At 41.5% G+C, this 72089-nt stretch overlaps 1 protein-coding gene across 1 annotated transcript; it reads right to left on the bottom strand.

Annotated features, from left to right (window-relative positions):
• Window positions 1–12318: 12318 nt before the first annotated feature.
• LOC102937094 (cytosolic phospholipase A2 epsilon) lies at window positions 12319–52599 on the bottom strand. The gene is made up of 19 exons (XM_043548096.1): window positions 52531–52599; window positions 46258–46394; window positions 45241–45372; window positions 41293–41333; window positions 37521–37563; window positions 36830–36893; window positions 34285–34451; window positions 34063–34140; window positions 33306–33343; window positions 29118–29253; window positions 27429–27565; window positions 26469–26691; window positions 25031–25145; window positions 21999–22136; window positions 19214–19321; window positions 18005–18196; window positions 17298–17467; window positions 14314–14500; window positions 12319–12631 (listed from the first exon to the last, which is right to left on the bottom strand). Exons 1-19 carry the CDS (start codon window positions 52556–52558, stop codon window positions 12396–12398), a joined length of 2370 nt encoding a protein of 789 aa, XP_043404031.1. The 5' UTR covers window positions 52559–52599; the 3' UTR covers window positions 12319–12395.
• Between the last annotated feature and the right edge of the window lie 19490 nt (window positions 52600–72089).

The following is a 72089-nucleotide window of genomic DNA, read 5'->3' as shown; positions in this document are numbered from 1 at the left end:
AACATACACAGAGAGAGAGAGAAATGAAATCCAGAGTAAGCTGAGTCTGCTATTGTGTCATCTTAAATATTTCAATACTAATCCCCAAAAAGTTTCTGGATGAAATACTTCCTTGTGACATATTCAGCTTCTTTCTCTGTGCAGGTTTAGGGCCATGTAGATCTGTGCTGTGCAGATTCTTCCCTTTTTTATTCTGGTAGAGCTAGGGGAGGCTCCACTTTAGAGGTGTGAGGTTATTTATTATAACTTATTCCACTCACTAATTGTCAATAAAAAGAGCTGGGGAGAAAATTGTATTAACCAATCAATATGACAGGTGTGAAGTAACATCTTATGATCCAATGACATGGAGATATATGATGGCTCATAAATTTATTTTGTTTTATCAATACCAGTTAATATATATAAAATAAAGATATCAGTTCCACTGATCTGTGCAAATTCAAAGGAAGTCATTTCACATCCACCATAACTTTATTAACAAATTAAATTCCAGCAGAATCTATTACTAACTCACTGAACAGCATTCCTTTTGTTTTGGGTTTTATGTAATCATTCACAGCTAATCTGGTGGATTCCATGCAGAAGAAGCATAGTCTGTATAGGAATGAACAATATGTCTATTCCTTATTAAATCTTAAGTGATATTTTAAATACACTCTATATGGAGCTACAACTGAAAGCCACATGGAAACTTCAACTATTTGAAAAATCTGCTGCCTCTCTTTTAGTTGAGCTTCTCCTAAGAAGCATACTGCATATCTTTCAGAGTCTGCAATGGCTGGCAGTTCATACCTAGGTGCAGCAATTCCAGGGACCTCCAAAGCTGAAAGCATTTTAATCTAAAGCTCTGATGCTAGTGGCTGTAAAAACTCATATTCTCTGTGGATTGGCACAGAAGGGGGAACCATAACACACACTAACCAGTGGGCTACACGCAAGTAGAGAATCTCCACAGAAACCATCACATTCTGATATGATGCAACTATTTGCATATTGTACAGTCAACAGGAGATAATGTAGCAGGACCAAAAATGCTAACATCAATACTGTTGACATTCTGCACCAGAGCCTCAGCTGATTCAAATCACCATAACTCCATTGATTTCAATAAAGCCATGCCAACTTACACCCTCTGAGAATCTGGCCCAGAATATTAACTAAAATGGGTCTCAAAGACTCAGACCCCTGTAGAACACAGGAAGTGAAACTGACATCTCTAGAATTCTCTCCCTCAGTATCTTTGGTTGGGCAACTTTTTCTTCAAAGAAGGAGCCAGAAAGAATATTTATCCTGGAAACATAGGGAAATCATTGGAAAACTGAATCGCACTTAACAATCCTGTCAGGAATGTGAGACATAAGGCTGACTTGGGCAAAACTCTTATCTTGGGTAGGGATCAGAGAAACATGGCAGGTGTCCACAAGCATGTGGGGGTGGAGGGTAGGGTGTTCCGTAAATGAATTTACTTTTAAAGGAATTACGATAGAAAATAATAAAAGTTCCATGCTCCAATCCACACACACACAGAGAGGAACTTCACAATGAATAAAGGATAGAGGAAGGGATTCAAAGCAGAAACAAAAGGACATTTCACCTATGAAGCAGGGAATGCTGCTATCACTAATTAATTGTTCAACTTTGTGGTGATGAGCAAATTCAATCCCACCTTCCACCCCCACTAAAAACACACAAAAACCTAACCTGGTTTGTTCTCCTGGTACTTTTTGCATAAGATCAGTTTTTTGCACTGTACTGTGCACTGATTCATCTGATTTCTATTTACCTTTCACAATGGATTTCTTTGCATGCTTCCTTTTTAAAGGAAGCAAGAGGGGACAGTGGCAACATTTAAAAGGAAACATCTTTTCAGTTTCAGTTGTTGGTATAAATCATTATTGCAGGGTCACATGTAGACCCCCAAATTTAGAGGCATTCATTAACCCCTTAGGTGTTTTAACCTTTCCCATAGTTCCCCCTGTATATCACCACAGATGCATGAAAAACAGGATCATTTTTGATTACGTAATTTCTTAAACTGTTCCCATCACCATGTCATCTGACTATCTATTTGACATAGAGCTACTGTATTAATTGATCAAGCTGGAGGTATAGAGCAAACACAAAACCCATCCAAGTGCCTTCGTTGCTATGAAAGATGGCATGGTAGGACAAAGGTTTCTCACAGCTGTAGCTAGAGAATAGCAGGTCTGCCTACCATAGATTGCTTCTGTAGTTAAAGCAAAACTCTGAAAGCAGCACAAACTGCAGAAGCTGCCTGCACATCTGAATTTCAAATACTCTTATTTTGTTCTTTCTTACCTGGTACGAACTGGTAGATGACCCCATTGTGATCTTTGATGCATTCAAGTCAGAGGCTAAAGGTGGCCGAGCGTAGGTCGCAGAGCTGACAGTGACTCCCAAAGCAGGTTTATACTCTTTAAACAGGTAGAAGTGAATGAGCAGGTGTTTTATAAACTGACTCAGAGCCCCACCCTTCCACGACTTCCAAAAATTAAGTAAGTCCCATCTCCTTTCTCTCATTAGGTGTGGGAACTGGAAAGATTTCCTTTGTAGGTTTAGTGATTGGCGGGGAAGGGACAATACAGCAAAAAGGGCCCTATCCTTCCAATTATGGGTGCATAGCATATAAATAATGAATAAGATTTTATATTTATACAACCCCTTTCATTATAAATGGTGCCAGAGTGCTTTTCAAAGTAAAAAGTGTGTGTGAGGGGGGGAAAGTGCAATGTCATGGTAGTGGGCTACCGTAGACCACCAAAACAGGAGGGGATGGAGGATGAGGCATTTCTAGAAGAGAAGACAAAAATAACCAAAACACAATACCTAGTAGTAATGGGGGACTCTAACTACACAGGTGTCTGTAGGAAAAATAATATGGCAAAACACAAAATGCCCAATAAGTTTTGATAATGTACTGGGAACAACTTCTGGTTTCAGAAGGTGCAGGAGGTAACCAGAAGGACTGCCATTTTACACTTGATTCTGACTAATAGAAAGGAATGCACTGAGAATCTGAAGGTTGAAGGCAATTTGGGTGAAAGTAATCCTGAAATGATAAAATTCTTGATCCTAAAGAAAAGAAGGTGGGAAAGCACCAGAACAAAGACAATGGACTTCAAAAAAGCAGAAACTCAGAGAACTGGTAGGTAAGGTCCAATGAGAAGAAAATCTATGGGATAAAGGAGTTCAGAATCGCTGGCAGCTTCTCAAGGAGACAATATTAAAGGTACAACAGCAAACTATCCCACATAAAGTAGAAACATAGACAAAATGCTAAGGAAGAGTACAAAAGAATATAACAAGCATGTAGGGACAAAATCAGAAAGGCTAAGGCACAAAAGGAGTTACACTTGGCAAGGGACATGAAAGGAAATAAGGAGAAGTTCTATTCAAAGAAAAATGTAGGTCCTCTTCTTAGAGGGAAAGGAGAGCTAATAACGGATGACATTAAGAAGGCTGCTGTATTTAATGCCTATTTTGCTTCAGTCTTCCCTTAAAAAGTAAATTGTGACCAGATACTTAACACAATTATTAACAGCAACAAGGGGGAAGAATACAAGCCAAAATAGAGAAAGAAAAGGTTAAAGAATATTTATATAAGTCAGATGTAGGCAAGTCAGCAGGACCTGATGAAATTCACTCTAGGGTACAAAAGGAACTAGTTGAAGCAATCTCAGAACTGCTAGTGATTATCTTTGAGAACTTATGGGTGAGGTCCCAGAGGACTGGAGAAGGGCAAACATGGTACCTACCTCTAAAACAGGGAACAAAAAGGAACCAGGGAACTATAGGCCAGTCGATCTCACTTCCAGATCTGGAAAGATATTGGAACAAATTATTAAAAAATTAATTTGTAAGCATCTAGAGCTTAATAGGGTTATAAATAATAGTCCCCATGGATTTGTCAAGAACAAATCATGGCAAACCTATCTAATTTCCTTCTTTGATAAGATTACTGGGCTAATGGATAAGGAGGAAGTTGCATGATGTATCTTGATTTTAGTAAGGCTTTTGACACAGTCCCATGTGATTTTCTCATAACCAAAATAGGGAAATATGGTCAAGGTGAAATAACTATAAGGTGAGTATAAAACAGGTTGGAAGACTATCTCAAAGAGTAGCTATCAATGGTTCTCTTTAAAACTGGGAGGGCTTATCTGGCAGGGTTTTACAGGGGTCTGTCCTGGGTCCAGTATGTAGTGTGAGGACAGAAACACAAAAACCCATGCTGTAAGCAGGAACTAGAGCACTTCCTAACTAAGACGTTCCTATTTTTATTAAGCTCCTCACTGCAACACATCTGTCTCTTCTCTGGTAATTGCGAAGGACTAGGAACTCTATAACCACTCCACACCTCCCTTTCTTTATATTAAAAGATTAAAGCTTAATTGTACACCAATGGATATACACACAACAATTCAAAATAAACTTCAAATTCTTTAACATTATTTACACTACTATGTCCCTTTATCAATTGCATTTAAATAGTCTTGAACAGCATTCTAAAGACCAAGTCTTTGAGGGGAATCTGATCTGTCTTCCACACCATGTTATCACTTCTCTTGAGTTTGTGCATGGATTTCCCCACAGAGGGGGCTCGCTTCCTGATAGAGTACCTGCAGGTCCCAGATCCTCTCTTCATTGTGTTTGGAAAATATTGAAGATGAACCCAATTCTTCCAAAGAAATCCTCTTGGAATCTCCACTAGGTAGGATCTGGGAGTTTCCACCAACTTCTGAACAGTTCCAAATGTCTGGGAGCTCTTGAGTCAAACTTTGTTCCCTGGTCTCAGTTCAGGTAGTGCTTTTGTTCTGTGTGGAACACTAAAGTTTTGTTGTGGCAGGATTTTTATTTCAGCATCCTGTTTTCAAAATTCCTTCAGATCAGGCCATTTAGGTTTAAGCTGTATTGGCATCACATATCAAAGTGTCCTTAGTCATCTTCCTGTCAGAATTCTGCTGGACATGGTCTGGACACAAGCAGAATTGACGGATATGCCAGGGGTACTTTATCGGGGTCCACTGATTTTTGTAGAAGTCTTTTTAAAGTTTTCACTGCTCTCTCCGCCTCCCTGTTGCTCTGTAGGTAATGTGGTCTACTAGTCAAAATCAAAGTCCTATGAAAATGCTAGGAATATTTCAGAGGTAAATTGAGGTTCATTATCAGATATAACTACAGGAACTCCATGTCTTGCACATATTTTATTTAGTTTCTGTATGACTTGTGCTGATTAAGTCTGTGTAAGTAAAGCCAATTCAATACATCTGGAGCAGTAACTAACTACAATAATGTATGTGTGTCCTTTCCAGAAAAACAAATCTGTCGTTTTACACTGCCAAGAATGTGCAGTCCTTTCAGAAGCAGGCCATCACTCATTTGAATGTCATTTTGGTCCTACCAATAGGTTTCTTGGAAGTTGACTCCTTCTACCCCACCCTCTTTGGCAGAGTTGAGTCAGTTTCTGGCAAGTGTCATCCTTTAGTTGCTCATTTCTAATTTGCTGAAGTCAGCTGTCAATTCATGCTGGAATTGCTGCAACAACAAAGTAAACATAGACGGACATCTTTCTCTAAAGCCTTTTTTTCTTCCATTCGTGGCTGAACTATTGGGGGGTCTAGATAGAGTGTCTGCTGCTTTGAGTGCTCTCCATAGTACACTCAATGTTGAAGGACATTTCATCAGATGCAGTTGAAATCTTTGAATCCTAGGTGAAAGATCATCCAGCTTTTGAATCCAATAATGCCACTAAGGGCTTGTTCCTATATTAAAATTCCAGTCAGACAGACATGCAGTGAACCATTCACAGGTGCAAGTGACTGCTACAACTTTCTTTTCCACTCAAGAATATAGCTGCCTGGTTTCTGTGAGGCTTCTCCATATGAACGCAACAGATCTGCTTTTGTGTGAGTACTGCTCCTGAACCATGTAAAAATACGTCCACTGCTATCATTGTTGAATAGTTTACCAAATATTGTCCCAAAATAGATGGAGATGTCAGTAGTTCTTTTATGTTATTAAATGTGTTTTGTTGTGGGCTAGCCCAGATCCACATATTGTGACCATTAAAGAAATATCTTAAGATTTCTTGGAAAGAATCTTGCAAAATGATTTGTCATGCCTAGAAACATTTTTGGGTTCAGTATGCCTGAATCCAGCTGAAGTACCTGTTTGCTAATTATGTGTCTGACAAATTTTATCTGCTCCTTTCCAAATTCACATTTCTCATTCAGAGTGAGGCCAGCTTGTTGGACGCATGTCAAAACTGCATGTAATCATTTTTCTCTCTCCTATATACCAACACATCATCTACACAGCAAAGGATGCCAGGCAAACCTGACATGATCTGAGTGATTCTCTTTTGGAAATGTTCTGGTGCTGAAGACATGCCAAATGGAAGATGATTAAAACAGTACCTTCCAAACGGGGTGTTGAATGTAGTTAATGGTATTGATTCTTTTGCCAGGGGAATTTGCCAGAAGCATGCTATAGCATCTAACTTTGAGAAGATTTTGGCTTCTGATAACTGAGTTAATGTCTGGTCAACTGTAGGAAGCATGTCTTTCTCTGTACATGCTTTTATTAAGTTGTGCAAGATCCACATTTGGATTTTGCCATTGTGCTTTCATATTACAACCATCCCTGCACACCAGTCTCCTATCTGGGAAATAATCCCCATATCTTCCATTCTCTTTAGTTTTTCTTTGACTTTCCCGAGCAAAGATATAGGGATGTGGCATGGGCTGTAAGAGCAAAGGGAGTCAACGATGGAACCAGTTTTATTTTGTACTCTCCTGGCTACTTTCTGAGGCCTGTGAAAAGGTCTGGCTACAACTTCAGTACAACTTGTATTGTTGTTGGATGTGGGTTTTGGATTTGTCAGGGTTCTTTCCCCACTCTGAACTCTAGGGTACAGATGTGGGGACCTGCATGAAAACCTCCTAAGCTTACTTTTACCAGCTTAGGTTAAAACTTCCCCAAGGTACAAACTATTTTACCCTTTGCCCTTGGACTTCCACAGCCACCACCAAACTTCATCTGGGTTCCTGAGAAAACGTAGTTTGGAAATGTCTTTACCCCCAAAATCCTCCCAACCCTTGCATCCCACTTCAAGGGGAAGTTTTGGTAAAAATCCTCACCAATTTGCAGACCCAAATTGTGACCACAGACCCAAACCCTTGAATCTTAGAACAATGAAAAAGCATTCAGTTTTCTTACAAGAAGACTTTTAATAGAAGTAAAAAAGAATCACCTCTGTAAAATCAAGATGGTAAATACCTTACAGGGTAATTAGATTCAAAACATAGAGAATTCCTCTAGGCTAAACCTTAAGTTACAAAAAAGACACACAGACAGGAATATTCATTCTATTCAGCACAGCTATTTTCTCAGCCATTTAAAGAAATCATAATCTAACACATACTTAGCTAGATTACTTACTAAGTTCTAAGACTCCATTCCTGTTCTGTTCCCGGCCAAAGCATCACACAGACAGACACAGATCCTTTGTTTTTCTCCCTCCTCCCAGCTTTTGAAAGTATCTTGTCTCCTCATTGGTCATTTTGGTCAGGTGCCAGCGAGGTTACCTTTAGCTTCTTAACCCTTGACAGGTGAAAGGATTTTTCCTCTGGCCAGGAGGGATTTTAAAGGTGATTACCCTTCCCTTTATATTTATGACAGGGTTGTTTTTTCTTTTGTTTTTTGCCATTAATGCTTTTCAGTTTCTCTGCTAGGTATAGTCCTTGTATTGCTGGCAATCCTAGTACAGGAGTTGTTTGTCCTTGTATTACATATTATTATTATTATTTTCCGCTTTCCCCACTCACTCACCACTCTGCTAGTCTGGGTGGAGGGGTCTCTTTTCTTTCCTTTATTCCTTTAGAGAAAGGGATTCACTCATTCCTGACACCATGTAGCATAAGGATATAAACACAAAAAGCCACTCTAAGCAGCAACTCGAAAACTTCCTAATCAGAAAATTACCAAATTTATTAAGCACTTTTGGAAAATTGGACTGGTTGGGGTTGTGTTATCTTTTGTTCTGGGAGGAGGAATGGTCCACTCATAACTCAAAATTAAATAAATCCAAAAATGTCAGACTTATTCTACATACTAAACTTCATCAAGGCTAGCAGACAGGACTGTTAACTTTTTGCACACCAATTTAGTATAATCTTATGGGGGGGGGGGTGTCTCTAAATGTACTAGAACTTCCACAAGAGGTCTGGTGAATGTTACAAGCTCTTCTACATCTTTGATTTTTGTCTCCTTTTGCCTTTAAGTTTGTCTCAGTGAATTTTCTGAAAAAAATCATGATTCTTCCCACTTTCATTCCCACCTGCCAACCTTGTAGGCCACCAGCCACCAGAGCTCTTCCTTGAGTTTTGCTCCTGACAGCTTCACCCTCCCATGCACTCCATCTAGAATCACTGCTCTCTGCCTCAGCAGCAGCGCCCTCACTGCCAAGGGGAAGGAAATGGTAGTCCCCCTGCCCTCTGCACATGAACTACAATTGTTTGCCACCATAGTGGCTATTGGAACCAGGGTCCAAACTGAAGCAGTCCTGAAGCTAGCCCTCAGCACCTCCTGAATAGTTCCTGTGTCCATGTGCTTGCCCTCACGCTGGTACAAGGATGAATTCTGAAAGCTGTGGCGGATACAACATTCCCCAACAGCAACTTTGTCTTGACGGAGTCCCCTCAGAGGCAGCAGGGACTGAATGGTACCGAGATTCTTTCTTCCAGAAGTGAAATCTTCACCCTTTCACAAGAGAACACAGCACTATAGGAAATGTCACACTGGATTCTATTTTCAACAGTGGCCAGTACCTGAAGTTTATGGGGGCATTGTAAAATTGAACTGGGTGAGGAAAGAGGTTCTGTTTTGTGGAAGAGTTGATATTTCAAAATTTGGATTCATTCTGAATGAAAACCAAAAACTTAATCATTCTCCACAAAAGAGAATACAGCCCCAGGGCTGTCCTCCTGTGGGGCTGCCCCAGAGTCACACTGGAAGCACTAAGGTTGCCCTGTCTGTGGCAGTCTCCTGGTGGACTATCCTAGGGCCATAGACCCTGCAAGCACTGGGATTCATGACCCCGAGGCAGTCTGAATGGAGAGCTGAGCTGCCACAAAGTCCTGGACCCTGGTGGTCCAAGCTCCCAAGGAGCTTGACAGGTAAGCATCTAGGAAAATGGTCAGGTTTCCAATAGACCCATCGGAAATTCAGCCAAATTGAACCTTCTCCACAAAATGATTCAATTTTGCTGAATCAACAAATTCAGACAAAAAACATTGTAGAAAAATTTTCCCTGTGTAAAACCCCCATATAATACAATTTTGCAATAGTACGCTTGTGGGAAAAGATCCTTCCTAATTCCAGGCAGTGAGATATTGGCTTGTGCCCTGAAGCATGAGGATTGCTATCCGCATATGTTTATCCTATCTAGTATAACAATGGATGACATTCTTAGTATTCACATAAATGTCCAATCCCTTTCTAACTCATAATAAGCATTTTGTCTCAACATCATCTGTGGGAATGGGCACCACAGGTTATTTGTGAGTTTTGCAAGGTTCCCCTTGCTCTGGTGTTATGAAAAGGATAAATAGGAGCACCCAACTGATCTCTATATTGTACCATTTATTAATTGATATTCCTCTATGATGCGTTCTCTTATTCATCTGCTCTCTAAATTAGAAACGGTGCTAATCTTTCAAATCTCTATTCATAGATGTAACTAAGTATTGAAAGGTTTCAGAGTAACAGCCGTGTTAGTCTATATTCGCAAAAAGAAAAGGAGGACTTGTGGCACCTTAGAGACTAACCAATTTATTTGAGCATAAGCTTTCGTGAGCTACAGCTCACTTCATCGGATGCATGATGCACGAAAGCTTATGCTCAAATAAATTGGTTAGTCTCTAAGGTGCCACAAGTACTCCTTTTCTTTTTAAGTATTGAAAGGTAGCTGGCAAAATTATATAATAATAAATGAAGAGCATTCTGCCTATGCCATTGAAATAACTTCAACCTGAATCTTTCTGCAGTCTGTATTCCCCCATATGCAAAGAGTAAAACATGTACCTTCAGTCTGAATGTGTTTTATTTCCAGTTAAGAAACAAACAACAAAAGTACATATATAGATTTCCATGAGAGAGTGAGCAACTGTTGCTGACTCTGTTACGTACCGAGTCTGACCTGAAACACACAATTATGGCTGTCTCACAACCATCCCTGTCGCAGGCAGGGAGACTCCCCTACTTTTAAAGGTGCAGAACACACAAAAAACAGGATTACATCATACCCTTTCAAATCCATACCTACTGCATAACCACTACAATATGTAAATATTATGGCCCACTTCTCCTCATCCAATATTCAAGTAGTTCCAATTGACTGCCCCCCTAACACTGTTTCTCTGAGCGAACAGACTTGTTTTTTGCCATATCCAGAAAAATCTTCTGGGTGAGCTAGAAGTAACCTGTCCATCCTGCCTGAGCATGAGCAAAACACACTCCCATTCTCACTGTCAGTTCTGACACACTGGCTCTGGGTTGGAAATATATAGCAAGAGTATGAGCCCGTTAGCTGCAGCAAGAAAATGCCTCTGGTTTCCTTAGAGGCTCCGGCAAGGCCTTATGGGCACCTCAGCCCTGTTGTCTAGTGCTAGCACTGGCTGCAGGAATAATTCATGATCTAGCCGCTGCAGGATTGTGGAAAGGTCGTCACAAGCAACTGTCAACCCACAAAATGTTTCTAGGATAGGTGAGGGAGAGGAACCACCCAGAGCAGCCCCCTAGAAGACCATTTATATCAAGGGTTGTGGCTACTTACCACCTCCTGAATATCAGGAAGAAGTTGAGGGGCCATCCAGCTCCAAAAGAGGTTAAACTGGTGAGGAGGGGTATTTTAGGCCACTTGGGGAAGGGAAAGAAAGGTGTTTCTACCTGATGGCTGGGCAAATTGAATACTTGGGACCCACATATTTCTAGTCAACATTTGGTCACACAAACAACGTATCTTGAAAATCACTATCAAAGTTGGACATTCCTAACAATCTGCATGCTACCTTATGCATGGCACCCTTTGAAAAGATACACCTTGAAGTACTCCTTTAATAATGTCAGATTTCAGAGTAGCAGCCGTGTCAGTCTGTATTCGCAAAAAGAAAAGGAGGACTTGCGGCACCTTAGAGACTAACAAATTTATTTGAGCATAAGCTTTCGTGAGCTACAGCTCACTTCATCTAAGGTGCCACAAGTACTCCTTTTCTTTTTGTGAATACAGACTAACACGGCTGCTACTCTGAAACCTGTCATTATGCAAGGCACTGAATTTAGCAGTATGGAGTGGAAATCTATCAACTTCATGAAAAAACTTGTACAGATACAGACAGACATCTTCCTTTCCAAATGCAAATAGATGGAGGCATCCGATGAAGTGAGCTGTAGCTCATGAAAGCTTATGCTCAAATAAATTTGTTAGTCTCTAAAGTGCCACAAGTACTCCTTTTCTTTAATAATGTGTTATTTAATAATTTGTGTGGCAGTGAAAATGAGTTGAAACAAAAATTACTGAACCCAGTGGTGTTGTTTATGGACAGTGACAATTTTACAGATTTTATTTAAAGAACGCCAAAGAGTATTCAAACTGAAGTGCTAAGTGCAGCAGAGAGAGCCAACTGAAAAAAACAGAGACAAGAGACAAATAATCAGATCAGTGATGAGACTCTTCTCCTGTGTGTCCACGACAATGAAACAGTGCCAGAAAAATGGATTCGCTATGTGCTATAAAGACTCCAATTCACAAAGCAGCATTTCTGACAGAAAACAAAGCAGAATTACTGACTTTTTAAAAGGATGATTTAGATACTGTTGTATTTTTGTGTGAGCATGTTAAAATACTTTTTAATGGCTTATGTATTTTATTAACACGGTGAAGTGCACTTCTTGAACTTTAAATGAATGTATCTCTGTGGATAAACTGATAAGGTAAGAAAACCTAAAATTTAACCTTGATGGTGTGAAATTTGGTTGCAATTGAACCAGCTGTAAAGTCTTGGTCATGACATGATTTAGCAAACTCTGTTTATTTGAACTGTCACTTAAATGGAATGAACTGGAGTCCACTGAGGCATCACAATGAGGCTACTACTAGATATATAACATTAGCAAGCCATCAGAAGGCTTTGGTCTCTCTACATAGTAGAAGACACAAGAAATATAATCTCAGGAGATTAAGTCTATTGGATAGTGACTATTTTATTTGCGGTTTCCTCCAGTCCACTACTGTGCGCAAGGCCCGAATAATCAAGTTTTCATTATTCAGGATATTGTAGTCAATCATTTTCACCGGAATGTCAAAATTCTCTTCACTGAATGAGAGCTCCCTTGTAGTATTTGGGAGCTTGCTGTTTCCTCCGTTCCACTGCTGTGCGCAAGGCCTGAACAATCAAGTTCTCATTATTCAGGATATTGTAGTCAGTCATTTTCACCAGATTGTCAAAATTCTCTTCACTGAATGAGAGCTCCTTTGTAGTATATGGGGAAAAGGGACTAGACACATCAACTTTCCCCTCCTCCATCTCTGTGGGGCTGCGTTCCACACCTAAGAAAAAAATGTTGCAAGTTTTACCAGTGAAACATTATTGCAGTTTGGAGCTTATATCAATTAACAAGGCAATAATTGGCCAGGGAGGGAGATTTCTCTCTAGCGAGATAGTTTGCAAAGTTAATTGCCATAGGGATGTGCAAGTATCTCTAGCAAAATCAAGTTTTTCAATCTCTACATCACCACTCTCCAGAACTGACGAAAATCGTATTGCTGATAGGGTCAGGATAGGGAAGAACCCGTTGTAACAACACTTACTACAGGTCAGCCCTATGAGTGTCATTTACAGGAGACCTACATGATCTGCATATCTGCTTCCCCAATCTAGAAAGGAAGATGTCTCAATGGTAGTGAGCAAAAACAAAATGGAATACTGAGAGCAGGAGAGAATGTAAGAGACAGGCGGCCACTCAGAAATGAATTATAATCCGTGAATCAATGACCCAGCCAACACTGGCTGGCCATACTGAAGGAAAAATGATGACCCGTTCAGTGAGAAGATTGTTGATACTGTTGACTAATGTATGCTGGCTAGCATATATACATCTATTAATAATAGGTATTAGTAAGTGTTCAGCACAAATAGCATTAAGCACAAATATTATAGCAGTTATATGGCCTAACTTGGCCTATGATTTTTATATAACGCTGCTCACTTATGCTAAGTATCTCATAACACGTTGCATCCCCTGACGTAAGTTTTGGCTTGAGCAATTAAGAAAGCTGTCAAGATCAGGACAGATGAGTGCTTTACCATAGCAACAGAAAGGGAGTTAGTCTCACAGGCCTGTACTGGAATGTCCCAAAGGAAAGAGAAGACATATGATTCGCCTACCCTAATACAAACCTAGGAGGTGCCTTCATGCCTGAAATGCAGGTGTTCAGAACAAAGAGAGAAGGGGTACATCATAGTACCAGAAAAACAAGGTAGAAAGCTGATTGGTTAAATCTAGTTCCAGATGATGTACACAGTATCTTTTACTTGTAAACCGTCAGGGTGTAAAAATACGGCTCATGGGGTGTAACTTTGGGAGCACACCTTCTGCATAAGGTGAATGTAACACTATTGCACAAGATGGCTTCTCTGAGAGTGGTATCACATAGAACCTATTTCCTGTACTATATTATTATTATTATTGAGTTATAGCAATAAACCTGACTGACATTGGTTATTTCGTCTCTTGAGTATATTTCATAACAAACCAGAGAGTGGTCAAGCAACTGACTATACAATTTATCAACAATGCTGAAAGAAAAGTTCTCAACCCCTCAAGACCCAAGTGTGTGACACAGGCCTTTAAATGTGTGTAAAAAAACCCCCGTTGACGTCAATGAAGCTTGTAGTGGTGGCTGGGCTTTGCTTCAACAATATAGTGTTTCTCATAGCCTCCATTTTAAGGATCTGCATTTTTGATTCAGTTAATTTACATTTATACACAGCAAGACAACACCGTGTGTGAGAGATCAAAATAATTGTGTGGCTAAAATGAGCACTGTGCCTTATAATGATGGATGGTTGAGTGGCATTAACTCAGAGTGAAAATGGTATTTCTTGTCTGTGGAAAGGTTGATCGTATTGAAATGAGAAAGGAGGATACAGCCAGCAGAGAATCATCAGATATGAAATGAGCAGGACAGGCTGATCAAGGAGATAACGTAACTGTCTGCTGATAACTTACCAGGAGCTTTGTATTTTTTGAAGGTGTCATTTACTAATGGGAAAAAAAGCACTAAAGGAGCTCTTGGATTCTCAGCATCTTCAAACAGATAGCACTCCTTTGGATTTTTCCTGTCTTCCTCACTCATCTCGATTCTGGGGAATGGGATTCCCTGCTCCGAGCAGTACTTCTCAATTAGGTCCAGAGGCTGAATCATCACAGAACAAAGATTTTAGAACTCAAAGAAGGGACAAAGACCAGGATTTCCTGAAACACAGTAACTAATGTTAAACTGCCTTTCAATATCTAAGGGGTTACACAGGAATTCCTATGGGAACACATGAGGTTGGAGAAAGACTACATCACAGAATACTGATGTTGCAGTTTATTTTGCTCCCTGTAGCACTTTAAACAAAATGAGAAAGCAGTTACAGTAGTATAGATTCCACAGGCAGCTGAAAACTAAAGTATTAATTTAAATCTACTGCTGAGTAAGAGGATTCCATAAATAGATTTTGAAATGGAACATCAGAGAGAAAAGCACAAAGAGTGTATGTATCTTTCTAAGATACTAATATGGGCCCCATCACCAAAGTATCTGAGCACCTCACAAGCTTTAATGTATTTAGCTTCACATCACCTCTCTGAGGTAGGGAAGTGCAATTATTCCCATCTCCACAGATCAGAGGATGAAGCACAGAAAAGCTAAGTGACCTGCCCAATGTATCACAAAGTCTGTGGGGAAGCAGGGAATTGAACCTGGACTTCCCAAAGCGCGGGCTAGTGCTCCAACTACCAGTCCATCCTTCATCAGGATAATTTGTAACATGAAAAATTAGTTACTGAAAGACCTTGTAGAAATTTGAATCCAAAGGTATTGAATTGTCCCATCTACCACGGAGTCAGCTGCCAGAAAACCTCAAATCATCTAATCAAAAAGGAATAGCCATATAATTACATGTAATTTTGTGATGAACACTCTCGCTATTAGAACTAGTAAGAAAACAGAAATTTTTCCTGTAAGCAATTTTGAATGACAAAAAAAGTCTTCATCTGAAATGTTTTAGTAAAAAAAAATTCTGTTTTCTATATAGAAATGTTTGAACTGATTAAAAGTGGTTTTTTTTGTTTCAAATCAACATTTCAAAATGAAACAATATTTTTCATTTCATTTAGACAACTTCACTCCTATGTGACAAGGGAACTCTCCACAATAAGAGCAAAGCTTGTCTGTGCAGGAGATACAACCTTCTCCGGGGTGATCCGAGACAGTGAAATGAACTCCCCCACAAACAGAGGACCCTCCACAAACAGTATGGAAACCTCACCACTTTCTGCTCCAAGTGCAAGAAGAATTTCTTTGATCTTGCCTTCTCTAATATGAATACAAATCAACAGGTACATTTCTTTAACAACCACCACCTACCAAACAAGACACACCATGCACTTCTCCCTCTGGGGATAAAATGAGAGAACAAACAGCATGTGACAGATGTGTAGTCACATTGCTTAATGCAATACTGGAAGGTACTCAGGTACTATGGTGATGAGCACAGTATGAAAACCTATATAGAATAGAACTTAATGTTATTTTGTTTCAAGTTTTTGAGTTTCAGAAACCCAAAATGAAACATTTTAAGTCCAAAATTAAAACTGTCATTTCAAGTCACCATTTTGAAATAAAATGTTATTTTGTTATGGTTTTTTATCAATCAAAAAGTTGAAATGACACAACTGTGTAAGTTGAAATAAAATGAAAAAATGAGTTTCATTTCAAAATGTTGATTTGTCATTGGAGATTTCATGTAGCAAAATCTAATTTTTGTTGGAATTGACATTTCACCCCACAAAAAATTCAGTTTCAACAAAACTGCACTTTTTGGTAGGTATATTTTCTTCACAAGAAATTTTTATCAGCCTTAATAACTACTTTTTCTTATTGTGTGCGCCTGCCAACTTCTTTTCCTAGTTTTCCTAGAAAATTACTGAGGAACACTGAGAATATCTGCATAACTTATCTTCCGTGAATTTGTTGGAATAGTACAGCTTCATAGATTTCAAGGACAATTGTCATAAACTATTATCTGACCTCCTGCATAACACAGGCTGCAGGACTTCCCTGAACTAAGTCCTGCTTCAAAAGTACAATACACAGAATAGAAATATTTATCAAACACCTCTATTGTTCAGCATTATTATTAACAATTCTACAATTTTGAACTAGTAATGGACCAATGCGTTGTTAGGATTCCTTGTCTTTCCAATATACTTCTAAAAACTCCTCCTTATTGTCCTTAATTCTGATGGCCATAGAGTTCTCCCTATCAGATCAGCCATTAGGACTTAGGAATTAAAACAGAAAATTAGAAGCACAAATAGATTCAATTAAATAGAGAATTTAGGCCACAATTTCTGAAGCAAGGAGGTGTGCCATTGTCGAACTAGTAGTGCAAACTAAATGAAGTTTCATTCTTCTGGAATCAATTTCCTCTTCTACTATTGGAAAGTTAGTAATTTTGGCCACAGGTGCCGGCTTCTAATTTTCCCCAGGGGTGCTCAACCCATGCTCAGACCCAGGTGATGATGGGGCCCACTGCACCCCTTCCCTCAAGGCCCCACCCCACCTCTTCCCTCCCCCGCTCCACCCCCACCCTGCCTCTTCCCCACCTCTTTCCACCCCCTCCTCTGAGCGCGCCCCATACCTGCTCCTTCTCCTCGCTCCCAGCGCCTCCTACACATCACAGAACAGCTGTTCCGCCATGTGCAGGAGGTGCTGGGAGGGAGGGGAGGAGCTGATTGGCGGGGGCCATCGGCAGGTGGGAGTGGGAGGGAAGGGGGAGCTTGGCTGCCACTGGGTCCTAAGTACCAGCTAATTTTTCTTCGTGGGTACTTCTGCCCTGGAGCACCCACAGAGTAGGTGCCTATGATTTTGGCTACTAAATGCTAAAAGCTTTGAGGCAAATGGCCATAATGGAAAAACCAAAGGATAATTTGACTCTTCTCACCAACGTCTGTGATCCTCCACTGTAATTTAAATGCAGGATGACGTCCACTTTCCTCTGAGGTACCAAGAGTGGTGGGTAACTGGTATTGATAAAAAATCCAGTATCTGCCAGGGATAGAGGGTGCTGTGCTGTTTCAATTAGTTTGTTAGGGCAAGTGTCTATCACAGTGTCTGAAATACAAACATGTCCGGTTATAACTACCATAAGAATAGATGAGCTGCTTTCCTGATGATGATAATAAATGGGTCAAAGAGAAGAAAGGAGATCAAAGAAATGGGTCAAAGAGAAGAAATTCTGCCCCTACCCCATTGCTTTCTTTGGGTGTTGACACATTGTTGTACCACAGCAGTTCAGCCTTCACTTAGAGGAACAAGTCTCTTGTTGTTCATTCCCTTCTTAGACTCCTCACATTGTTTTCAGCCTTTTTGTCTACCTATTTTGCCCCTCCCCCTAACTTTGCAGTCACTGTGCCTGGTGACATGCAACCCAACAAAAAATTAACTAAGACCCACCAAAGCAATTTCATTATGAACATTCAGCCCTGCACAAGCCAACAGACTGAACTTTAGTTCAAACTTCAGAGCTTAAGGAAGGGGAGGTGGAATTTAAACATGAAATCTACGTATTCTCCACAGCATGCAGCTCTCCTTGCTGCATTCCAAACCATCTCAAAATATACCACTGCAAATCATGCTTTATTACTGTGCCTTTCCATGTAGAAAAATGCTCATTCTCCAGGTACTCATTGTGAAACTGGAAGCCCCTTAGGAAATTGGGGAATTCTGCAATTGTTGGGCGCCCTGTTAAGACATCTCGGAAAGCAGTAGAAAGGACGCCTGCAGGAGTCGACAGGCGAGTCGCTGTCTCATGAGGCCTTATGTGTAGAACAGGATCTTCCTCTGCAGAAAGGAGAAAAAAAATCTAAAATTCTTAGTTTGCCTAGATTAATTTGAGGGAGAGGGTTCTCTGCAGCAATAAAATAAATAATAATAATGCGATCATTCATAAATTGAATTTCTGGCAAATCCATAAAAAGGAGAGCTGTAATAAGCTAAGGCCTCGAGTCCAAATAAAACCCAGAGTGGGAGCAAAATGATAAAGAAACCCCACAAAAACCCGGTAAATTAAATGAACTACTACCCACAAATATAACATTAAGTCTACAATTAAAACCGAATATTTTAAACCTAACTAGAATGGTGCCCCATTTGTAATTTGGTGCAGAGGTGCCGAATTTCTGATTTCTCAGGGGGTGCTCAACCCCAGCTCTGTACCAGACCCCGTCCCTTCTCCACCCCTTCCCCCAAGGCCCCACCCCTCCCCGCCTTTTCCCACCCCATTCCACCCCCTCCACGGAGCATTTCCCACTCTTGCTCCGCCTCTTCCTGCCCCCGCTCCCGTCTCCTCGCCCCCAGCACCTTCTGCCCGCTGCTGAACAGCTGATCCACTTTCAGGAGGCACTGGGGAGTAGGGGGAGGAGCAGATCAGCAGGACCTGCCAGCGGGTGGGAGGCACTGGGGGGGCAGGGGGAAGAACTGATCAGCAGGGCCCATCGGTGTGTGCTGAGCACCCACTATTTTTTTTTTTTGTGGGTGCTCCAGCCCCGCAGTCCCTATGGAGTTGGCACTTGTGATTTGGTGTATGGTGCAGGGAATAGCATGCAGAGTCAAGGGCCCTCTGTGAAGACATCACTGCTCCCTGAACTTTTGAGGAGGTAACTTGGCAATTACCCTTCAATATTTTTTCTACGTGCTTTGTATCTCCCTTGCTCGAGGCAAAGCAGATCCTTAATCAAGCAAAGAGACTGCTTTAGAACAATAGAAGATCCTGTTAATACCTTTCCTGCCCTTCCCCCCTCTGACCATGTATGGAAAAACAAAAACAGGTGAATGAGATAAAAAAGATAAACCACCCACCAATGTCATTTACTCGGTCTCGAGTCCATCTGTACCAGAAGTCCTCTGAATCAAAGGCCAAATTCCAGAAATACATCACATCGAAGGAAAATATACCACTCCACATGCCTGTAAAGTGGAAGAGATCCAATTGAAACTAATTTGATGAAGTCTTGGAAGCATTTTAACTGAAAACTGCCTTTTGTCCTACCCCTCGAACATTTCCTTCCAAATTTTATAGACATCTTTGTGGGCATAGTTCCAATACTTCAAACACTTACACATATGCTTAATTCCAGGTTTCAGAGTAACAGCCGTGTTAGTCTGTATTTGCAAAAAGAAAAGGAGTACTTGTGGCACCTTAGAGACTAACCAATTTATTTGAGCATAAGCTTTCGTGAGCTACAGCTCACTTCATCGGATGTTTAACCTTATTTGCATGAGTATTCCCATTGAAATCAAGTGTTTGCAAGACTGGGGCCTATCTGAGCTACTGTTATAACTACTTCAGCTGTAGGAACTTTAGATGCTAACTAGTTCCAAGTAAAGTCAGACACAGAAAATGTTAAATTGTTAAACTAACTCCATATGGTAGCAGTTTTCAAGTTATCTTACCATCTCAGCTTTGCAACTTCTTCATATTTCATCAGAAAAATATACGATTTTGTTCCTTTTTTAATACCTCAGTTTCTCTCTCCCTTTGCTATTTAATTGAATAACAATATTAGCTCTCTGAAGATTGCATTAAAAAGCTGCTTTGTATTCTACTGTTTCAGAACATTACTGTTCTGTTTAATTATGCTGATGTTTATTAGGCTATGTTTCAATGCTATGTAGCTATATTCATCAGGATTCAAATAAGAGCCAAGTGGAAAAGAATAGAATAAGTCAAAAGATTCTGTTTAATTTTTGGTCAAAATCTTGTTTTGATGAACATTTTCTCACAAGTTTCAGAGTAACAGCCGTGTTAGTCTGTATTCGTAAAAAGAAAAGGAGTACTTGTGGCACCTTAGAGACTAACCAGTTTATTTGAGCATGAGCTTTCGTGAGCTACAGCTCACTTCATCGGATGCATAGCATATCACGATATGCTATGCATCCGATGAAGTGAGCTGTAGCTCACGAAAGCTCATGCTCAAATAAACTGGTTAGTCTCTAAGGTGCCACAAGTACTCCTTTTATTTTCTCACAAGCTATAGTTAAAAATTAGCAATTGGACTATGCTGCAAAGTACACCCTGGCAGCCCCACCCAAACCTGACTACAAGGGTCGGGTGTGGGTCAGGTCCGATACGAAAACAAGTCAAAACTCTCAGGCTCAAGTCATGTTCGGATTAGGCTTTAAAATTAGGCCCGAGTAGACCTGAGTCTGCAGAGGACAATGCTGTAATGAGAAGAGACCCTGCTTCACATTACTATGCCATGCCTCCTGAACCCAACCCTGCTGTCACTGTGTCTCCTTTCATCCTTCCCTCCCGGGATTGTGCAGCAGCTTCAGGAAGCGAAACTCTTCCCTTCCGCCCTGTAGGCAGTCCCACACTTGGCTCACCTGGGCAGGCTCCCCATTGTCTGTGTGGCGGCACCCGCAGGAGGTGGTGCAGGGAGCAGGGGGCTCACCCAGTGCTGCTGCGGCCCTGGGCAGGGAAGCCAAAGCGTGGAGCCGTCACAGATGGGGCACAATGCCAGGGAGCCTGGCAGCCACTAAGAGACAAACAGGAACTGGACCAGGCTCAGGGCAGCTGGAACTAATGCCGAAGGGGGAGAAGCCATGTCTGCTCCAGACAGAGAAACTTTCAAGGTCCCCCAGTGGGCACAGTATCCCCCACATGCACTGAGAGATCCTGGGCCCCAGTGGAGATGCTCAGCACCATAAAAGCTGAAGTGGGGTGGCAAAAAGTGCCAGTGATTGCGAGGCAGCAGGGACTGCAAAGCCCAGCCCTGCCAGCCACTACTCCCCGGTGCCACCTGACCACCACCCCACCTACCAGCTGGAGGATCTGGAGATCCTCTTGAGTGACCAGGGCCAGCCCTACAAGACCATGTGTGCTTGGTGTGAACAAAGGAGCCAACAGGGCAAGCGAGAGCAGCAGCCACCTCCTCCCTCCCCCCCACTCTGCCCATCTGACTGTTGCTCAGCTACTGACACACCCAGCCTGTGCTGCAGTGCAGCACCCCTGCAGCTCCAGCTACTACCACCATCCTCCCCCGGGCACAGCCACAAGGGGTGCACAAGCTGTTGGCTCTGCAGGCAATGGCCCCACTTGCCCCCTCCCATTCTCTCCCACACCTTCTCCACCCCCATTACACACGAGACCCTTGCAACCCGACCCAAATCCAACAGGACCTAACTACAAAAGTTGGGTTCAGGTCAGGTATGAAAACAACGCAATCATCTCAAGCTTGGGTCAGGTTCAAACTTGTTGTAGTCTGTTCAGTTTCAAGTCAGGCTTTAAAACTGAAAAGGGCTGAATTCCAGATAATTGAGATATAAAAGGTAGCAAATGCCAATGTTGGACAAATGAACTCAAGTAAAGGTACATAGAATCTAGCAGCTGCCCTATGTTTGTGAGTTGCCTGGTTTCATAGCACAGTTAAACCAAACATACAACAGGTTTAGTTACACTAGGACAATTTAAATTCACATGGAAAATCATTATCTGCTAGAGACATAGGTGATACCATACATAGATTTCTGGAAGGTGATTCCACACCAGTTTCACCAGTGATAGATCATTTGCTCACCAATGCCTAGTTATATACCCTGCTGTATTCTTATTAGGTTAACATTTGCTCTAGATAATCATCACCTTCCATGAAGCAAATCCGGCTTTCTGGGAATTTCTTCATCAGTCTTCCCATGAAAAATTCACTTCCAAAATCTTGTGAGCGAATAAATGCTCCATATTTCCAGAATCCCACCTCGTAGGGAGTGAACTCCAACCATTCTACAGAGAGAGCAACAAAAAAGGCTTTTACTGCAGTGCCCAGACTGTGGCAAAAGATATACATATCAGATGACTGGAAAAAGATCAAGTGGAATACACCTTCCAGCATCAATTTCTTGGTGTATAATTATAGTTTAAAAACCATACAATTTTGTTACTAGCTATATTTCTAACCAATACTGGTTGCAACGCCAATGAGCTAGAAAGCAAATTTTCCTCATATCAGCAGGGGATGGTCCCTCCATGTACGGACTGAGGTCCATTAATACAGCAATTTCGGGGTGGGAGGAGCCTTGGAGCGAACAAAGCCATAAGTACTCAGCTATAGTTGTTCATCTATAAAGTTTTATATAGCTCATCTTCCCATTGGAAAATCATGCTTTAAGAGTCTTAAGTGCCTATGCTCCAACAATGAATAGTACAGAACAAACAAAGGAACAGTCCTATTCTGATTTGGATGACATAATTAAATCTATACCCTGTGAAGACAAGCTTAGACTTCTGGGAGACTAGAATGCCAGAGTTGGAAAAGATAGTGAGGTTTGGAATGGTGTAATAAAGAATAATGGAGTCAGAAAAATAAACAGCAATGGTCTCTTCCTACTCAGCAAGTATGCTGAGCATGAGTTTGTTATTATCAACACAATCTTTAGGCAAGCCAACAGACATAAAACCTCTTGGATTCATCCGAGATCAAAGCACTGTCATCTGATTAATTATGCCATGATATGGCAAAGAGGCATTCGGGCCATCAAGATCACCAGAACAGTGCAAGGGGCAAACTGTTGAACTGACCACAGGCTGATCAGAGCCATTTTTAATGTACATGTTGTTCAGCGGAACAATGCTGAACAAGATTAAATCAAAATTGAACAAAGCAAAGCTGAGGCATCCATTTCATCAACAAAAACTAAGGGAAAACTTAGAGGAAAAATGTGATAGCATTACATCATCACCCAATAATCTACTCAAAAAGTGGAATATGTTCAAATCAGCCATTCTTCAAGCCTCAGAAGAAACTAAGTAAAAATCAAAGATAGCACTAGGATTGGTTATATTAAACCAATGATGAAATCAAAAAGATCCTCAAGGAAAAGAAAAGATGTGTTTATATCTTGGCACAAAGACAAAGAATCAACATCAAAGAAAGATATGTTCAAATATCTGCAAGCCAAGGATCAAAGACACCTTTATGTTCTACAGGACAACTGGTGTGAAAAGAGAGCAGAAGAAATAGAGCAATATGCCAATACTAAGACCATAAAGTTGTTTTATGAGCCCCTGAAGACCATTTATGGCCCATTGAAATCCAGACTAGCTCCTTTAAAGAGTTCAGATGGATCTACCTGAATCAAGGACAAAAGGCGTGTCTGAAAAATATGTGCAGAACTTCACTGAGCTACTCAACCATCCCTCTATGGGCAACCAACAGGTGCTGGAGGAACCAACCCAGTACCCCATATATGAAGAAACTGACCAGCCATCTATCACTGAGGAAGTGAAAAAAGCTGTTGAATAAATGAAGTCAGGTAAATCACCATGGTAAGACAGCATCCCAGCTGAAATCTTTGAACTTGCAGGCCCCAAAACTGTCAGCTATCTACACAAAATCATTAAGAATATCTGGGAAGCCAAGGAAATTCCTCAGGACTTCAAAGATACAATCCTAGTTAATCTATACAACAATAAAGGCTACAAATCTGACTGTGGTAACTACCAGGATATCTCCCTGCTATCTATAGATAGTAAAATCCTTGCTTGCATTTTTCTCAGTCAGCTTGTGGAAACAGTATCACAGAAGTTTCTACCAGAGACCCAGTGTGAATTTGGAGCACCTCAGGCCTGATATTTGTTGAGAGGCAGATTTAGGAAAAATGCACTGAGCAAAACATTGAACTGTATGCTGTCTTTGTTGATCTAAAAAATTTTTTTTGACAAGATGAGTAGAAATGGCCTCTGGAACATTCTAGAGGGATAGGTCATGTTATCAGAATGGGCAATGACAGTCTCTGCCCCCCCCCCAAAAAAAGTGCTCTGTGGTGAGCTGACACTTGGAAAATGCAGGAAGAGTGGTCAACAAAAATACTTCAAAGACATCCTTAGGCAGAAACTGACCTTATGCATCATAAATTGTTACAACTTTGAAGACATAGCCAAGGAGAGACCTGAATGGAGAGCAACTATCAGTAAAGGTTGTAAATACTTTAAGGAAGACAGATGAAACAAAAGAATTTTTAAAGGACCAAGCATCATATCAAGTCTTAGTGGAAACCTGTGCATTCCTGCGTCACACCTGTTCATGCTCCTCACAGATCAGAACTATACAGCTATGTGACAACACACATGATGCTGTGATGTCATCGTCAGATACAACAGACATACATTATAGCTGAGGTAAAAGTTATTTCCTCCACTAATAAGAAGCCCAGTACTTCTATTTGCTTTCTCTCCTCTTGACTATTCATACTAAGCAAGCATAGTTAAATCAATGATAAATGAGATGTATATTTGATTGACATTATATCTAAAGGTTTACAGGTTTATCTGATGAATCCCGGGACTTCCTGATTCTACTAAATGTGTCTAGAAATCTCTCTGTCAAAAGATTTCTGGTACTTTTTGTAGTGAGGATGAACTCTGAACTTGACATATCCTGTGCTACAAATGAACTTTCATTTCCGGTCCAAGTAAGAACTCAAAAGACTAAAGGCATCAAACAAAAACATTTAACATTATTTTTTAAAACTGTATCCACAGTTTTTTGAAGGTTAAAAAAAAAGGTTAGTTTGGGGCTAGGAACAAAGGGTTATAATGTTAGTGGAACTGGTTTATCACACAAAATGAATGAAGATTTCTTAAAATATAAATCACATACTTTAAAATATCACCATTACCTCTAAAATCTTGAGAGCTGTAGCTGTTTTTGAGGTTGATAGCCATGTAAATGGGCAGCGGATTCTGGCCCTCACTCATTGCCTGTTGCTGATCCGAGAGTTTATGGTTATCTTTCTGTTTTTGAAGAAAAATAATTAATAGGAAAAAATGGATCTGCATTTGAACTTTTATAAAGTAACGTCTGAACTTCAGCCAGGTTTTCTTTTATGTTCTCAACTCATTGGGCTGTGTACAAATGTTTGTCTAGGCTATTCCAAACTTGCCCAAAGTCCCAGGAACAGCAGCTATTCTTTGATGCTTACATATTATTAAGAAATGTGGTCAGTTTGATTGTGGATTCAAACAAGCACAGAGAGGGAAATTCATGGGAAGAGACAGGTGACTAGAGTGCAGCAGGGACTGGAGCTGTCTAAGTTATGATCATCTTAGGCAGGTTATGCTGTAATATTCCAGATATATATGTGCTCAGGTATGGCATTATAGTGGATCTGATGCATTAAATGTCTTTGCTTGTGAAAAGAAATGACTAGGAAATAACCTATTTTAGTCGGTTTTCAAATACTGTTATTTCTAAACAAAAAATTTTCAACCTTGTTAATGGCACTCATCCTAAGGTGACATTGCCTTAAATTTTTAAAATATTTTGGAGTTATTCTAGTCCCAAATGATTTAATAAATCCATGCTTTACTTCCTTAACTGTTCTAAAATTCTTTAGCGATGCATATAAAACAATAAGACCCGGCCAATATTTGGTGAATATGTTTGACAAATTACACCATTTTCCATCCAAAAAAATGCATTTGCCAAATACTTTTTTAAAAACAGATTCAACTAGCTGCATAGCTGATCAAATACCATTTGGCAAATACATTCCTCAGTGAGTACAAGTGAAATCCATACAACAATACATTCAAGGAATATTCTTTTCTGCAATTCAACTAGCTCTAAAAACAACACTGAAAGAATATAAATAAGACAGTATTACAAACACATACGAAACAAGTGGTCTGTGATGTAACTAGGATTTATGTCACCTTCTTGAAGCCAATTTTACAGTGTCAATTTAGTTTTCAACCAACAATGAATGTCTGAAGATATGCAATGTCCAAATAGGCATCTGAATTACAAAATGAATCCCACGGATTCAGATTTTTAAAAACGAAAAGTGTCAACTTAAGGCTGGCATGTTGGAATTTCTTGGCTCGAGCAGTTTAAGGTTCCATGGTACCCATAGGTCTGCCACATTTTTAAAGTGAGAACAGTGTTTGTATTTGAATATATAGTTGTATCTATCTACAACAAAAGATCCTAACAAATTCTTTGCATCAGTAACCCTACAGTATTGTTGGATGGGCCTCCCTTTCCAAGTTTATTTTCTGCTCATTCTTAGAGATAGAAGTTCATCAGGGCTCTGAAAAGAATGGTGTAGTCAATACCTCATCATGTAGCATGTATTCAACCATGAGCCCCCACAAGTCTATAAATGACGTGTTGTATCCTTGTTGGCATCGCTCTTTTAGCTCATTGTAATAGTACTTCAGACGGTCCAAGGTAAAACCCTTAATCTTGCATTTGGTCACATGCTTCCGAGCTTTATTGATTGCTTCCTCCAGATACTTCTGTGACCAGTTAGCATCTTCGTACAAGTTTGCCATAGTCCTGAGGAAGGGAGATAGGATGTTAAACAATAAGGGTAGGCCTACACTGGAGATGGAGATACAATTTCCAGCTTGGGCAGACATACTACCACAAACTTTTAGTGAGACAGCCTGCTAAAAACAGTAGTGTAGCTGAGGCTGCATGGACAGTGGGATGGGATAGCTGCCCTGAGTACACACCTAGGGTTTCAGATGGGATTGTTCTCATGGTGGCTAGCCCATCCTGCTGTCTGTGCAGCCATGGCTACGCTGGTAATTTTACTATGCTAAACCTAGTGCAGGTATGTCTACCCAAACTGGAAATTACACCTCCAACTCCACTGTAGGAAGGAATGGTCAGTGTGTATGGCCAGGATGTAAAATCCCACCCCTTCATCTTCCTATCTCCAATCCTAGCTGAAAGACAAGATTCAGTATGATGGATCAAGAGTATAATTGACATAATACAGAAAGGTAATAGATGTTTAAATAAATATACATTCTTAACAATTATTTGAACTCTACTTCTGAGATCTAAGACATATACAGTATCCACTAGGTGGCACAGGCAATTGGTCAGTGTGACTGCCCACCACTTAGCTTATCGTATTTTTGTTCTCGGTGTATACATAGGGAAATATGTGGATTTATTTTTTGTCTGTAAAGTGTCACGCAAACCAACAGTGTTATATAAATAATAAATAAATAATAGTGGCATGCAGAAAGATCAAATACAATTGTTGCTCATGTCCAGCTTACCACGTAGTGCCCGATAAACCAGTGATGTAAGAAATACTGTCCAAGATATTCAATTTCTGAAGACCCAACAGGCTGCCATACATTGCTGTTAATGATCTTGTCCCACCCCCTGTTGTTGTGATTGCCACCACTGGCACCTGCTCAACACACAGAGGAGAAGACAGGTGAAAAACAACTGAACATCAGAAATCAGAAATGATTTGTATGAAGGATGGAAATGGTAAAGGCATGGATAATACCAATAAAAAATTATGTCAGTTTGTGAGCAATTACATAATTCATGTTAACTACTTCCATTCCTATCTCCTAACTGAAGGCTCATAGTCTGTTGCTTCAGATTTGTTTGTTTGTTTGTTTTTATTATACAATTGTTGACCAACTCACTATACTAGAATTCTCCTAACGAGCATCACCTGGAAGTCAGCATAAAAATATAGCCATTGCCCTACCAGAACAGTTAATTAATCCATGATTCTGTCTCTGACACTGGTCAGTGCTTCAGAAAAATGCACAACACCTTATAATAATTGGAATTGTGCAGTACAATATCATGGAGGTGCTTCCTGACCCCAACCTGATCATTACTTGATGTCCTCCTTAATTTACTAAGCCATTTACTTCCAAAACATCCTGTGACAGTGAGTTGCATGGCTAATTATATGTTGCGTAGAAAGGTGCGTTCATCTGCCTATTTAAATTTGTTACCCTTTAATTTCATCATGTGCTCTGCTGTTCTTTTGTCATGGAAAAGAGTAAATGAGTAGAGCTGGGTGGGAAACAGTTTTCCCGTCCCCCAATAATTTTTGAGAGGGCAAAATTTTTTGCAAATCAGTACCGCACCCTCCCACCCAAAAATCAGTTTACATCAATAGAAACATTTAGTTTCAACAATGTTGGTTTTGTTTTGATTTTGACCTTTGCAAAAAAATCGTTAATTTTTTTTAGTGTAACTTGCCTAAAAGTTCAAAATGAAAAGTCATTTTGAACTAAAAAATGAAGTCAGCCAAATATCCCCTTACAACAGACATATTCCCACCCTGCCTCCATCATACAAACTACCTCCACTCAGCAACCGCAGACACTCCTCTAGTGTTTACTGCAAACCTCCTGCCTGACAAGCATTTCCTTGGTACAAATGAGCAGTGTACAAAAGGAACCTGTAACTCATGACATCAGGGAACTGTAGAGAGACTACTAGGGCTGTAAAGGCTTACATCACCTGGCCTGCTCTGCCCCACCTCACTCACCATACTGCTACGACAGTTCCTATGCTCCCAGTCTCTCCTTCCAGAGATCTGGACCTGCCCTTGGGAGGTAACAGGAGGGAGAGGACTCCTGCCCTGCATGGTGCTGGGGGTGGAGGTGGGTGGCTGAGACCCAGTACCCTGGACATCCTCAAACTTTTGCCTGGGGATGTGTGTGAGGGAGAAGGTACTGGCAAGCTGTATAACTCCTAGACTTATTTCTCCCGCCAGTGGTCAGCACCTATCCAGGGAGTATCGTCTCTGTTCAAAGCTACCAATAAATGCAGCCTAATATAACTGATTAATCCTGGAGCCACTCATTGCACTCCTTGAAAGCAAATAATCCATTGCTTGCTTCTAAGGCTTCCTGACTACTCGGAAGAACCAGCTGAGCGCAGCACAACCATTGGAAAGAGGGGGACACCCACAATTCAGTTCCACATACTTCATGGTCCTGCAGGTCCTCCTCTAGCTGGAGCACCTTCTTCACAGTAGCAGCAACATACTTCTTCCTTTTACACAGGAAAACCTGCTCCTCTGTGCACAAGTCAAACCCAAAGCGCACGTCCATGTCTTTTGGCCTGAAACACAAACTACAGCAAACGTCGTCGTCTTTGATTCCCATCCATCAACTCAGCAACGACAAAAAGTGTATGCACATATATTATCACTTAGGACCTATATAGAGCAGACAATCAATAAACTCCATCATCAGACTTACACGACAGGCTATTTCCACACCTGTATATAGACTGAGCAATGTAAGAAAGAGGGTGATATTTCTATTACCGGCACATGAGGAGCAACAATGTGGACAAAGGATAGGTCCCAGCATGTTTCAGGTTTCTTGCAAAAGTCACAAAGAAAATTGAAACAATTTGGGCATTTTTCATTTGCAGGGTCATTTTTGAACTCTTAGTATTCATTCTGCGTCAATCTATTTCTCATCAAACCACCCTGAAAAATTCAAATAGCTCTCCGAGTTTACAGTTTCATCTTGTGTTTTTTGCCCTTGCAATGAGGTTGTTTACAAAATAAAGGTTTAGTGTTCCTGTTAAACTGAATTCTGCAACACAAGCTTAACTGATACAGCTACCACTGCACCACATGGTCAAATTCTGCCCTCAGTTAACTCATGAAACCCCACTGACTTGTGTGCAGTTGTACAGGTGTAGTACTGTGTATAATCTACTTCTAGTAGAAAAAGCTGGATAACCCCACTCTGTGTGCACTTCTTATATTGGTAATGAACACGTATGCTATGCAAGGTCAATGTTCTATTGTAATTTGTTTATATTACATTATCACCCAAAATGTGGTAGGTGTTGCCTCAATATATGCATGGAGAGCTTGCAATCTAAGGCACAGATCCTGCAAGACCTCCCCTCCCAAGTAGACCTCCACAGCCATTCGGGCTAATATAAGTGTCTGTCCTTGCAAACACTTAAGCACATGGACAATTCCAATGAATTTCCTCACATGAGTAAAATTAAGCATGTGCTTAAGTGTTTGCAGAATTGGGACTTAAAAGACAAAAACACATGATGATGATTCATATCTGTGTGTTTGTCTTCAAAAATTGCTTCAGGATAGAATGTCAGAATTTCCCAAAAGGCTTTGGTCACATTGCCCTCTGGTGGGTGCAAACTACACAGGATATTAGCTGAAATGATAGTTCATGAGCATGGATGTTTCATGGGTGACTACTATAATTTTCCATTCCCAGCCACTTTTGTAAAGCACACATCATTCACTTACCAAGTTTAACCTTTAAAAACAAAGTCATTTAAATGATTTTCTGAAAGTAAAAATGTGTCTGAATGTTTACAGAATGGTCGGGAAAAAACCCTCAGACCCCCAGAAAAGTCCCAAACAGCTGTATCTATTTTCTTCTGACTTTCTAATAAAGTTCACTTCTGGGTTGAGATTAAGCACACAGCTCTTCCTCCTTTCTAGAAAGTGGAAGAGTATAGTTCATGTGGTCCTTTTTCTTTGCGAACTACAGTACTATCAAGACCTGAAAAACATTTTTAAGACTGCAGTGACATATGCTCTACCATGTCTCCTCTGATCAAGTCTGACTGAATAATATTCTATGAGATATTTCAGTTATAGCCAGATAGGAAACTTTTCCATCCTGCAAAAAAATTCAAGATTTTGAAAATTTTTCCCATCTTGAATAGGGATGAAGAGTCAGAATCTCAAAAATTTTCAAAAAACAAAATCTGAAAAAATTTCAGTTGAGGCACTTTGTTTTGATAATTCTGAAACATTTTGTTTAGATTTTTGACCTTTTAAAAAATATTTTTAACAGTACTATAATTAGCTTGAATTTTTAAACAAAAAGACATTTCAGCCTGGAAAACGAATTTTTCATTAAGAAAATGTTGAAATGAAACATTTCAATAATTTCAAACCTTTTTTAAAAAAAATTTCAAGTCAAGAAGTTTGCTGAAACAAACTTTTCATGAGAAAGGGTCCATTTCAATTAATTGACATTTTCCAGTGAAACAATGTTTCGTCAAAAATTCCCAACCAGCTCTAATTCCAATATTACATATAATATTAGTTTTACCTTGCAAGATTATCAGTTCATCTGAGGAGAAGGGAAGCATTAGTCAGCGTGTGTTTAAATTTCAGATTGCTGGCTAACCTCTGTTTTATGAGTCCCATGAAAATAATGACCATACTGGCCCAGACTCGCTCATGCAGAGGGAATCTTTGCTTAGCCAGCCACAGAAAGATTTCTTCAAGATAGGAGACTTCTCCAGTGGCGTAAAGCCATCCTGGCAGTGCCTAAGCCACTCTGTCCCCTTGTCTAGAGCAGAGGGCATGGAAAGGGGAAATGGGGGATCACCAAGAATCCTTGCATCCCAGTGATTCCCAGCAGCCACAACAGCTCCTTCAGGCCATTGACATCTGGGTCTGACCTAGCTTAGAGCAGCACCAGCATTGGGAGACCACATAGGTGACTTAGTCACCTTTCCACCCTGCCCACACCTTGTGCTGGAAGACCTTCACCTGGACTCCAGAATCTGGCCAATTGTGTGTTATAATACAAACAACGTGTGCTCTTTTATGTTTGGTTGGTTTTTAAAATGCAATTATTCTCCGAAAAGCAACTGCAGCTATGGCAGCATGGGATTCCATGTTTACTGTTTCAGTGATTCCATATCAAATGTGCTAAGTTTACAAGTAAAAAGTTTTTTCCCTGGCTTCTGGCCCTACAAATTCCTCCCGAAAGTCAAACTGTGTTCTTTTTTTCTTGTGCATCAGACCCAGTAATAAAGGTTCTGTCAGCCAAATTGTGCCTCAGTTACATCAGTGCAACCTCATTATCTTCACATTATGCTTTCAATGATGCCTGTGCAGATACAACTGGTTGAATCTCAGTTAACATTTCCTTTGATGATGCATGAGAAGCAGTGGAACCTGTCTCACTCTCTCTTGACTATTTTGGGGGTAAAGTGGTGCCCCGCCCCTCCAGTGTCCCCCTGGACCAAAAATGGTGTAGGAAAGATCACCCATACTCTGGGAGTGCTAGGACACAGACAGTGCCTCCCTTTCCAACCCCAACCAGGCAACCTCGGGGGACAACTGCAGAGAGCTGCCAGCCAGAGACTCCAACTGGTAGGCACAGAAGCAGTCAGCTTTGAAACACTACACATTCCAGTCAAAACTTTCACTGGCTGTTTGCTCTTGCTCCACCTCCCTCCTTGCGAACTCTTCACATGAATGTCACTCCCACCTGACCCTCTCCTACTCTGTCTCTCCTCCTCATGCCCTTCCCATCCCTTTTTATTTCCATTGAGCTGATCCCCTCCTAAGAAAACCCATTAAAAAAATCATGGAACTGACATGATGTTTGCTGCCATCACATTGTTCACTCCGCTTGTGTGTGATACCCCTTCACCCACTCTGTCTTGTCTATTCAGACAATATTTCTCATTGTTTCCTTGTGCTCTCCCATCTGTCTGTATCCATCTGTCATCTCTTGTCTTAGACTGAAATTGTAAACTCCTTGGGGCAGGGATTGTCTTTGTCCTAAGTTTGTACAGCACCTAGCTCAGTGGGGTACTTGACCATGACTAAGGCTCCTAGACACTACGATAATACAATACAATACATAATTGATTCCGTCAAGTTAGCAAAACCAAAGAGGAGTACACATTACTTTAGTCTCAAAGGTCAGCAGATCTGACTCTGACAACAAACAGGGAACAGACCTGACAAAAATGTGCCAATTGTACAGTCACTTTCAACACCGAATCATACTTTAAATGTTTGCAGAAGCTCTTGACATACTGTAAGTATATTTTTCCCAAAACAAAAAACAAAATAAAACACACACACAGAAGGAGAGAGCAGAGAGTTAAGCTGACAGTCATTAGCACTCTAAGGTTACGTCTATATTATGCAGCTTTTAGCGACACTGCCGACAAAAACTTCCATTCCCAATGAGCGGCATTAGCGTTGTCGGCCGGAGACAAAGCACTGTTCACACCAGCGCTTGTTATCCACAAAACTTTTGTCTTTCAGAGGTGTATGTTTTTTAACACCTCTGAAGGACAGAAGTTTCGTCTTTCACTTGCCAGTGTAGATAATGCCTAAGAACCAAGATAAGATATCTTACCAGTCTTTTGCCTTCACATGCAAGTCAAATGTTTTGTCCTGAAAATTAAGAAAGTAGATAAATTACCATCATATTTTTAAACCTTCCTTTCTCTTAGAGTGAGTTTTGCCTACTCTCCAATTAGCAATATCTGAAATGTCTAATTATAGCATCTGCTCAAATAACTGCAAATGTATTTGCAGATAATGGAAAAATGCAAATGTACAATGGATACAGTAATAAGTGGAATAGTCTCATTCTATTTGGAGGTTTATTGTGGCAGGATGTTAGTAATAGAATGCAATATTAATTGTTAGTTTAATAAAATAGCATGTGTTAGGTATTACTTCTCCCTTTATATTCTATCAATAAATTATGACTGTCTTCAATATAATGAAGAAAATCAACACCGAAGGAACATCTGACTGTAATTAAAGAAAGTATACTGAAATTTCATTTTATCACCTACAATAATGAAAAGCCATTACCCCCATTTTTTATAAATGCATTCTGATACATGTGTGACAGAGGGATTTGTAGTCTTATAGATCATTTAAGTATAGAATCTTAAGGTTTCAGGTTTCAAATGGTTATCAGGACAAAAAAATTGATTGTTGCTATTTGGTACTTTAATAATAAGTATGATGATTTTTTGAGCAATTTTTATAAACCTACATAATCAGCTACACTTTGCAATTATCATGTTAATAACTTTCCCGCATTAGTAAAAACTTAAACATAGTTAAAATATTTATTCCAAGAGGTTTGCAGCACTCACCCTTGCTATTGTTATCTTCTTTTGCAAAGGGAGTGAATTTAGAGGCAGAGGCAGGGATTCTTCTTTATCTGAGGTCTGCTCAATTAAAAGAAAAGTAGAGATGGTGGTGATTTATCACAAAGCGAAAAGGGCTAACCCTCCCCAAAACACATGAATTAGATTGATGTTGTTGTTGACATTCTACTCCAAATGATATTTTCATTAAGGCTAATGATAACATACAACACAGTAATGCATCTTCTTTGGCAGTGCAACATCCAGTTGTGTTTGTTTATTCTTGACATAGTGGAACATAATGGAATCTCTATTCCTGAGACTGGAGTCAGCGTCCAATGAAATCTTCTGGGTTTCTTCATAGGATCCTTTGACTGTAAGTGTGAGCTCTTCCTCTGAAGACAAAAGACAGTGAACAAGGAGAACCTTAACTGTAGGTGCCCAGAAACAAACTTTGCATGACTTATACACTGCATTCACTGAGAAGTTCTTTGCATCGTCCTCATAATAGTGGTTGCTTAGTAAATCTAGAGACTGCCCCCAAAAGATTCTAAAATCCCATAACAAATATTCAGGTAAATGAGGATTCAAATAATTCAGTGAGTCACTGAGTAAGTGCTTTAATTGGAGGACTCTAACCAAGATTTAGATTAGAAGGAATTTCAGATTAAAGGGATTTTTGGTTAAATACGATTCAAACTGGATATGGAAGCCATTTATTCACTGCCATTCCATTCTGATATCCATTGTACTTTATGTCATACTCCTTATAAAAGCCAAAGGTCCTAATTGCAAATCAAATAGAGTGATTTATCAGTGTCTTTCTGTGATAACAGCTCAGTAGCAATGGTGGGAGACATGGATCAGCATTCATGTCGCACTCCCTGTCAATACCTGGCCCAGCCCAGGGAAGCTAATGATCCAACCAGCGGACCAAATTCAGTGATGAATCCTGGTCACATGCCACCTGAGGCATGTTACACATACAGGAAGAAGCAGCAGCAATGGTGGTGTTATAGCTGAAATGATCCTTCCATTCAGTGGTGCTAATTCAGATACTTCTTGGAGATGAGGTGGGGGCAAATTCCACTCCTTCCTCCCCTGGCAGGGATCCCATTCTGGTTCCCACTCTCACAGAGACCCTAGGTCTCCTCAGCCAGAAAGTACCCTGTTTCTTATCCACACAGCGCATGAGCCAGTGCTGCCAGAAGTCAACTTCTCTGCGGACTCCCCTGCACTTTGCAGTACAGAAACAGACTTCCCACACACCGGATCGCAACACCCTTTGGCCTGTCTGCCCCTCAATCTGCATCAAGGAGCAGGCAGGTGAAATTTAAGCAGCATTACGAACCCATGTGACAGGTCACAACATTACTCACTGAAATTTATCCTGGCAACCCCTCTATGTCTATAGAGGGGTGGCCGGGTCAAATTTCAGTGGCGTTGCAGCCACAGCAGTGATCCGGATTGCTTCACAGCAGCCCTTCTGATTTAGTACAGGACCACTGCTTAAAAATGCTTGAGCCATGGCCTCCCCCGCTTCACAGCCTATGGAATTTTGAGCAAGAGCAAAACCTTGCACAGACGCTTGCATCCACACAGAGATCCTGTCACTGTTCTCCTATAGGATCAAGACCTAAGCCTCTATATTTCTTGTCACTTGTAGTTTTCCCCAGAAATTACCTTTCAGACACAAACTTCCGATTCCAGGGCTCAGCAATAGCTAATCAAAGCATTTGGCTTTCCTCCCCCACCCCCCTGCTCCTATTCATGAACTGTCTAATAACAGGTAATGATTTTTCAAAAATTGTTCAATGTGTAAATCTTGGAAAAGAACCCACCTATTGAAATGTGTACGCAAGGAGTATCAGAGATCCCTGCTACATTAAACAAGACTGATTTTATAAACATAGGCCCCATTCCTGCAATAAGATCTGTTTGTGCGGATCCCCACATCCATGTGTAATCTCATATTTAAATCCTTGAGACACTTTATTTTTGCTCAAACAGCTAAAAAAAAAAAACCTTTAAAAACCTTTGAATTGGTATGTGCACAGGCCTAAATGAAGTCTACAGATTAGGCCTTATTTGCAGAAATTTAGTTATGAAATAATATTTAAAAGGTCAATGTCAGGTCAAGTCTAGCCCCAAATTTACATTTCGTACATAAAAGGTTCACAAAACCTAAAAACAACAGAAATTTTTCCACATTTTGTTAAAATTTCAGCATAAACAGTATTCTTTGAATAAAGAAAAGGTGGTTGTGAGAGCCAAAATTTTAAATTTTCTGACTGTTGTTTGAGTCTCAAATGTAATGCTATTTTAGTGAGAGGGGTTTGGGGGCCATTAAAGTATCATATGACAGTCAGTATCACCTACATAATCATAGAAATGTAAATATAGGATTGGAAGGGACCTCAAGCGGTCATTAAGTCCAGCGCCCTGCATTGAGGCAGGACCATCCCTGACAGGTGTTTGTCCAATCTGTTCTTAATAACCTCCAATGATGGGGATTCCACAACCTCCCTTGGAAGCCTAGTCCAGTGCTTAACTACCCTTACAGTTGGCAAGTGGCTCCTAATATCTAATCTAAATCTCCCAAGGTGCAGATTAAGCCCATTATTTCTTGTCCTACTGTCAGTGAACAGGGAGAACAAATGAACACCGTCCTCTTTATAACAACCCTTAATAATGGATTATTCATTTTCTAACTTTGATTATAACTACAGAATCATAACATATAAATAGCCAGTTAATGAAGCAATAACCTCACTTGTGGATTGTTGCTTTAGCTTCTTTCCCTGCCCATTAACTTCCAAACAGGAAACTTCACGTGACTGTAACAGAGATGACCAAATAAATGACAAAGAGTGACACAGATGGGGTTCTAAGTGAGTCACTGTGTTCTCCATTAACTCCTCTGGGTGATTAAGCAGTGACAACAAAGGGAATCATATCTAGTCCTTAGATGCAGGGACAGTGACAGTGACATATTGTTTCCATGTTGGGGAGTATAAAGGAGGAGAAAATAGGAGCATCTTACAAGTATGAACAGAAAAGTAATGTACTCCTCAAGGGAGGGGGAATAACGGAATGGAAAGCTATTCAGATAGGGGTTTGGTTTTTTTAGAGAGAATAGCTTGAGAGAAGCTGTTTGTGTGTGTTTTATCACTTTTAATAATTAAGCACTAACTACTTTAGGGAACAGCATAGGAGTAGTGACTAGCGAAATTCTCATGCCTGCATTAGGAGGTGGGAATACTGGGTGCTCACAGCTGCACCACTTTCAGCGTTTGGCAGAAAGTGACACTGCTAGAATAGCAGAGAGATCCCAGCTATCCCAGTTCCAGGCTGTCTCTCCATAGGAGCGTGTGCTTCGAGCACCGGACAACACGTTTTCCCAGTGCTAGCAGTAATACCAGTACTTGTTGTGTGGGACAGGAAAGATCAAATAAAAGGATTACCACTAGTACTCCATTAGTAATGATGTTTTCAGGACAGTCCAGACTAAAAAACAAAATTAAAAATACAAATGTCATGATTAGTATTATTTAAATGACTCTAAGTGTATCAGACACAGACTTTCCCCCTCAACATTTATATTGCTCATTTAAATTTATTTATTTATTTTAACTTATAGATGTCCCAGAAGAGGGAATAGCACTAGAAGCCAGTTCTAGCATATGGGTATTAGGCAAGTTTTCACACACTTCTTTAACAGTGGAAAAGAGAAGTTGACCTTTAAAGCCCCTGATATTCCAGCCCTGGAACTGTGCCAAGCAGACGCTGTGCGCTCTGTCAGAGCATGCAGCAGTTTCTTACATACTCCATACTAAACCTCTGAAGAGTTTGAGATCATTAAATTGGTCTGAATGGTTCAAACCCCGGCCTCCATAGATGAAAACCTGATGCATTAATCTAAGATTCCATACTAGCACAATGGGGGGAGAATTTTCTACACTCGTTTTAAAGGTGAACAGCAAAATGGAAATGAAACTCAAAATAATGCCAGAGAGAGAGAGAGAGAGAGAGAGAGAAAGTAAAAAATTCCCCCTCTCTGATAAATAAGGCAATTCCTGATCTATTCAAGATATCATATAATGCATCATTCTTTGATATTACAGTTGCAAACTCACATTGCAGCCATGTAACTCATGTTATTAGTGAGGTGTGGAACATAGTCATAATAATTTAGAGTCAGATCCTCAAGTTCATGTACATTGTTGCTCTATTGATTTAAATGACTTCCACCAGTTGAGAATCTGGCCGTTAAGTTTTAAATATGTAAATATGCTACCCAATATTCTTTCCTTTATCAGGCTAACTGTTATATGGAGTTATATAGGGAACATGAGCAGATAAAATCAGAGATGGATGGTATGTTATTCTGGAGGGTGTGTGGAAATGCCACAACTGCGCCCTACACATTCGCAGTCACACAAAGCCTATTCCAGGAAATGGACACCAAAGCTCCTGATATTTGGTTCCTGTGTTAGTAGTTAAAGTTGTAGTTAGACAGATACTGTCATTACAGTTCTTGTTTCCGGCAGGGGCGAGCAACTATGTTGTGTTTAATAAATACAAGATAAGATGGATTCCTAGCTAGATAAATATGTACTTTTTGAACTCTTTCATAGGAAGACCTGGCCTCCCCGTTTTTCAATAGCTGCCACACACAGCTCAGTGGCCTCTTGATTCATGAGCCCACTCTGGACCTGATTCTGTTCTCAGATATGCTACTATAAATCTGGAGTACACGTACTGAAGACCATGAAGTTACAATGGTATAAAACCTGGGTGAGCTCAGGATCAGGCTACAAGTCTGGGTTTCCATGTCACCTGCCTCATCTCCTGAAAATTCCACTTTCCTGTGAACATGGTAAAGCATCATTTCTAACACTTTATTCCAATAAAGAAACAATTATGAGTCCCAAAGCTACTTTGTCTGTCCCTCTCCTTCACTTTCAAGCTTCTACCCAGAACCTTCCTCAGTCCCACATCATGCCTGACTTCCCGCTTCAGATTTAAAGAAACAATATACATAAAGCTTCAGAAGCCACCATCCCCTGTGCCTGATGCTCTGATTTCCTTCTGCAGGACCCAAAACAGCTAACTAATGTAATCAGCTGCTCTTAGCACCATAGGGGAAACGTCTAGAAATAATATACCAGAGTTAAAGCAACTAAGGACTGTTTATTTACTAAAAACTGCAAAAAACATGCTTTCACCTTTTGTGATAATTATCTTTTAACATTCACATTTTACACAACTTTTTATACATCTATTTACATATATTTCTTCTATTTTACATGTTTTTTAAAAAATATTTTCCTTCACATTTCCAAACAAGGGAGGGGGTGTGTGTGACATGAAAGCCTTTGGAGGGGGGCTGAAGGGCCTTCAGTCTTCTAGGAACTGGAGCAGAAGCACCTCCTCAAGTTGGGATATCTGAAAGACAGACAGAAGGAAGAAAAATGTCAGAGGCAACAACCCATTGGGCCCTCGAGGTCCCTACAACCTCTTTATACACTGACAGTACCTTTTGGTTTGCCAGGATCTGCCACAAGTCCTTGCCTGCCCCCTGGTATCAGGGCCTAGGCTATATTAGATCACGGAGAAAGGGAATATTGGCCAAGCGAAGCCACCCAGCCAGCCTGGATCCTATCCCTTCAGCACCTCGCACAGGGTTGCCCTGTTTCTGGATCCTACCAGTGGAAACATGAAAGAGAAAGGAAACATGAGTATTGATTAAACACAAAGTTTAATACACAACAAAAATCAACACAAAAGAACCACCTAAATAAAAATGACTTACCTCCTCAATCACTGCTACCCCGGGGCAAGCAGTTGTCACCCACACACAGGCCTGGGCTATGGGCCCACAGGCAGTTGGGCAATGTGTCTGCCATGGCTTGGCTCAGCTGTTGGTGCAAAGGCAGTCTGCAGGTAGGCACATGCACAGCTACTTGGGCTGGTCAGAACCAAAGTATCTGGTTCTTGGACCGTACTATTGGTATTGATACCAAAAAGTGGGGCTCTCTTGTGACAGGTATAGACCTGTCACACTGCAGGTAGTGGTGTAAGGAGTGGAGGCAGAAGGCTAGCAAGGGTTTTCATCATAGTAACAGAAACCAAACAACCAAAATCTCTTCTTCCCTTTAAATCAAAGTTAATTGGAATGAATGCATAAAATGATTTTCATGTTGCTGTCTGGTGATGAAATAGTATGGAAAAGTCAATATAAACATTTTTTTAGACGTCAAAAGGCATATCTTTCCCACTGATGTCACACAGCAGGCCAGACTCGTGAAATCAACAAAGGAAAATGTTAAAGGATCACTGTAATGTGCTGCAACCACCTTTCTGGGCCTGTGATTACACTTTCTAAATAAAATTATTATTAGAAGATCTTGGTGAGAAAGTAACAGACCCATACAAATAAGCTTTTCTTAATAGGAATCAACGAGACCTTGATTTAAACTGGGGAGACAACAGTCAATAACCACATCAGGCAAAATTTATTTACATGAACGATGATTAAGGCTACGATTATGTCCCGGAGGCCACGGAATCCATGACTTCCATTGACCTCCGTGACGTTTTCTGCCCAGGGTCTGGAGCTCCCAGCCAGTTCCGCCCCCATAGCTCCCAGCTCCCACCCTGGTGGGGGGACCCCGCAGCTGCCCAGACACGGACCCTGCGACAGATGGCGGGGGGACTCCCCGCAGCTGCTGAGCTCCGGCGGCCAGCCAGCACACCCCGCAACTGTCCAGCAGCGGCAGCCAGGGCCAGCAGCTGGGGGACCCCACAGCTCCCTAGCACCGCAGCAGTGGAGCAACGGGGAGCCCTAGCAGCAGTGGGTGCTGAACCCACCTACCCCTTTTGTCAGGGATATTTTTAGTGAAAGTCAGGGACAGGTCATGGGCTTCCGTGAATTTTTATTTATTGCCCGTGACCTGTCCCTGACTTTTACTAAAAATATCTGGGACAAAAACTTAATCTTGATGATGATTACATTACATGACAAGCTACCATACTCCGCTATGGAAATAAGTTGTGTACATCATTCCACTCAAGAATCCATTAGAATTTGGAAAGACAAAGTTCTGTTGGGTCTGAGTATTCCTTAGGAGGCAGCAGGCACATGGAACACATTCCCCATTGCCAATTTATTACTTTCCAAATTGTTTTTTTTCTACCAGTTAGAGAGTCTATAACATTCAAGGTTTTACTCACATGTTCTGCAATATGAACTCCACCTCCAGCTCCTCCTGTTCCTGAAAATCAAAAAGAAGTGAATGAAGTCAATATGCAATAACCCTTCCCCATAAGGGTAACTTTGTGGATTGTATGAGCCTGGATCCACAGGTGTACAAGGAGACTGTATTGGCAGGAAAAAATTAGCAAAGGTTACTCCGAAAAAGCTCCTTGCGCTCCAGTGGAGAGGAACATCACTGAATGAGGAAGAGACATTCTTAACTCTCCTAGCTAACATATCTAGCACCTTACCACAAATGCCATCATTGTTAATTGGACATAAGACATTGGGCAGATCTATTTCCTGCCAAACACCCACCACCCCCACTATATTCTTCTTCTTCTATGATTCCCATCCATCAGCTAAACCACAGTGATTAAGCCAAATGAAGACTTTCCCCCACTTTCTGTCTTGTACCAACTTCATGGCTTTCTTCACCTTTAAACCTTTTTGTTCCATGTCTATTCAACACATCTTCTAGTCTAGTTCCTTGCACTTTGGTATGTATCACTATGTATGGTATCCTTTCCAAGTCCAGTCTTGATATGTGTTCTTATCACTCCACTTTTTATTTTCTGTGGTCTTGAAATTCTTGGTCTGCCATTCAGCTTCAGCCAGTTCATATCTTCAGTCATCAGCTTTCCTCATACGCCAGCATTCTGACCCATGCAGCAGTAATGGCACAATTCTCTCGTATACGCTGATTTTCGTTTTTGTGGAAATGTGTTTAGCTTTCCAGATCTTAGCGTTTTCCAAATGCAGGAGCAGTTAGACTGATGCTGCTTCTTCTGTCATCTTCACAATTCCCATCCTTTGGAATTAGTCTTCCAATGTACACACCTTTTTTCAGGTTTCAGAGTAACAGCCGTGTTAGTCTGTATTCGCAAAAAGAAAAGGAGTACTTGTGGCACCTTAAAGACTCACCAATTTATTTGAGCATAAGCTTTCGTGAGCTACAGCTCACTTCATCGGATGCTCAAATAAACTGGTGAGTCTCGAAGGTGCCACAAGTACTCCTTTTCTTTTCACCTTTTTTCAATTGTTCTAGTCCTTTGTCTCTGACTTTGATCTTTTCCTCTTGTCTTCCAGTTGCCATAACATTTATCTTCTCGGTGTTGCTCTTCAGTCCAAATTTTCTGCTTTCCTGATCTACCTTGTCAGTTATTCTCTGTAAATCCTCCTTGATCAATGCTATGCTATCAATCAATATCACCTGGGATTCTAAGATTATTCACTGTCCTCCGATATAACATGATTTCTCCCATTTCATCTCTCAGTTGTACAGCCATTGTTACTTCCATATCAAGTTGAACAAATCTGGTGATAGCAAGTCTCACTCCTATGGCCATCTTGAATCATTCTATCAGCTTCTTGTCTACCCTCACTGCACTCGTCTACATACTGTAGACCAGGGTAATCAACAGGAGGACCACAGGCCAAATCCGGACTGCTAGACACTTTTGAATGGGCCCCCAAAATCTTTGTATTTACTTATTATCTTTTTTAATTATTATTTTCTCTGGAGTCTGGATCTTGACTATACCTTGACCAAGAAATTTGGACCTTGCCAAAAAATAATTGACTACCCCTGCTGCAGACGTTTTCTATCACCTTGATCAACTTTTCAGAGATGCCAGACATTCCCAAGACTTGCCATAACCCTTTCTGACAAATGCAAGTTTGAAGTTTATAAAGTTGTTGTAACAGGTTTGGTTCTCATAGAATATTCTATTTCTTCAATACCTGTCTTATTACAAAGAGATGATTTATTGTACTCTGTCCCAGTCTAAATCCACAACCTGTTCACCTGCAAGCATCAATTCCACATAGCTCTTCATTCTCTTCCGCAAATCTTGGTGAATGTTTTTCCCAGCACAGTCTTGTCTGTGAATCTTGTTGAATAGTTGGTGCATCATCTTTACTATGTGTTCCTCACCTACTTGCAGCAGCTCTGCAATTATATTGTCACTCCCTGGCACCTTTTTGTTTTCAGCTTTCTATCAAAATCTTTTCTTCTTCTTCTAAGAATTCTGGCATCTGCTCTCCCTCATTAGTGCCGGGAAGCTTCCCCAGCACTATTTCATCACCTGTGTTCAGCACGTTGTACAGCTCTTCAGAATAGTCTTTCCCCAGCTATATATACACTTTGTAAATTATCAGTTAGGAAAATTCTTTGAAATACTGGGCCCAATTTCCGAAACAAAGCACCTAATCCGTATGCTGAAATCATGCCCTGGATTGCTTGAATCAACATGTAGGTGCCTTGGTGCCAATGTGAATAACCAGAGGTGGTATTTGGCCATTCTACTTAGGCTGCTCATGTTTGAACATTGAACTACCCACGTAAAAATGATCAGCTGTTTTTATACCAGTTTAATCCAAATTGTTTGGAAAGTCTGAGCAAACTAACTCATGGCAAACAAGTTACGACAGATTTCAGAGTAACAGCCGTGTTAGTCTGTATTCGCAAAAAGAAAAGGAGTACTTGTGGCACCTTAGAGACTAACCAATTTATTTGAGCATAAGCTTTCGTGAGCTACAGCTCACTTCATCGGATGCATACTGTGGAAAGTATAGAAGATCTTTTTATACACACAAAGCATGAAAAAAATGGGTGTTTACCACTACAAAAGGTTTTCTCTCCCCCCACCCCACTCTCCTGCTGGTAATAGCTTATCTAAAGTGATCACTCTCCTTACAATGTGTATGATAATCAAGGTGGGCCATTTCCAGCACAAATCCAGGGTTTAACAAGAACGTCTGGGGGGTGGGGGGGGGGGGGTAGGAAAAAACAAGGGGAAATAAGTTAACTTGCATAATGACTTAGCCACCCCCAGTCTCTATTCAAGCCTAAGTTAATTGTATCCAATTTGCAAATGAATTCCAATTCAACAGTCTCTCTTGCTGGAGCCACACTATCAGAGGCTCGTTCACCTGCACATCCACCAATGTGATATATGCCATCATGTGCCAGCAATGCCCCTCTGCCATGTATATTGGGCAAACTGGACAGTCTCTACGTAAAAGAATAAATGGACACAAATCAGATGTCAAGAATTATAACATTCATAAACCAGTCGGAGAACACTTCAATCTCTCTGGTCACGCGATTACAGACATGAAAGTTGCGATATTACAACAAAAAAACTTCAAAACCAGACTCCAGCGAGAGACTGTTGAATTGGAATTCATTTGCAAATTGGATACAATTAACTTAGGCTTGAATAGAGACTGGGAGTGGCTAAGTCATTATGCAAGGTAACTTATTTCCCCTTGTTTTTTCCAACTCCCCCCCCCCGACGTTCTTGTTAAACCCTGGATTTGTGCTGGAAATGGCCCACCTTGATTATCATACACATTGTAAGGAGAGTAATCACTTTAGATAAGCTATTACCAGCAGGAGAGTGGGGTGGGGAGAGAGAAAACCTTTTGTAGTGGTAAACACCCATTTTTTTCATGCTTTGTGTGTTTAAAAAGATCTTCTATACTTTCCACAGTATGCATCCGATGAAGTGAGCTGTAGCTCACGAAAGCTTATGCTCAAATAAATTGGTTAGTCTCCAAGTTACGACAGAGTAATTCTGAATAGTGCTTTCAGGTGCTCATAATCTCTGCAAAGTTCAACCTTTGCAAGTCAGTGGAGAGATTTGTTCCTAGAAAAAAACAAACCTGACCAACTGTATCAAACCACCCTCAACTTCCACGGTCAAGAACGTTGAAATTCTGGCCAAACTCTTCATTATAATCATGGCGGAATAAATTTTCAAGCAGATTTTTCCTGTAACAATCTAAGAAAGATTGATAAGCGGAGGGGGGCAATCCAATCCACAGGAAGGACCAACAAAACACATTACAAGAAAATATTTAGAAGGAAAACCCACACAAGTGTCTCTTCCTTCAGTTCTCTCTATGATTTCATTGCTCACCTGGGGATTCAACACAAACTTCACACGAACTTTATAGCCAACTTGAAGTTTAGCTATGTCAAAAAGAACTGTGCAGAGTTCATCATCTTTGCTGAATCTGTCTTCATCACAGACTTTCAGCTCCAGCATGTTCTGGGAACAGAAGTAAAGGATTTTATAAATTATATAATTTCAAAGAACCCTGTTAGTAGGAAATCCTTGAGGCTATGCATGTTTAGTCTGTGCAGATAGCGCAAGTAGTAAAAGAAGGAGTGGGAGAAGTGAGAGAGTAAGACAGAATGGGTGAGGACATGTTACGCTTATTCTGCTTTAAAGAAATAAACTGAGTAATAAGGGGGGAGGGATTGTCCCCTCAGGCCATATGTATATGCATATGTATATTTCTCTAGCGTCTGATTCTATGGGCCTATGTAACTACAGGGTTCTGAGTGAGAATAAAACATCGAAAAATGACCTAAAATAGTATTTCCATGCTTTAAAATGTCTCTGTTTTTAAGTCTATTATCTTGGTACCTTGTAGGACTAGAAGTAAGTTATGGGCCCCAGTAGGAGACTTAGAAACTTTCCCTTCCAATGGTGTAGGATGTTCATATTTAATCCTGCAGAATTCAGAGATATAGGACTTTACATATTCATAACAATGTTATGGCTAGGAAAGCAGTCACTGGCCCAGGATTGAATTTTGCCTGTCCTAGACCTCAGATGCGGGTAATTTTCTGGGGGAAGAAGGAGGAAGCATTCTTCAGATAGGTTGACTGGAAAATAAAATGGCTGCACCTTGAAACTGTCCAGGAGTTGGGAATGTTAGAATATGTCCTTGGGGAGATGAATTAATGGGCACAGGACAGGTGAGATATGCACACATCCCGTTAAGGGTCCTTCAAAGAGTTCCAGTAAATGAGTGGGTATTAATTGCAGGGTGAAGTCTAAAGAAATTCTAGCTCAGTTTAGATCTGCAGGACCTATTTGGAGAGGTTCAGATCCCTGACAGGAGTGGGGAGCTCTCGTGTATCATACCTTAACACGACTGTCAATCCTGTAGCGGAAGGTTTCATTCCAGATTGGATTTTTACAGTTTTTGATTGTTTTGGTCCGGACCCTTTGAGTTGAGGCAGTCGGCAGCCACAGTTCCACATAGCAATCAGACTGGCTTACTGTATAAAAGGAGGTAAATTATAAGTGAAGAGTCTACCCCATGTGCAGTATTGCTGAAGGAATTAGTGCATCAGACTCATTTAAAACTTTGTTGACATGTAAAGAGAGAGAGTATAGTTGTTGATTTCTTCCCAAGTCTTTCTGAGACATGCAGCCCAGAAAGAGGAACAGATAGTACAATAAAGCAGTATATCCCCAAAAAGGAGAAACATCCTTGTGAAGGCATAAGGGATACCATTCCTCTGAGGTCAGCGGCCTGCAACTAGCTGGCTGATTAGGCCCACCTACTGCACCTGAAAAAGATCTGGAACTTAATTAGCTGACCCTTATAAAAGAGGACAGCAAGAAATAGAGGGTGGACTGCAACACCTTCCAGAAAGCTGAGAGACCAGGAGCCATCTCCCAATGGACTGCTACTCAAGATATGCACTACAGAGAGGTATTGCTCCAGAAATCAAATGGACAGAAGGGAGTGTGTGGAGTCCTTCATTGCTGAGGCTCTGAGGTAAGAGCCAGGAAATATTGGTTACTGAAGTTGCTGGCATGAGGGGGAGAATTGAGGGAGGGACTACTCGGCCTGCACAGACTTTTGAGGGAAGAGTCTGCAAGGTTTTGATTTCTTTGCTAAGTAGGCTTAAATTAAATAGCTAACCCTGCTGGAAACTGCTTCCCTAGATTCCTTCAGAGAGCTCAGACAGAGTTAACCCAGGGAGTGAGCTGGCTCAACAAGAGCAAAGCCTGGTCTGGTAAGAGGCAGGTGCTATAAGATAGGTCCCCCAACCATTTTACAATCCACTAAACACACCTCTAGGCCCTTTTCCTGCTTCTATATATCTAACTAGCTTTTTTTTAAAAAAACATTTTTAATCAGAAAAATAATTATGTGCAAACACCTCCACATACACATGCATTCATATTTATGCAGACCACTAAACTGTGTGTGTGTTAAAGTTGCTTTGCACATAACATACCTTCCACAAAACTATAAAAGCAAGGGAATGAAAAGTGAAGGGATCTAACAGTATATATGTTCTACTCCTCCTCCTCCTCCTCCCAGAAAGAGAGAGAGACTCCACCACTGGAACAACCATCATATACCACTGACAACACATATCACATGGCTAACTCTGCACCAGTGGGGATGCTAGCCTTCCAGCACTCCCTTCCCCAAACTCAGCACCAGACCTGACTGAAAATTTTTCACCAAAAATTGTTTTAGATAAAAAGTGGAATTTTTCAACAAACTAAAACCAAAAATGCTTGGTTTTCATTTGTTCAAAACCAAGAAAATTGTCAATTTTGCAGCAAAAACAAAATTGAGTGATAAATTTTGACAAAAATGGAACTATTCTTCAAAAAGTTTTGTGGGAAATAAAATGCATTTCCTGACCAGCTGTACTCACCACCAAAACCACTATATGCAAACCACACTTCCCTCCTACCATCACTTCTGCACAGATCTGAACAGAATCACCTGCAATGAAAACTCCTTTAAACTCTAGGAGGGGTGTGGGAGAATCCTGCAAGATATCTTCAGCGAATAGAAACTAAAGGTCAATAATTAACCAATCTGTAAAGATACCATCACAGTGGTCCCTTTTGGCCTTATAATCTATGAATCCTCTAGAGTAACATATAACATAATTATCACTCAGGTGTGGGAACTAAGGGTGCAGGGAGTACTGCAGCACCCCCAGGTTTTATGCAGGGTCCCTGCTGCCACATATACATACACACACACACAGGGTCCCAGCTGCCAGTCCTGCACCTGGAACTCTGCTCTTGGCCCCCGCCTCAGCCCCCTTACCCCTGTCTGGGTCGCCCCCTCTGGGAGACACGGCCTGCTCCTGGCCCCAGCTCGGGGTGAGGCAGACAGGGGCAAGGGGGCTCACCCCCCACTATTACAAGTGTTCCAGCACCACTGTTATCACTCTCTCACCTTAACAACACTTAATAATCACTCATCTTGATCTCCGCACAAGACCACACAAGTCAGAAGAGGCCAAGCTAGTGAACACAGGGTTAACCCCTGCATCATGCTCTCATCTTGTAACACTTTGTTGCTGGTATTACATATAATTCTTTTTGTGCCCAAGCTCAAGGTATTTCCCTTCTTTGTCCTTTACAAGATGCTAAAACTTTAGATTATTCCACCTTTAAAACCTGAGAATAAGACGTGCCTGACAGTAGTTTGACAGTTACATTACCAATGAGGCTAGGGTGACCAGAGGGCAAGTGTGAAAAATCAGGACAGGGGTGGGGGGTAATAGCTACCTAGAAACAGGGGTGGGCAAACTACGGCCTGCGGGCCGGATCTGGCCCCTCAGGGCTTTGGAACCGGCCACAGGATTGCCACCCACATGGCGCAGTGGGCCCCGCTCCGGGAAGCGGCCAGTACCACGTCCCTGAGGCTCCTGGGAAGGGGGGGGCAGAGTGCTCCGCGCGCTGCTCTTGCCTGTGGGTACCTCCCCCAAAGCTCCCATTGGCCAGAAATGGGGATCTGCGGCCAGTGGGAGCTTCGGGGGAGGTACCCACAGGCAAGTGCAGAGCACGGAGCCCTCTGCCCCCACCCCTAGGGGCTGCAGGGATGTGGTGCCGGCCGCTTCCCGGAGCGGTGCCGGCAGGCAGGGAGCCTGCCCTGACCCTAGTGTGCACTGCTGCCACCCCAGAGACGCTCCAGGTAAGTGGCGCCAGGCCAGAACCCAAACACCTCCTGCACCCTGCTCCCCAACTCCCTGCCGAGCCCCCTGCCTGCACCCCAACCCCTGCCACACCCCGCACTCCCTCCTGCACCCCAACCCTCTGCCTTGAGTCCTCTGCTGCACCCCTCCTGCACCCCAACCCCCTGCCCTGAGCCCCCCCCACACTCCGCACCCCTCCCTGCACCACTGCCCTGAGCCCCCTCCCACACTGTGCACCCCCTCCTGCAACCAAACCCCCTTCCCTGAGCCCCCTTGTACACCCCACATCCCTCCTCTGCCCCAACTCCTTGACCTGAGCCCCTTCCTGCACACCACATGCCACACTCCCTCCCACACCCCTGCCCCAGCCCTACATTCATGGCCTTGCATGCAACTTCCCCACCCAGATGTGGCCCTCAGGCCAAAAAGTTTGCCCACCCCTGCTATATAAGAAAAAGCCCCCAAAATCGGGACTGTCCCTATAAAATCGGGACATCTGGTCACCCTAAATGAGGCAAGGTGGATAAGGTGATATCTTTTATTGGACCAACTGTGGGTGAAAGAGACAAGCTTTTGAGATTACACTGAGCTCTTCTTCAGGTCTGGGAAATGTACACAGCTAAATAAAAGATGAAACAGATTGTTTAGCATAAGTAGTTAACACCTATTTCAAGAGACCATTCAATGTGAAGTGGCTAATTAACACTTCTGCAGTCATAGTGCGTTATAGATCATTACAACAGAGACACTGGATTTACGGCTTAAGTCCATGACTTTTTAGTGTCTAGTGGTTGTTTTAACTACTCATGCTAAACAATCTGTTCCACCTTGTATTTAGCTGCAACATTCTCAGTATATTTTCCAGACCTGAAAAAGAGCTCTGTGTAATTTTGAAAACTTGTCTCTTTTACCAACAAAAATTGGTCCAGTAAAACAGTGGTTCTCAACCGGGGGGCCCACCTGGGGGCCACGAGCAGGTTTCAGAGGGGCTGCCAAATAGGGCCAGCGTTAGACTCGCTGGGGACCAGGGCAGAAATCCAAAGCCTTGCCACATGGGGCTGAAGCCCAGGTCCCTGAGCCTTGCCACTCGGGGATGAAGCCAAAGCCTGAGGAACTTAGCTTCACGGGGGCCCCTGGGCAATTGCCCTGCTTGCTGCCCACTAATGCCAGCCCTGGGTTTTATATGCAGAAAATCAATTGTTGTGGCACAGCTGGGCGGTGGAGTTTTTATAGCATGTTGGGCGGGCCTCAGAAAGAAAAAGGTTCAGAACCCCTGTAATAAAAGATATGACCTCACCAACCTTGTCTCTCTAACATGCTGGGCCCAACACAGCTACAACACCCTGCATACTACTTTACCAGTGTCATTCTGTGGGTCAGGTAGGAGCAGGAAGCACAGTCACATGTGATTGCAGCAAAGGTTAGCAATAATCAGGAAGTGACCAAGCTAGTCAGCCCTACTTCTGGGTGTATTAATTACGCTCGAATTAACTGAGTGCCTTCTAGCACATGCCAAATCCAAAAACATTCTTCCCAAACCATGATTATTTAGACTTGTTTATAATCTTAATTTATAACACATATTAATATCAATAAGGCTGAATGTAAATTTTAACAGGAGAACATGGTAAACGACCTGAACCTCCCAGTCTACCAACAAGATTATTCTGAGTCATATTCAGCAGGCTCTCTAACAATGTTTTTTTTTCTCGCTTTCTCTCTTTGATGTTGAGCTCTCTCTTTTTCTTCCCTTTGTTTTTATATCTGGCATTTTCCTTTTTCTTCTTTTCTTTATTTTACTTCTTTCTTTCTCTACCTTTCCACATTCTGTAGCTCAGGATTCTCTGAAGAACCTGATGCACTACTCAGAAATTCAGGAACAAAGTGACCACACAGATCATTATCTTTTGCATTGTCACATTTACCAATGGCATTTCAATAGGTTTCATTGCAGCCTGGGACTTGGGCCATACAAGACCTGCTCTGTGGAAAAGAAGCTCACACCTCCTGACTTGAGCATCAGCCATCTGCAAGCTCTCCCATGAGCAGGATATTTTTAAACCCAGAGGGGGACCAAATTCTTTGCTGGGAGAGTCAAATTAGTATCCACACAGTGAGCTAACTTTACTTTCCACTTACTACAAGTTCCCTGCTTTCTAAGGCTATCAGTCTTTAATTTGCATCTAAATCCATCACTGATCTATTATCACAATCTTCAGTAAGCTACTTTTCACTAAGATGTATTAGAGGAGAAGATGGATCTGCATTTCCAATCCCAGCACTGCCATGATCGGACACAGGTAGAGCTCTGTTACCACTTCTATTGTGAAGGTCTCCTCTATGCTATTATCTCTAGTGCTGTGATCAAATAGTGACAGTTCTTTAATTACCTCTGCTGTGGACATCTCCCTTTCCCTGATTCTTCTTCACTGTGCATCACTTCCACCTATTTTTAAGGTCCACACAGTGGCATATAGTGTTCTTTTTCCTGAGTCTTATATTATTCAGCTTTGTGGGTGGTGAACATTTTCCATGCATGTTGCATTTTACCACATCTTCTGCACGTAGCTTTCTCTTTTTTTACTTGTCTCCAAAATGTTCTATATGAAGAACTTGGGTGTGGTTTTCTTTGTGTTTATTTTTGAGCTTTGGTGTTAAAGGAAATTGCATTAAAATTTGTACTATCTGGTTCCCCCCTTTGAGATTGTTTAGAGTTTACTCAGGTTTCTAAATATAAAGTATATCAATCAGTTCTTCACTCTTTCATACACGTCTTTTTGATTGGGATTGAGGCCTGATATCATTTTTTGAAAGAAAATCTGGCATAGTGAGATTTTTTTAATCCTAAAAACCACTGAATCATTTCACCCTTTTAACCCGTTTTGGGTAATCTATTGTCCTCCTTGTTACAAATATAAATCCATAAGACTAACAAGAATAAAATATATTATTTTAACACCACAAAAAAAAATAATTCTTGCAAGTTTGCAGCAACAAAAAAATATGCTAGCACAGACATAAAATAAAGATTATTCCTTTTCCTTTCACCCTAGAAAATTATTGTATGTTAGAATTATTTACCCTAAGATTGTCTTTTTTCCTCCAGTTAGCTCTCAGATGCTGGACTCTGACATTTGTGTAGGTATCCTGTAGTACTGTTTTCTAGCACTATCATAAATACAGATGATGGTAACTGGATCTAGGATTGAAATCTGACATTACAGTTGATAAGTATGGTAGTCCATGTAGACTGTAGTGTGTCAGGTACCTTATGCTTTTTAAAATCCTAGTTATACTTGGACACCCATATGGGTACTTGTACTCTGATAGTAAACAGTGTGCTATGGGAGCTCTTGATGCCTGAGTACATCCCAATGACAATTATACTTTTATTATATACTCTCGTTGCTTTCAAGAGTTATGAGAAACAGCTAGGAACAGTAGAAATACTCACACAAGTCAGCCTTCCGGAGATTTCTCATTCTTATTATTTTTACATGGAGAAAGTTGATAGAAGCTACTTCTCTCTGCACAAGAATGATTAACAAGACAAACAGATATATTAAGATGTGTATTCATCAATAGACACTCATCTAATATAGAGAAATGAGACACGTGATGGTATGGCATGGTAAAAAAGGCTTTATTGGCCTAAGTTTTCAATAACTACGTTACTCAGGAGCAGAAAAGGCATAAGCGAGTTACTGATACTTAGGTCATCCGAAATAAGTGCTAATAAAACCTGTGTATTTTACCATTTTCTCAGTATATTTAACGATTTTTTTTAAAATCTACTCAAGCTAAAAATGTTAAATTGTATACCCTCTCTACATCTGTGAAACAAATCTTACCTGGTCAAACAGGGCCTAGCACAATGGGGACTCAACCTCATTAGCTTTGGACATCAACACAATATAAGTAATGAAACAGACCCTAGCCCCTGTTTCTCCTCTTTGAGCCACTCTGACATTTCAGAGAAGGACAGTTGTCATATGAACACACCTTGGACTACCCATAGCATAGGTATGTAAAGCCAGCATAGTCCACCCACCCCTCTCCTGCGCACAGAATGTGGAAGAAGGCATGAAGAGGCAGAGTTGAAGCACAATGCATCCTAGCAATTCTCTGGCAGCAGAGCAGTTGCTAGGAAACATGCATAATTTAGAGCAATCCCTTTGCCCCAGCAGATGAATCAGCTCTACATTTCCTCAGCGTGCCCAAACTCCACTCCACTGCACATTTATCCATAGAGAGCAAGATTCTGTGGCAGCCTGGAGACAGACACCCTACATGGGGTCCAGAAATCCTACCATCCATACCCCAGTGCAGCAAAATTGAATTGAGAAAATATATATATATATATCCAAGGTCCTTCATGGCCACAGAAAGAACACTTTGTCTTTTTGTAGCAAAATTACAAACTCAAATTAAAATGATTCAAATGACATAGTGGTCTATGCAAAGCAGGGTTCAAACTGCCAAATTTAAAAGTACACCAAATAGCTTATCATATATCCCAAAAATTAAAGTATTTAGTGCATCAACAAACATGAATGCCTCAGGGAAACACTGAACAATGTATTACTAATACCACACATTCAGGACACTATTTATTTACTCATGTTATGATTTACATGATACTTATTCTATTCTAATGCATACGTGGAAAACATGGAGGAAAATACTCTGAAAAAAATGCATACAAGGAAATACTCACATAAGCATATACATCTGTGAGATAGTAAAGGGAAACGAGCTACTCATAGTTAGGGATAACTGGAGCCAGAAAACAATTTAAAAAGTCAGACTTGTTTGACAAAACACCACCTTTTTCACAACTGCAAATGAAAAGGGGTAAGGCAAGATCACTTTCTGCTTGCAGAGCTCAACAAACATCAAATGGCCTCTGTGCAAATTGAGCACCTCCCAGATCCGTCTCTGGCAAAGTGCTGTAGGTGATGTCTGGCTGTATATTCTATTTATGTCCTTCACTGGCGATCTTGTGGTGCCGTTGAAGTTTTGACATCTATGTGATCATTTGCCATGTGGCAGCATTCCTTGGTACATATGCTTCTGTATTTTTTGGTCTTCCATTCAAATAATATATCTATACCAAGAAAGCCAACAAAACTGATTCATTGCTGTTGGAGGCAATTGCTGGGTTAGGCTTCAAATATCCTCATTTCCAGTCTTGTCCTTCCACTTGATATGGAGCAGTTGAAGAAGATAACAAGAATCAAAAACATGAATCCATTGTTCTCCAGCCTTCTTCAGTGCCCATGTTTCACTGCCATACACTGCAGTTAGTATAACTGTGGTTCTATAAATCCACAGCTCGCTGGCAAGTTTAATGACATGGCATCCCCACAGAGACCTCTAAAGGGGCTGAAAGATGGCAGCAGCTTCTGCTATTCAAGTAGCCACATTTTCGAGCATCCTCCAAGCACTGATTGTGACATTGCTCAAATATTTGACAATTGCCACCTGCGCAGTGTCATGCCTGGACAAGTTAATACTGAACTGGTTGTAATCTAGAACTGGAGGCTGCTTGATGGTAATGACCAGTGACTTCTTTTTATCCAGCTTATTAACCAGACCAATGCGCGCTGCTCTTTGCCTAACTAATTCAGCCATCATCTGCAGCGATTCACCAAACTGAGCCTGGAAGACAACATCATTGGCATATTTGAGATCTCAAAGCAGAACAACATTCAGCCCATGATGCCACTGTTAGCTCCTTCCTCAAGCTTGTCCATCAGCCATTCAATGCCGATATTGCACGTGGTAGCAAAGGCTGGGATACTCAGGGCGGCTTTAGACCAGGTTGTTCCACTGTTAACCAGATCTGTACCTTGAGACAGCTTCTGAGAAGATGGATGAGTTTAATAAACCCCGTGCAGCACTTTTCAGATTTCCATCAGGCCTTTGATTCAGAGCATCATGCAAGTTCATGGGATCTGATGAGGTGACTCAGCATCCCTGGAAGGTAGATTGACTCGAACGCAGCTTTCCATTCTATGGTAGACACACGACATGGTTTTCTATCGCCACAGGAGTTTGGCAAGGCTGTGTTCTGTCATCATCATCGTTCAATATTGGCACTGATTGGTTGATGGATAAGAAAGTTGAGGTGAGCTGGTCAAATATTGGGCAAAAAATGTACAGGGTTAATCATTTTGCCACATTTTTCAACTAAATTACCTTGAGGTAAGGAAGTACTAGTTACTAAGGAAGTATTTACTGACTAGTACTTTTTACAGATAGGGAACTGAGGCATAGAGTTGCTAAGTTACTTGCCCGTGGACACATAGGAAGTCTATGGTGGAGCAGTTAATTGAATGCAGGTCTCCAAAGTCCAAGACTAATGCTCTAACCACAAACAATCCTTCTTCTCTTTATCAATAACCAACAACTTTTCGGTCTTCCGTTAACTCAACAATAACCCTATCATAGGCTAATAAGTTTGGACGCCAAAGGCCTCTGAGTTCATTGATTACAAACACCTCAGCTTTCAGTCTCTGTGTTTATTTTGGACATGGCTTACTACCTCAAACAGGAAGCATGGTGTAATCACTATAATTACTACTGCCAGAATTGCTAAAAAATGAGGTTACAAACACAGGGCTTGATCATACAGTCATACTTCATGCAGTTGTACCTCATGCAAAAGTCCCATTAATGTCTATGAACCTAATTGTGCAATGCTTACTTACACATTTATTTTCACCGAAGTCAATGGGACTACTCACATGCATAAGTGCTCATGTAAGAGTTGCACAAGTAGGTCCTAGGAGCGTTTTGCTAACTGATGACTCCAGGCTCAGGCCCATGTATTTTGGAGTCCCCCATGAACCCAGAAATTCTGGGATATTATCCTAATGACAACTACCATTATGATTGTCTTTATCCTAATGACATTTAGTCAACATACCCTGACTGCTCGGTACTGTCAGATATTCCATACACAATGGTCAAATAGGTTTCATACACTCAGTTTAACAGTGGCAAAAGAATTCTTAGACAATGGACTGATATAACATGCAAAAAAAGAGGAGAAATCAATCTCAAATCCCAATAAGTCACCTCTTATGAAAATATGGAGAGTCTTATGTGAAAAATAAAATGAAACATGGGAAACATTTCTGCTATATCAAGAGAAAAGGGTAAATACCAAAGTAAAATAGCCTGCCAAACACAATACTTATGACAGAAAATTATTATTCTTCTCTTCTATATTTCAAGATCTTTTAAAAACGAGAGAGAGCGTGCGCGCTAGGATGAGTGCTTCTTATTTCAAATGTTATTAAAATAGAAGAGTAAAATACATAAAATGTTGATTCTGTGAAATCTGGAGCCCTTCAGCTGCAGACCGCAGGCTCAGCTCTGTCTGTCAGGTAAGTTCAACTGCACCTAAAGCACCCCACCCCCCTTGTATTTGCTGCTGTAACATACGTATTTCTCTCCCTTCGAAGTGTTCCCTAATGGGGTTTGATTCGCTACTGCATTAAACAGAAATTCAATGGAGTTACACCAGTATGAAACTGGAGTAACACAGTGATGAATCAGGACCTGTCTCTTTTGTAAGGCTAAGCAGACTACACTGGTTTCAGATTGCAAGAGTTCTTGTGAAACTTTTCTTCACCTCTGATCTGCATAGGCCCATGCTCCAAGTTTCTCACTCTGATGGGTTCAAAATGCAAAGAGAAACTGACCTAATCATTGCCATGATTCAGATGACTATGTGACAATACAGTGCTAATTTGCATGCTTCACATTCTTTTGACAGGGTGCAGTGCCTTAAGTAGCTGGATAATTATTAATTATTTTGCCTTTCAGCATGAGTGCCATGTTATTTTGGGTCACAACCAACAACTTTCCATCAAATAAATATGTTTTATGTCAGCCACCTGATCTGATTTAAGTATCATCTGTACTAAAGCAAAACTGCAGGTTGCCCTCACAATCAAGTTTTAAAGCATGGCACTTCTCTGAAAAGGTAACTGTGTAAAAATGGCACCTTCTTATGTAACAGATCTACTTTGTGTATCCACAGTCACATCTGCCAACCTCAGTGACGAAAATAAGGTTTGAACTGCTTTTTATTCCTGTCAGCACTGAACAGCCAACACACCGGAGAGAAAAGGAGCTGGATCCTAGTCCATCTTGTGCATCATCAACAGAAACGTTTACTACGTTCAAATCAGTTATACCTGTGCAAGTCCCTTGAATACAGAAGTCATAATTTAAAGACAATGGGATTGTAGGGGTGTCATGAGAGGAAATATTTGGACTACAGATCCATTAATAAGGTGATGAAGTGCGTGGAACCCAGCTTGACACTGAGAGCCCAGGCTGGTAGTTAAAATAAACATGTTTTTTTACTTGTACACTGAGCACTCCTGTTTGGGATCACTTGATAGATAATAAACAAGGAACCCCACTGTACCATTTTTAAAGACAGGTTTCAGAGTAGCAGCCGTGTTAGTCTGTATTCGCAAAAAGAAAAGGAGTACTTGTGGCACCTTAGAGACTAACCAATTTATTTGAGTCACTTTTGAGAGAACTCTGCAGTTTAAATCCTCACTGCACTCTTGTATATATACTTCAAACCCAAGAAGTAAAGCACAAAATGATTCCAGGATACAATTATTGTCAGCAGATGTTGCCACTAGCAACGGGAGTCACTTCTCCATGAGGCAAGGACCAAATCTCCACTTACTCAGGTGAGCTATAAATAGTCTCTAGGGACTCTCACACTGCAACCCACAGAAACAGGCTCTAGAAGACCAGGCTGAGTCTGCCATCACCGATGACCGGAGTGACCACTCCATGTAGTAAGGAACAGAACTCTTCTTCTAAAGACGTCTAACACGTAGTCCCCACAGAGTTATCACAGCTGCCAGAAGCAGTGCGTCCAAAAGGAATGCACTCACATATTCCCTCAACAATATCACTGCCATCATATCCTCAGTTCCTTGTAACTTGTGCCACAACTTTACTCATCTGCATAGTTTCCACTACACCAATCTCTCACTGAAACTACTTGGAAGCCTTTTTGTTTGTTCATTTCTTTAATTGTCTTCTCATTGTTAATGGATATGTTGCCTGCCCACTCTTTTGGATCATTTACCATCCTCAGTAATTGGCTAACCTCTTTCTGATCCCATTCTCCTCATTTCTTTTCACTACCATGCTTCTCTCACTCATCTCCTGACTTCTGACCCAAGATCTCCTGCCTTGTCTTGCCTTTTGCTTCTCCGATTCAGTTTTCAAATTTCACCATCCCACCCTATTTGACATCCGTATTCTTTACTGTAAACTTTCCCCCTTGCTGCCACACCTGCTTCTCTCCCAGCTGCCCAGCATCCTCCTCACACTTCCTCCCTTTCTCATCATCACTGATCACGTCTGCCCCAAAGCTGGCCCTTCTGTCATCTCCTCTACTTCTCCTTCCCTCATATGCACTTCTCCATCCTCCTCACCCCATTGACTCCAGTCCTCCAGCCTCTTTCCAAGTAGACCAGTGAAACATTAATTTGTGAGAATTTTCTTCCACATATATGCTGTTAGCCAAAAAACTTCCTCCTTTCTATATTACCAAATGAATGGGTGTGCACAGTTAAACGCTTATGGCAGACACCAATTCCAAATTCCCACCCCAATTTCATGGTAAACTGTCAGGTCAAATTGAGCCCCAAGTTTAGACTTTGTGAAAAATAACTTTTGCTAAAGTTTAAACCAATAGAAATTCTTCTAGGATTCTTTTAAAACCACCACCAATGGCAACTAATTTAAATGTTTTTTTAAATAAAAATATTTTCTGTAGTGTTTGTAACCCAATTGTTATAGCATGTGACTAATGCATCAGAGGGAAACTGACTAGAAGCTAAAGAGTAACTGACTGATCTATTTTTGTTATTCACAGTGAGGAAAAAACATCAAAAGTACAGACATCAAATATAAACAAACAGTAAATCTGTTTCCATTCTTTCCATTTTAAAAAATGGAGGTGCTATTTGGAACACAGGAAAGAAAACGTGGGTTCTAAAAGGGCTTCTAAATTTAACAACCGGCCAAAAGTGGCGCCTTAGGCGCTGACTCCGTGGGTGCTCTGGGGCTGGAGCACCCACGGGGAAAATTTGGTGGGTGCAGAGCACCCACCGGCAGCTCCTCTCCCAGCCCCAGCTCACCTCCACTCCGCCTCCACCCTTGTGTTACACTCCGTCCTGCTCTGCTTCTCTGCCCCCCCGGCTTCCCGGGAATCAGCTGTTCGCGTGGGAAGCCTGGGAGGGCGGAGAAGCAGGCGGCAGCTTCACACTCAGGCCCAGGGAGGCGGAGGCGAGCTGGAGCGGGGGGGGGGGGGGTCGCAAGGAGGGCCACCCGCGCTGCAGGAGGTAACCCAGAGGCACAGGGGAACCACTCCCTGCCCCAGCTCAACTCCACCTCCCTGGGCGTGAGCATGAAGCTGCCATTTGCTTTTCTGCCCTCCCAGGCTTCCCGCACGAACAGCTGATTCGCAGGAAACTTGGGGGGCGGAGAAGCAGAGCGGGGCGGCGTGTTCAGGGGCGGAGGCAGAGCGGAGGTGAGCTGAGGCAGGGCACGGAGCTACTTTTTTTTTTTTTTTTTTTTTTTAAATTTTCCCCGTGGGTGCTCCAGCCCCGGAGCACCCACGGAGTCGGCACCTAAGGCCCCACTTTTGATGTGATCAGTGAGGGGGAGCGGCCGCTCCTCCTGCCCCCCCCAGCTATGCTACCCCGCCCATAGGAGCCAGAGGGACCTGCCAGACGCTTCCCAGGAGCCAACCCAGGTAAGCACCGCCGGGACTCCCCACCTCACCCCCCGGCAGGTCCCTCTGGCTCTTAGGGGTGGGGCAGGGCGGGCACCCACTACAGTGGCCCATGAGACCCTCCTGCCCGGTTCCAGGGGCAGTCAGGAGACAGGGGAGGGGGGTGGATGGGGCAGGGGTCCCGGGGGGCGGGCCACGACCTCCTCGTGGGATGGGGAGGGAACCAGTTGTTAAGATTGTGGCAGCTCATCACTGCCCCCATCCCTCTGTGAGCCTTCTTTCATTTTAAGCATTTTTTCTTTCAGCCTTCCCTGTCCTATCATTAGCCTCTAAATTCTCCAAGGGGGGAACAAGTGTTAGATACACCTAATACCAATAAACACATTTCTGATACGTTCCTTGTAGAGTATGCTTTAAAAAGTTGTATTGCGTAGTGCACTTAAAGTGCTATGGCATAGCACTACGACTCCGAAAAGCAAATCAAATAAATTGAAATTAATAAATAAATGAGAGGCTCCCCTTAAACAAATCCTGTCTCTGAAGTGTTGGAGACACAAAGCATGCATGTTCCTGCACCAAAATCAAAACACAGAAAGAGCAAGACATTTTAAAATGAACACAGAATAGATGAACTAGTGCCTAGATGCAATATGACAATGATAGGCACACATTAGAAATATCATAGACAGATAGATTAGACTGGTTAGAGCCAACTGTTATACATACAGGTACTTCACCCCTAAAGTTAAATTGAATGGTGCTTAGCAAATATCTCACTACTCTTTCCCCCCCTGCCCCAAACCTCCAGATTTTGTTCCTAACATTTTCTTATAATCAGCACTGGACAGCATTTAGTGACATTCCACCTGTTTAGTACCCACCTCTCTCATGTTTTGTCCTGGGATGCTGCTTAGGCCCTGAAAAATCGAGAGCAGAAATGGTTACATTTTAAAAAAATCTTCCATTTCTACTTTTATTATAATTTCATATTTACAATCCCACGTTAAAACCAAATGTAAAGATACTCAATAAGCCCTCCGAGACCATGATAGTTCCCCACTGCACTGAACAGCAGGTTATTCTGTATACGCTTGTTTTAGTAACGTTGTTAGGCATACAGTTTAGTTACAAAAACAACAACAACAACAACAACATGCAGTAGGAGGACAACCCTTGCAGCTGAGGATACCTCAGGAACAGCTGACTTGCTCTTCCCAGATCCTCCCCAAGGTTCAAGCAGAACTCTCGCCACTTCTTCTCATGTGAAACATCTGATTTGGAACCTCAAACAATTTTGTTGAGCTTTGGTGGGGTTTTCCTTACCTGATTGGAACTTGAATTTGATCCCATCACGGTCCCTGTTGCATACAAGTCAGCTGATAACGAGGGCACTTGAGTACTATGTCCCGCACAGCCAGCAGTGATTCCTGATGAAGGTGTACAGTCTTTACACTGGCAGAAGTGAACAAGCAGGTGTTTTATTAACTGACTCAGAGCCCCACCCCTCCATCATTTCCAAAAATTAAGCAATCTCCTCATCTTTTCCTCAGCCTATTAAGGCAAGTCTACTGAGTTAATGGAAGATGGGAATATTGATTTTGCAGCTGCCTTGATTTACCTTACCGAGGACACTGAGATCAGTGGGGCCTCATCCTCTCAAGTACAGCTTTCTAGCAAATAACAACAAAGAATGCAGTACAGTTATACAGAACCTGTAATCCCCAAAGGATATCAACACACACGGCCAATTAATTTTACAGCACTGAAAAGCATACTGGACACTTTACAGTACAACTATAAAGTCCCTGCCCTGAAACTTACAATCTATGTTTAGATATGACCAGTGGAGATGATAAACAGTAGGGAGGGGACAGGGTGAGGAAGGAAAAGGGTTACAGCAATAAGAACCTACAGCTTCACAGTAGGAATTTGCTAATCTTGTTGGTTCCGTTCAAAGGAATTAATATATTTAAATATAATCCAGCCCAGGAATAGTCCCTGCCAGCATTACACCTGAGAGACACCCTCTGAGGGACAATGGCTTCCCTACGTCCTCCATGCATCAAAGTGTAATAACTAAAGCTACTCAGGAATTTTTCAACAAAATGGTTTTTCCGTCGGAAAATGCCAATTTGTCTAAACCTAAATTTTCCATGGGAATGCCAGTTTCAACAGAGCTTTTGTCAGGGAAGGTTTCTCAGATCCAGGATGAAATTGCTGGTCAAAACCAAAGACAAATGGAGCACCCACTCCCCATCCGCAACAGCCTAGTCATTAGGATGCTTGCCTACAACATAGGAGATGCAGGTTCATGTCCCTGCTCTGCCTAGTTCACCCTTCCCTCCCCACCTGCTCCAGGATTTTGGAAGCCCATACAAGTAAGTTATAGTTCCCTGCAGGGGCATGTAGTTAGTCCAAGTCACAATCTAGCTCAAGCTGACTGTTATTGTTAACTCACTTCTTGAGGGCATCAAAGAAAATCACTTCATAAACTATATACACCACCAATAAAATGCAGTCATCTGTAGGCTGGAGGCTAGCAACCAACAGCATAGCACTTGGGAAGGGATTATGAGTGGCAATTTTGTCCAAGGACCACCCCTATTTTTACCAAAGTCGTTGGTGTATTTTTAGCATCTATGTAGTGCACACATGATCCCAGTTCATAAATAAGGCTACGTTTGTGTCATGGAGGTCATGGAAGTCACAGAATCCGTGACTTCCAGAGACCTCCATGACATTCTCTGCTTCTCCTCCAGCGGCTGCGGAACTCCGGAACTGGCAGCCAGCGGGGCCCTGGCAGGGTTCCGGTGACAGCAGCAACAGGGGGCCCCCGTGAGGTTCCAGAAACAGGTGACAGACTCCTGAGGGGGCCTTCCTCAGGGTTCCAGTGACGGTGACAGCCTAACGTGGGGGGAGGGGGACACCTCGGGCAAGCAGCTGGGGCTGTCCTATTTTCCTCTTTGGGAAATATCGTCACCCTGCAGTTTCCAGCTGCCGCAGGCAGAGGGGAAATCCCATAGCTCCCAGCCACCAAGGTGGCAGGGGAAACCATGGAGCTGCAGCAACAAAAGTCACAGACAGGTCTCGGCTTCCATGAATTTTTGTTTATTGCCCGTGATCTGTCTGTGACTTTTACTAACAATAACTATCACAAAATCTTAGCCTTATTCATAAGACCTCATCCCACCCACCCACCCACACAGTACTTACTAATAAAGTAATGTTCCTGACTCCACAGTCATACATTACACAGACAGCTATAATCTGGTGCAGACCCAATTTGAAGTATAAAAGCTCTGGATGAAAATCTGAATGTTCAGCCTCTGAAGGACTCCTTAGAAATGTATTTTAAAAGGACACTGAGCATCTGCATCCCAAAGAGAACCAAAACCTCCCCTTATCCCTGTTTCACAACACCTCCCTTAAACAAATCTATGTTAAATGATTATGAATAAATTTGGGTGGAGCACCCACAATTGAGGTGCATTTTCCTTGTGCATCTTGTAAAACTGGTTTTTCTAGCCTTTGGATGAGGAATATTTCTCGAAAGGAAATTCAAGTCACCATCAGATCTTTCACTGGTAGTCTGTTGGTAGTAAAAATGCCAACAGACTCATTGGACAAACCATTTATCCTGGACCAAAGGGGATATGAGCCTTCTGCCCATGGCACAGACAGAACATATTTATTCCATTCTGACACTCAGAACAGAGATGGTACAGAACAGGGGGAGGGATAGCTCAGTGGTTTGAGCATTGGCCTGCTAAACCCAGGGTTGTGAGTTCAATCCTTGAGGGGATAATTTAGGGATCTGGGGCAAAAATTGGGGATTGGTCCTGCATCGAGCAGGGGGTTGGACTAGATGGCCTCCTGAGGTCCCTTCCCACCGTGATAATCTATGAACATTTATGTCATCTCATCTATTTCTCTGCCAATGCAGGAAAGTTTCCTCCATTACATTTTCCTGCACTTTGTTCTGTCTAGTTCTAAAGATCCATGAGATGGTACATTGACCATTTTCCTGGGAGATTATTCAGCAACCTCATCCATTTTACTCTCAGAAAGGGAAAATTTAGGCTGAATGTCAAGAAAACTTTCTGAATTCAAGCCCATTACTCATGTAACCTTTACTCATTCCTAACTAATAATGTCACCCCTTTGTGATAACTCTTTTCAAATATTTGTCGACTATGGCCAGGTCCGTGCTAAGAAATTACGTCAGGATAACTATGTCACTCGGATGTAAAAAAATCCACACCCTGAGCTACGCAGGTAAACCAACCTAACCCCCAGCATAGACAGCGCTATGTTGACGGGAGGGCTTCTCGCGGAGGCAGAGTACCTATGCCAATGGGAAAAGCCCTCCCATCAGCCTACTCGCATCTTCACTGAAGTGCTACAGTGTTTTAAGTGTAGACCTATGTACCCCCATTAATCATTGCTTACCCACGCTATACATATATATAGCTTTTTCCAATCACAAAATCAAGTCCTCCAAACTCCTGTTCTTATTAGTAGTTCTTCTCTCAGTACCCTCTAATTTATCAATAATGTCTGGGCGAGGTGGGCCACAACCAAAAGCAATGCTCAGGCACAGGTCATATTAGATCCATGGAGAGAAAGAGAAATAAGACTATTATCACCAACCCCATGATGCGATGTCCAAGTCAACGCACTCCAGATTTAGTCTAGCCATATTTTGGTGCCATATTGCATTGCAAACTAGTGCCTGCTTTGATGTCCTCTTCTAGCTCCTAGGTGTCTTCCAGTATTACTGCTCCCAGGTTTCTCCCATATATTGAATATCTGTGTTTCCAAATTACATTTCCCAGACTTGGGTTTTTCCCAAACTCTGTTTTCATTTTGAAATTTTCTTCCCATATTTTTAATTTCTCTAGATCTTTTCATGTTCTTTCTGTCCTAAATGGTGTTCACAACTCCTTCCAATCAGGCATCACCTGTAACTTGCACGAATACACTGTTTATTTCCAAATCACTATTGAAAATGGTAACTAAAACCAGATCTAACACAAACATGTAGTACCCCGCTAGACACCTAACCCAAAGCTGTTAAACTTTGAATGGTCTTTCAAGCGCATGTTCAATACACATGACAGTGTTCCTATTCACGTCAATTAAAATTAACCGAGAGGAAGATTTCAGGAGATACTGTATCAAATTGTGAAAATCCAAAAATATGACATAAGCAGCTTTCCCTTCATCTGCTAATATAATTCTATATATAAGCACTCATGTTTGTCTGGTAACATTTTTCTTTATTAAGGCATATGCTACTTTTAGCTCATGGTCCCATGCTACTTACTGTTTCTAAGGGCTAGATTGTGCAATCCTTTCTGATGTTGACGATGAACACTTACTCTGTGAACAGGTGCTCACTGATGTCAGTAATGGTTGTATCATCTAGTTGCAAATGGTTTGTGACTTTGTTATGTTTGTTCCATTATGTCTCTAGGGATATAACTTATAGGATGCCCTTGTTTTTCAAGTGTAAATGTTCCATTTGTTTTTCTCAAGTCTTCTTGTACAAGACCTCCTCAGTTCACCAGGACTTTCCAAACCAATTCTCAGGGGTACACTTAGTAAATCCATGAGCTGATTTCCCGAACATTTGAGGATCCATAAATCAGGACTATGATCTGCTTATATTCAAATTTTTCAAGTATATAAGATAAAACCAAACTATGGTATAGTGTACACATGTGGGATTTTGCATAGGCGCCAACTCTGTGGACCCTGCGGGGCTGGAGCACCCATGGGGAAAAAATGGTGGGTATTAATTTTTTTAATTGCTCGACAGCCCTAATTTACCTCTATGACCTGAAGAGCAGTAAGGAAAATTTCATATTTCTCTGATGAGCATTTATATATTTTTGTTTTCGTATGTGGGTTGTTACATTTGTATGTGTCTATATTTATCTACATGCAGCTGCATTTGAGGCAATAAATTAATGTGGTACTTGTAATAACAATAGTGCCTCTCTTATATAGTGCTTTTCATCAGTATATTTCAGTTGAGTTTAAAAGTGTATGACCTCAGCAGTATATATAAGTACCAAACTGGTTGCAATAATGCCTCACATGTTAAAGTCATCCTACAATTACAGCACATAGCACTTGAGATACTACAAGGTTTTGGCAATGCCACTTTGTGATCATCCAGGGCTACGTAAATGTATGACTAATGGGGATTCCAAACAATGGTATTAGGGCAGGGAACAAGTGCAGCACCTCTGTGCTTAAACATAACCAGAAGGTAGTCAAATATCCAAATATATACAAGTGCTATAAAACCCCACTTAGGTTCTAAAATTAGAACCATGATATTGCCAGAAATAATAAATGTAATATGAAGTGATCAGGGTACTTACCACATGATATCAAGAGGGTATGATCTGATCTCCAAAACTTACATGCAGTTTATGCTTTTCCAGTCAAAGTCAAGTGGGAAAGACAGCCAAGAAATCAAATATATTATATACAATGGCAATCTATACAGAGAGATATACATACAATCAAAAGTGCTACCAGGCCTGATCACCCCGTCCCACAGAGATGCGTACAAGATAGAGCTAAAGGGGGGTGAAATTGCTCCTGAATTATTCCTTTGGGGGAGAAGGGAGCTGGGAACAAGCTTCAAGGCATGTCTACAAAACGCACGAATCTCAGGAGATTAACAGGGGGCTAGGGACGTCTGCACAGAAGTCCTTGCACCCACCCTGCAACCCTATTCCATGGCAGTGCAGCTCCAACAGAACCACATGGTCAGTGCTTACAGAGAGCTGCTGCCCCATGGACCCTCCTGAAATTCACTCTGTACTCCCACCCTATTAAGTCTGCACAACACTACCTTTAGAGGCCAGAGATTTTTCATTAGTATCAGAACAAATGGAAGCTTCCCCTTCCTCAGCAGAACTCTCCTGAACTTCATGTGGTTACCTTGATAAACCACTGGCATTATCAATGTCTGTTGATTTCTGGTATTCAATATTGTAACTGCAAGCAAGAAAGAGCTATGCCTACCACTGCATCCCTAATGCAATCAATGTAGATATGGCTGACTTGAGACCTCAGATTGCCACCAAAAGCTTGTGATTAGTAACTATGGAGAGCTTTTGACACTAGAGACATTAACTTACCTAGGAGATCTTCAATGATCTAAAAATCAAAAAAAGAGTCCTACAAAAAGTGGAAAATAGGTTAAATTACAAAGGATGAATATAAAACAAACAACATAAGTATGTAGGGAGAAAATTAGAAAGGCCAAGGCACAAAATGAGATCAGACTAGCTAGAAACATAAAGGATAACAAGAAAACATTCAACAAAGACATTAGACACAAGAGGAAGACCAACAACAGGGCAGGCCCTTTACTCAACGAGGCGGGGAGGAACTAGCAACAGAAAATGTGGAAATGGCAGAGGTGCTTAATGACGTCTTTGTATCGGTTTTCACCAAGAAGGTTGGTGGCGATTGGATGTCTAACATAGTGAATGTCAGCGAAAATGAGAGGATCAGAGGCTAAAATAGGAAAAGAACAAGTTAAAAATTACTTAGACAAGTTAGATGTCTTCAAGTCACCAGGACCTGATGAAACGCATCCTAGAATACTCAAGGAGCTGACTGAGGAGATATCTGAGCAATTAGCGATTATCTTTGAAAAGTCATGGAAGATGGGAGAGATTCCAGAAGACTGGAAAAGGGTAAATATAGTGCCAAGCTATAAAACTGGAAATAAGGACAACCCGGAGAATTACAGACCAGTCAGCTTAACTTCTATACCTGGAAAGATAATGGAGCAAATAATTAAGCAATCAATTTGCAAACATCTAGAAGTTAATAAGACGATAAGTAACAGTCAGCATGGATTCGTCAAGAACAAATTGTGTCAAACCAACCTTACAGCTTTCTTTCACAGGGTAACAAGCCTTGTGGATGGGGGGGAAGCAGTAGACGTGGTATATCTTGACTTTAGTAAAACTTCTGATACTGGCTCACATGACCTTCTTATAAATAAACTAGGGAAATGCAACCTAGATGGAGCTACTATAAGGTGGGCGCAAAACTGGTTGGAAAACCATTCCCAGAGAGTAGTTATCAGTGGTTCACAGTCATGCTGGAAGGGCATAGTGAATGGGGTCACACAGGGATCAGTTCTGGGTCCAGTTCTGTTCAATCTCTTCATCAGTGATTTAGATAATGATATAGAGCATACACTTATAAAGTTTGTGGGGGATACCAAGCTGGGAGGGGTTGCAAGTGCTTTGGAGGATAGGATTAAAATTCAAAATGGGCTGGACAAATTGGAGAAATGTTCTGACATAAATAGAATAAAATTTAGTAAGGACGAATGCAAAGTACTCCATTTTGGAAGGAACAATCAGTTGCACACTGTGGCAAATTGCCGGCACTACTATGATGGGTCTCACGCTCTCTCTTCTTGGGGGGGGAGGGGGTAAGGGCACCGTTTCTTGCCCCTTAATGGGGGTATTAACTGCCCCACTAGTGTCCTAGAGGAGGGGAGTGGAGAGGATTGGCGGGTAGTGATCGATCTATCGGGGATCGATTTATCATGTCTTGTCTAGACGTGATAAATCAATCCCAAATCGATGCCTGTACTCCACCTCGGCAGGAGGAGTAAGTGGAGTTGACGGGGAAGCCGCCATGGTTGACTCGCTGCCATGAGGATGGCCAGGTAAGTCGAACTAAGACAATTCGACTTCAGCTATGCGAATAGCGTAGCTGAAGTTGCGTATCTTACAGAGAGAGAAATTGATTCTTTTCACTGTTGGTAAAAGGTAATCAGTCTCTTGTTATAATGCATCCTCTCAGATATCACAACACCCAATCCATATAGTGATGCACCAGAGGCTAGATAGAGTGGTTTAGGAGTCTCATGGTGCATCAGTGCATTGTTGTCTAATAGCTGCTTGTTAAAAGCGGTATCACTCTCCTTCAAACACTATGTAAAGTAACTTACATTACATAAAGGCTTTAGCATAACTGAAGGATATTCTAAAAAATGTCTACAAGAATTCAACAAACCTGAACACAATCAGAGTTCAGAAACAATTTTTTATTAAGGTGCCTCCTCGGTTTTGGATGCAACATTTCTAGCATTTGTGTGACCTTTCAGCATTCAGTGTATGTCCTAGGTATTCAACATTTGGTTATAAAAACTGCCCCAATCGGACTTCATATGTACTATGCAAGTAAGCATTTCCTCCAGAGTCTGTTGGTGTTTCTTCATAGAAATCCCTGATTGAAATGTCACAACAAAACCATGATGTGATCAAGATCCAGCAATATCTTGTACATCACAGGCTGGAAATTAGCAGGGGCACGTGAAACGTTGTAATGTTTATTTTTTATTTTGGTATAGCCCTTGGGTTAAGCCCTGCCTCTGATGCCAGAGTTGGTTCCAGTTGTTGCTAAGTATTTAATGATCCAGATTACCGAAGAGGAACAATATCTCCTTTTCCCTTTACTAACCATTCCTTGACTCTGCACTTTTAAATACGGAGGGCACTGACTGAATTAACAAGACATCTGATGCCTCTTTTCTCCCCACTCAGACCTCTTCTACTCTGCCTAAAAAATTTTGGGCAACTCTGACTTTCCACGTAATCTCCAGCCTCTTCCTTAGTTCTATCTAGGGCTCTTTTTTTCTGCCTCATTAGGCTTCTCACCCACACTCATTTCTTTAACCCCTAGAGGAAGGTCAGATGGGCTCAGACCTTGAGGAACACAATCCCTCAGTGCCCATTTCCTTCAACAATCTACAGAAGACAATTGGAATGGTCCTAGTGTCAATTTTCTTTTTAAATCTATACATTAGACCTACCCTTCCACGACCTTTGCCTAGCTACTAGCATGCACTCAGCTATCACCTCCCGTACTGATTATCTAAACTCCCTTGGAAGCAAATATTTCTATTTGATACTCTTTGGTCCTTCATGGGCCAATGGATGAGAAATCTGTCTCCTGCACATAAGTTTCTCTGTTAAGTTTGACAGTTCCATTGTATCCGTGGAACGTAGCTGTTATAGGAGACCATGATCACGCAGGGTAACGTGGTCCCTTTAAGTGTCCTGAACTATTTCCGCGGACACTTAAGCAAATAAAGTCTGAAACCTTGCATTTGGCCTGGTATTCCAGGAGAAACTAGTGAAGAGAGAAGAACAATGGAATGATGTGGTCTCAGTGGCTGCTGCTGTTAAAGCAAACAAGTTACTGTGTTCTGAACCAATTTTTAAGCTGACTGTTTCATATTTGGGCATAGTTAATCATATCAACAGACCAGAATTCATAAATGCATGGATCACTGTGGAAAAGTCAATCTGACAGAAGGGGACACACTATTCATGCCATGCGTAGATGGTGTTTTTCATGACCATGGATATTTGGATGTCCAGAAACACTGAGGAGTTCAAGCAGACACCAAGAATGCATGCTGTCTTAATAATCTGAAGGCAGACACTCTCCCGGGACAGCAATGTTATAGAGGTGGCTTGAAATGCTTCCATCTTCCCCACTGCACACCTCAGTGCAGCTAGCTGCTCTTCACTCTGTCACTGAGCTCAGCCAAGTCCTTGCATAGCTGGAAGATATTGTTGTTTGTGCTTGATGGGGAGATGATACAGAGCTGGGTATCATTTGCGTATAGCTGATATTTTAAGTTCCTGCTGGTTTACAATCTCTCCAGAAGCTGCACGCAGAAGTTGAACAAGATGCATCCCTGAGGGACTCCTCAGGTGAAGATTCTAGAGGTGGAGGAGCATGTGCCCACCATGACTCCCTGGGTAAGGCGTCTGGTAGGAACAATTGAAGCTATTTCAGTGAAGTCTCTCTAACTCCTGCTATGTCTCTAAGGTGGGAGAACAGGATTCTCTTGTCAGCTGTATCAAATGCTGCAGAGAGATTCAGCCAGCAGAGTAAGGATGTGTGGCCCTTGTCTTTGGCCAAAAAGAAGATCATCCATCTATACCAGTAACGCTGTTCCATGTCCTGGCCTGAAGCCTGATTAAGTGAGGTCCAGGGTATTAGCAGTATCTGAGTGGAGTTGGGAGAGACCCTTGCTGATGAGCTGCTGAACTAGGATTTGTAGGAAGAAAGGCAAGGTACTGAGTAACAGTTTTGAGAAGTCAGTTGCATTGAATGATTTATTTTTAAGTACTAGCCTAATTAGAGGATACTTTAGAGTGGTAACAGATTTTCACCTTCAGAGGAGCTGTTGACTAACCTCAGTTAAAAGAGGTGCATGGGCACCTGAATAGTTTTCAGTTGATAAGAAGGATATAGACCTCAGTCCTTCTACTCTCCTCAAGAAGAAACATGATGTATTTTTCTCATCTGAAAATCACCTAGCCCACCAGCTCCAAATACCTGTAATACCAGCTTCATCCCTTCACAAACGCAATTCTAGACCCAAACTTTGGCCTGGACTGGGGAAGGCTAGCTGCCATCATTTCTGGCTGTCCCCACTCCATGGAATTCTGAGGTTCTCTCTCTCTCTCTCTCTGGATGAATGGTCCAAAGTCACCTTAATTTTCTGGGTTCTCTCGTTAGTCAGTGAAAGGTACTTCATACAGCTCTTTCTGTCTCCCCATCTCAATCCTCAGAAGAGAGACACCACCAGCAGCACCCTATGGTCCTAGGCAGATTTCAGCAGCATCATACTAAGTCCTCTGATGTGGCTGAATCAGTTCACAAAATCAATCAAAGATGAATCCCCATAGTTAACACTGGCAGCCATAAACTAGGAAGATTCCTCATCTCAATCAGTCTGAAAGGCATGTCTCTTTGTTTACATTCCAGTTACAGTCCCCTTACAGATTCCTCAGTTTCATGGCCAATCACCTTTATTTCCAGTAAAGGCTGGTTTGTGAGACGTTGGGCAGGTCCCTTCAGGTAGGATTTTCAAAGGCACTCAGCATCGGCCTAACTTGACTTCAATGGGAGCAGAGTTAGGCCAGCACTGAGTGCTTTTGAAAATCCCACCCTTTAACTCTCTGTCAATTCCCCATCTTTAAAATGGTGGTCATAATACTTCCTCCCATCTTTTGTTTCTTTTGTCTAATTAGATTGTATGCCTTTAGAGGTAGTGAATGCCTCTTATTTTGTATTTGTCACGTCAGTTGGGGTCTTCAGCACTACGGTAGTACAAATAAATAAATAGCAGCAGCGACCCACAGAGAGACAGACAG

Source organism: Chelonia mydas, chromosome 6, assembly GCF_015237465.2.
Source record: "Chelonia mydas isolate rCheMyd1 chromosome 6, rCheMyd1.pri.v2, whole genome shotgun sequence".
Lineage (NCBI taxonomy): Eukaryota > Metazoa > Chordata > Testudines > Cheloniidae > Chelonia > Chelonia mydas.
Note: the sequence above shows the minus strand (reverse complement) of the source record. Positions and strands in the feature narration are given on the sequence as shown.

Excerpts from the sequence above, each read along its gene's own strand:
- LOC102937094 (XM_043548096.1), bottom strand. The coding sequence starts at position 52,558 with ATGAGAAATCTCCGGAAGGCTGACTTGT. Across the intron at positions 37,564-41,292 it reads GAGTTCATATTGCAGAACAT|TCTGGACTGTCCTGAAAACA; the intron begins GTGAGTAAAACC and ends TTTGTTTTTTAG. Across the intron at positions 34,141-34,284 it reads AGAAGATGCATTACTGTGTT|CAGACCTCAGATAAAGAAGA; the intron begins GTATGTTATCAT and ends CTTTTAATTGAG.